This window comes from Morus notabilis, unplaced genomic scaffold (genome assembly GCF_000414095.1).
Source record: "Morus notabilis unplaced genomic scaffold, ASM41409v2 Scaffold250, whole genome shotgun sequence".
Taxonomy (NCBI): domain Eukaryota; kingdom Viridiplantae; phylum Streptophyta; class Magnoliopsida; order Rosales; family Moraceae; genus Morus; species Morus notabilis.
The window spans coordinates 313825-384629 of record NW_010358072.1 but is presented as its reverse complement, the minus strand read 5'-3'; the positions used below and the strand labels follow the sequence as shown (position 1 = coordinate 384629).

The following is a 70805-nucleotide window of genomic DNA, read 5'->3' as shown; positions in this document are numbered from 1 at the left end:
TTTGGTACTGGAATGGTAAATAGCTATGCTTATGTGGGATGGGTTGATAATATTGGCAAAGGGCGGGTGGACACTTACTGGATTGATGGAACTGATGCCTCCAGTGTGCATCCAACGAATGAGAATCTGGCGTATGTCCGTTGCAAGTCCGAAAATGGCATGATTACTTTGGAGTTCACGCGGCCATTGAAGCCATCATGTGGTCGGAGTAATGATCCAGTTTGTAAAAACATCATTGATCCTACTACTCCTCTAAAAGTTATTTGGGCTATGGGAACTGGGTGGACAAATGGAACTTTAGCCGAGAGAAATATGCATTCTGTTATGAGCAGTAGAGTTACAAGAGTTCTGCTTATGCGTGGTTCTGCAGAGGCAGAGCAAGATATACGTCCTGTATTAGCTGTGCATGGATTTATGATGTTTCTCGCTTGGGGTATATTGCTTCCTGGTGGAATACTGGCGGCTAGATACTTAAAACATGTGAAGGGTGATGGGTGGTACCAGATTCATGTTTACTTGCAGTACTCAGGTTTGGCAATCGTCCTTCTCGCTGTTCTTTTTGCCGTGGCTGAGCTTCGAGGTTTCCATTTTGGCTCACTACATGTGAAGTTTGGAACGCTCGCAACACTTTTGGCTTGCGCGCAACCAGTGAATGCTTTCTTAAGGCCTAAAAAACCAGCTAATGGAGAAGAGGTATCGTCAAGAAGGCGCCTTTGGGAGTATTTGCACGTGATTGTGGGAAGAGGTGCTATTGTTGCAGGTATTGCTGCACTTTTCACAGGAATGAAGCATTTAGGTGATAGATATGGAGAAAATGTTCACGGACTTAATTTGGCCTTAATATTTTGGTTCTTGCTTGGAGCACTGACGGTCATTTATCTGGAGTATGGTGAAAGGCAAAAGAGGAGGGTGAAAGCTTCTGGAAGAAGCAATTGGGTGCTTGGCAACCTAGATGAAGATGATTCTCTTGATTTGTTGAGCCCGACTGGGACACTTTCGGATAAAGAATCACAGACATCGAGAAGAATGGAAGTTCAGCTAGAACCTCTGAACAAATAGATATGGTTGAGGATACAACCCAGTCTTCTCCAATTTTGTAAGATTTTCCCACAAGGGGAAAACAGTCCCACTTACTCGCTTGAAAGGCTATTCTTTTTGGCAGTATAAAGAGGGGTTTTGGCAATGATCATAACATTTGACTCGGGCTGCTCATTTTGTAGAGCATTCACCCGTCATACAGATAGTTTGTATACTTGACAAATTATATCGTTTTCTCTATTACATTTTATTGAAAGCAAACAGAGAAATCCTGCCATACCAGTTAGTTTAGGTATTTTTGATTTTGTTATAGAACTTTCCATGCCGATGAAAATGAGCTTCTTTAGGCAGTATGAAACTATTTTTTTTCTTGTAAATTATATTGCTACTCAATACTCACTGTTGTGTTGAATGATACCAAACATTTAGCACTCTCTGTAATTCTAATAAAAATGTAAATCTTTAACCCATTATGACCCCTGGCCGCCCCACTACACGGGTCGGGAGTTTTTATACAACGTTTTTCTTTCTTGTTTTTCCTCATTTTTGAGGCCTTTTTCTTTTGCAGGCATAGTCAGAAAAATGTAAGGATCGTGTCTGTAAAATTTCATAAATTTTTAACGTTGTTTTTATTTTATTTTATTTTTCAAAGATGAAAAATAAAGAAAATCATAAAAAAATAGAATATTCATCAAAAATGGGTGCCGCTTATTGTATTAATTCTTAAAAATTGTATATTAATTTTAGAATGCGAAACATAAATAAAAATGTAAATTTTTTACTCATCCGGGCCCCTGGGCGTCCCACTACGCGGGTCGAGGGCTTTTTGAGAGTGTTTTACTCTTTTTTGTCATTTTTTGAGGCAACTTTTTGTAGACATGCCGAGGAAAATGTAAAGATCGTGTCTCCAAAATTTCATCATATTTTGATGTCGTCTTTATTTTATTTTATTTTTTAAAGATGGAAAATAAAGAAAATCATAAAAAATAGAATATTCATCAAAAAATGGTGCCGCTTGTTGCATTAATTCCTAAAAATCGTATATTAATTTTAGAATGCAAAATATAAATAAAAAATATAAATTTTAGAATGCAAAATATAAATAAAAAATATAAATTTTTGACCCATCTCGGTCCGTGGGCACCTTATTACGCTGTTTAAGGGACTTTTTCACCTCGTTTTACTTTTTTTGTCATTTTTGAGGCTTTTTTTTGTAGACATGCCCAGAAAAATGTAAGGATAGTGTATGCAAAATTTCATAATTTTTAAACGTCTTTTTTATTTTATTTTTCAAACATGAAAAATAAAGAAAATCATAAAAAATACAATATTCATCAAAAAATGGTGTCGCTTGTTGTATTAATTCTTAAAAATTGTATATTAATTTTAGAATGCAAAATATAAATAAAAAATTTAAATTTTTGACCCATCTCGGTCTGTGGGCAGCTTACTACGCGGTTCAAGGGGCTTTTTCACATCGTTTTACTTTTTTTGTTATTTTTGAGGCTATTTTTTTACAGACATGCCCCAAAAAAATGTAAGGATAGTGTCTGCAAAATTTCATAATTTTTTTACGTTTATTTTATTTTATTTTATTTTTCAAACATAAAAAATAAAGAAAATCATAAAAAATAGAATATTCATCAAAAAATGGTGCCGCTTAATGTATTAATTCCTAAAAATTATATATTAATTTTAGAATGGGAAACATAAATAAAAATGTAAATTTTTGACCCATCCGGGCCCCTGGGCGCTCCACTACGCGGGTCGGGGCTTTTTGAGTGTTTTACTTTTTTTTGTCCTTTTTAGGCTATTTTTTGTAGACATGCCGAGAAAAATGTAAAGATCGTGTCTCTAAAATTTCATAATTGTTTTACGTCGTTTTTATTTTATTTTATTTTTTAAAGATGAAAAATAAAAAAAAATCATAAAAAATAGAATATTCATCAAAAAATGGTGCTGCTTGTTGCATTAATTTCTAAAAATCGTATATTAATTTTAGAACGCAAAATATAAATAAAAATATAAATTTTTAACCCATCCCGGCCCCTAGGTGCCCCACTACGCGAGCTGGGCACTTTTTTACATCGTTTTACTTTTTTGTTGTCATTTTTAAGGCCATTTTTTGCAGACATGTCCAGAAAATGTAAGGCTCGTGTCCGCCAAATTTTAGAATTTTTTGAAGTCATTTTTATTTTATTTTATTTTTCAAAGACAAAAAATTGAGAAAATTATAAAAAATAGAATATTCATCAAATAATGGTGTCGCTTGTTGCATTGACTCCTAAAAATTGTGTATTAATTTTAGAATGTAAAACATAAATAAAAATGTAAATTTTTGACTCATTCCAGCCCCTGGGCTCCCCACTACGCGAGCAGGGGGCTTTTATACAACTTTTTTTTTTTTTTTTTTTTTTCATTTTTGAGGCCTTTTTTATTGCAGGCATGCCCAGAAAAATTTAAGGATCATGTCTGCAAAATTTCATAATTTTTTGACGTTGTTTTTATTTTATTTTACTTTTCAAGGATGAAAAATAAAGAAACTCATAAAAAATAGAATATTCATCAAAGAATGGTGCCGCAAAAAGAAAAATTTTCTAACACAATCCATAAAATAAAAATGACGTTAAAAATTATGAACTTTTACAGACACAAACCTTAAAATTTTCTGGGCATGCCTGCAAAAAAAAAAAAAGGGCACAAAAATGAAAAAAAAAAAAGAAAGACGCCGTATAAAATCCCCCGGCCCGCGTAGTGGGGGCGCCCAGGAGCCGGGATGGATAAAAAATTTACATTTTTATTTATGTTTTGCATTCTAAAATAAATATACGATTTTTAGGAATTAATGCAACAAGCGGCACAATTTTTTGATGAATATTCTATTTTTTATGATTTTCTTCATTTTTCATTGTTGAAAAATAAAATAAAATAAAACTGATGTCAAAAAATTATGAAATTTTCCAGACACGATCTTTACTTTTTTCTAGGCATGTCTGTAAAAAATGGCCTAAAAAATTATAAAAAAAGTAAAACACTATCAAAAAGTCGTCAACCCGCGTAGTGGGGCGTCAAGGGGCCCGAATGGGTCAAAAATAAATATTTATTTTTATGTTTCGCATTCTAAAATTAATATACAATTTTTAAGAATTAATACAACAAACGACACCATTTTTGGTGATTATTCTATTTTTTATGATTTTCATTATTTTTCATCTTTAAAAAATAAAATTAAAAAAAAATTATGTAAAAAAATTATGAAATTTTACAGAAATGTCCTCTCATTTTTCTGCGCACGCCTATAAAATATGGCCTAAAAAGGACAAAAAAAGTAAAACGCTGCCAAAAAGCCCCTGCCCGCGTAGTGGGGTGCCCAAGGGCCGGAATGGGTCAAAAATTTACATTTTTATTTATGTTTTGCATTCTAAAATTAATATACAATTTTTAGGAATTAATACATTAAGCGGCACCATTTTTGATGAATATTCTATTTTTTATGATTTTCTTTATTTTTCATGTTTAAAAAATAAAATAAAATAAAAACGACGTAAAAAATTATGAAATTTTGTAGACACAATTCTTTCATTTTTCTGGACATGCCTATAAAAAATGGCTTCAAAAAATGAAAAATAGAACTAAAACGCTGTCAAAAAGCCACCGTCTCGCGTAGTGGGGCGCCCAAGAGCCCAGATGGGTCACAACTTTACATATTTATTTATGTTTTCCACTCTAAAATTAATATACAATTTTTAGGAATTATTGCAACAAGCGGCACTATTTTTTGATGAATATTATATTTTTTTATGATTTTCTTTATTTTTTGCCTTTGAAAAATAAAATAAATGAGAAACGATGTGAAATTTTTTTGAAATTTTGCAGTTGTGATCCTTACATTTTTCTGGGCACGCCTGCAAAAAATAACAAAAAAAAATAAAACACTGTCAAAAAGCTATCAGCCTGCATATTGGGGCACCAAGTGGCCGGGATGGGTTAAAAATTTACATTTTTATTTATATTTTACATTCTAAAATTAATATACGATTTTTAGAAATTAATGCAACAAGCGGCACCATTTTTTTGATGAATATTCTATTTTTTATGATTTTCTTTATTTTTCATCTTTGAAAAATAAAATAAACTAAACACGATGTGAAAATTTTATGAAATGTTGTAGACACGATCTTTACATTTTTCTGGGCACGCCTATGAAAAATAGCCTAAAAATGACAAAAAAGGAAAACACTGTCAAAAAGCTCCCGCCCTGCGTAGTGGGGCACCCAGGGGGTCGGATGGGTGAAAATTTTACATTTTTATTTATGTTTCACATTCTAAAATTAATATACAGTTTTTAGGCATTAATGCAATAAGCGGTACCATTTTCTCAAGAGTATTCTAGTTTTTTTGATTTTCTTTATTTTTTATTTTTGAAAAATAAAATAAAATAAAAACAACCTAAAAAAATTATCAAATTTTGTTGACATGAACCTTACATTTTTCTAGGCATGCCTAAAAAAATGGTATCAAAAACTGACAAAACAAAGTAAAACGCAGTCAAAAAGCTCCTTGCCCGCGTAGTAGGGCATCCAAGGGCCGGAATGGGTCAAAAATATAAATTTTTTATCTATCTTTTGCATTCTAAAATTAATATACGATTTTCAGGAATTAATGTAATAAGTGGCACCATTGTTTGATCAATATTCTATTTTTTATGATTTTTCTTATTTTTCATATTTAAAAAATAAAATATAACAATCACAACGTCACAAAATTATGAAATTTTGCAGACACGATCCTTACATTTTTTCTGGGTATGCCTACAAAAAAATGGCCTTAAAAAATGACAAAAGCAATTAAAACGCTGTCAAAAAGCCTCCGGCCTGCATAGTGGGGCACCCAGCAGCCCGGATGGGTCAAAAATTTACAGTTTTAGTTATGTTTCAAATTCTAAAATTAATGTACAATTTTCAGGAATTAATACAATAAACGGCACTATTTTTTGATAAATATTCTATTTTTTATGATTTTCTTTATTTTTTATCTTTAAAAAATAAAATAAAATAAAAACGACCTCAAGAAATTATCAAATTTTGTTGACACGAACCTTACATTTTTCTAGGCATGCCTAAAAAAATGGTCTCAAAAACTGACAAAACAAAGTAAAACGCAATCAAAAAGCTCCTTGCCCGCGTAGTAGGGCATCCAAGGGCCGGAATGGGTCAAAAATATAAATTTTTTATCTATCTTTTGCATTCTAAAATTAATATACGATTTTCATGAATTAATGTAATAAGTGGCACCATTGTTTGATCAATATTCTATTTTTTATGATTTTTCTTATTTTTCATCTTTAAAAAATAAAATATAACAATCACAACGTCACAAAATTATGAAATTTTACAGACACGATCCTTACATTTTTTCTGGGTATGCCTACAAAAAAATGACAAAAGCAATTAAAATGCTGTCAAAAAGCCTCCGGCCCGCATAGTGGGGCACCCAGCGGCCCGGATGGGTCAAAAATTTACATTTTTAGTTATGTTTCAAATTCTAAAATTAATGTACAATTTTCAGGAATTAATACAATAAACGGCACTATTTTTTGATGAATATTCTATTTTTTATGATTTTTTTTTATTTTTTATCTTTAAAAAATAAAATAAAATAATAACGACCTCAAGAAATTATCAAATTTTGCAGACACGATCCTTACATTTTTCTGGGCATGCCTGCCACAAACGATCTCAAAAAATAAAAAAATAAAGTAAAATGTTGTTAAAAATCCCCATGCCCACGTAGTGGGGCGTCCAGGAGCCGGAATGGGTCAAAACTTTAAATTTTTTATGTATCTTTTGCATTCTAAAATTAATATACGATTTTCATGAATTAATACAATAAGAGGCACCATTGTTTGATTAATATTCTATTTTTTATGATTTTCTTTATTTTTTATTTTTAATACGCTCTCAAAAAGTCCCCTGCCCGCGTAGTAGGGACCATGGGCCGGAATGGGCCAAAAAATTAAATTTTTTATTTATGTTTTGCATTTTAAAGTTGATATATATGATTTTTAGAAATTAATGCAACAAGCGGCAGCATTGTTTGATGAATATTCTATTTTTTATGATTTTTTTTATTTTTCATCTTTGAAAAATAAAATAAAACAATCATCACGTCACAAAATTATGAAATTTTGCCGACACGACCCTTACATTTTTTCTGGGCGTGCCTGCAAAAAATGGACACAAAAAATGAAAAAAAGTAAAACGCTGTCAAAAAGCCCAATACCCGTGGAATGGGGAGCCCAAGGGCCGGAATGGTCAAAAATTTAAATTTTTTATTTATGTTTTCCATTCTAAAATTAATAAACGATTTTTCAGAATTAATGTAATAAGCGGCACTATTTTTTTGATGAATATTATACTCTTTATGATTTTCTTTATTTTTTATCTTTGCAAAATAAAATAAATAAAAATGACGTGAAAAAAATATGAAATTTTACAGACACGATCTTTACATTTTTCTAGGCATGCATACAAGAAATGGCCTCAAACAATGAGAAAAAAATGTAAACGCTGTCAAAAAGCCCCCGTCCCACATAGTGGGGCACCAAGGTGCCGGAATGGGTTAAAAATTTAAGTTTTTTATTTATATTTTACATTCAAAAATTTATATACGATTTTTAGGAATTAATGCAATAAGAAGCACCATTTTTTTATATGTATATTGTATTTTTTATGATTTTCTTTATTTTTCATCTTTAAAAAATAAAATAAAATCAAAACAGTGTCAGAAATTTATGAAATTTTCCAGACACAATCCCCACATTTTTCTGGGCATGCCTGCAAAAAATGGCCTCAAAAAATGACAAAATAAAATAAAACGCTGTCAAAAAGCCCTATGCCCGCGTAATGGTGCTCCCAGGGGTCGTAATGAGTCAAAAATTTAAATTTTTTATTTATGTTTTGAAATCTAAAATTAATATATGTTTTTTGGAAATAATGCAACAAGCGATACAATTTTTTGATGTATATTATATTTCTTATGATTTTATTTATTTTTCATCTTTGAAAAATAACATTAAATAAAAATGACCTTAAAAAATTATAAAATTTTACAGACACGATCCTTATTTTTTTCTGGGCATGCCTGCAAAAATGGCTTCAAAAAATGACAAAAAAGTAAAACGCTGTCAAAAAGTCATTGGCCCCGTAATGGGGCGCCCAGGGGCCGGGATGGGTCAAAAATTGATATTTTTATTTATGTTTTGTATTCTAAAATTAATATATGATTTTTAGGAATTAATGCAATAAGCGGTACCATTTTTTTTATGAATATCCTATTTTTTATGATTTTCTTTATTTTTCATCTTTAAAAAATAAAATAAAATAAAAATGTTGTCAAAAAATTATGAAATTTTGTAGACATAATCCTTACATTTTCTGGGTATGCCTGCAAAAAATGGTTTCAAATAATGACAAAACTTGGTAAAACATTGTCAAAAACCCACAGCTAGCGTAGTGGGCGCCAAGTGGCCGAGATGGGTCAAAAATTTATATTTTTATTTACGTTTTGCACTTTTAAATTAGTATATGATTTTTAGGAATTAAGGCAATAAGCAGTACCATTTTTTTAATATTATATTTTTTATGATTTTCCTTATTTTTCATCTTTCAAAAATAAAATAAAATATAAATGACATTAAAAAATTATGAAATTTTAAATACACAATCCTTACATTTTTCTGGGCACTCCTGTTAAAAATTTAAATTTTTTATTTTTGTTTTGCATCCTAAAATTAATATACGATTTTTAGGAATTAATGCAACAAGCGGTACTATTTTTTGATGAATATTCTATTTTTTATAAATTTTTTTATTTTTCATCTTTGAAAAATAAAAAAAAATAATAATGACGTCACAAAATTATGAAATTTTTTAGACACGATCCTGACATTTTTCAGGCCACGCCTGCAAAAAATGGCTTAAAAAATGATAAAAAAGTAAAACGTTGTCAAAAAGCCCTCGACCAGCGTAGTAGGGCGCCCAGGTGCCCGGATAGATCAAAAATTAACATTTTATTTTATATTTTGTATTCTAAAATTAATATACTATTTTTTTGAAATTAATGCAACAAGCGGCACCAATTTTTGGTGAATATTCTATTTTTTATGATTTTCTTTTATCTTGCATTTTGAAAAATATAGTAAAATAAAAATGATGTAAAAAAGTTATGAAATTTTACAAAGACGATCCTTACATTTGTCTGGGCGTGCCTGCAAAAAATTGCCCCAAAAAATGACAAAACAAAGTAAAACACTGTCGAAAGCCAATTATCCTCGTACTAGGGCGCTCAGGGGCCGAAATGGGTAAAAAATTTACAATTTTATTTATATTTTGCATTCTAAAATTGATATATGATTTTTAGAAATTAATGCATCAAGCGGCTCCATTTTTTGATAAATATTTTATTTTTTTATGACTTTCCTTATTTTTCGTGTTTAAAAAATAAAATCAAATAAAAACGACGTGAAAAAATTATGAAATTTTACAGACACGATCTTTACATATTCTTAAGCATGCCTACAAAAAATGGCCTCCAAAAAAGATAAAACAAAGTAAAACTCCGTGAAAAAGCCCCTTGCTCGCATAGTGGTGCGCCCAGTGGCCAAAATGTATCAAAAATTTACCTTTTTATTTATATTTTGCATTCTAAAAGTAATATACGATTTTTAGGTATTAATGCAACAAGCGGCACCATTTTTTCATGAATATTCTATTTTTTATTATTTTTTTCGTCTTTGAAAACTAAAATAAAATAAAAAAGACGTTAAAAATTATGAAATTTTGCAGACATGATCCGTAAATTTTTCTGAGCATGCTTGCAAAAACTAGCCTAAAAATGAAAAAATAAAGTAAAACGTTGTCAAAAAGCCCCTTGCACACGTAGTGGGGCGCCCAGGGGTTGGGATGGGTAAAAAATTTATATTTTTATGTATATTTTGCATTCTAAAATTAACAGACGATTTTTATAAATTAATGCAACAAGCGGCACCATTTTTTGATGAATATTCTATATTTTTATGATTTTCATTATTTTTCACTTTTGAAAAATAAAATAAAATAAAAACAATGTCAAAAATTATGAAATTTTACAGACATGATCCTTACATTTTTCTGGTCATGTTTGTGAAAAAAGGCCTAAAAAAATGACAAAAAAATATAACATTGTCAAGAAGTCCCATGGCCCCGCGTAGTAGGATGCCTAGGGGCTGAGATGGGTCAGAAATTAAAATTTTTTTTTATGTTTTGTATTCTAAAATTAATATACGATTTTTAGGAATTAATGCAACAACCGGCACCATTTTTTGATGACTATTCTATTTTTTATTATTTTCTTTATTTTTCATCTTTGAAAAATAAAATAAAATAAAAACGACGTAAAAAAATTATGAAATTTTACAAACACGATCCTTACATTTTTTTGGGTATGCCTGCAAAAAAAGGCCTCAAAAATGAAAAAAGGAGAAAGAAAAGCTGTATAAAAAACCCCGACATGCATAGTGGGACGCTTAAGAGCCGAGATGAGTGAAAAATTTACTTTTTTATGTTTTACATTCTAAAATTGGCTTACCATATATAAGATTGCTTCTGTCGTAGCAAAGTTCTGCTATCACCAAGGAAATGTCTTTAGGTTTGTATATATTTTATTTGTTGAACTGAGGGGAGTTCCACATATTTTTGATACGCAACTGAAAAAGAAAATAGCTATGAAGTCTTCTCGGAGTCATTTTTACTTTTTCTTTTTAATACCTTTTGATATTTGGAATTTGCTTATTTTTTGGACATGGTGTACTTGTTCTAGCGTTTCTTTCTTTTCTTTTCAGGGACATCTTCTCCTTTACAGTCTGTAAGGTTTTGAATTTTATGGAAGTTTTTTGACTTTTACGGAAGTTTGATGACTTTAATTGAAGCGCTCTCTCTCTCTCTCTATTTGCAACATGTTTGTTCTCATTTTTCTTCCTATTAACTGCCAAGAATATGTGGCGGGTCTAGAACTTGACCCTTTTGCTGATCCAATCGGCGGTGCCGGTGATCTGTTTAGACTAGCGATTTAGAACGTTGTATACTTATCTTATCCAGCAGTCTTTTACTGTTGGCGTTGGCAGTTTCTCACTTTTAAATTAGGCTAATAATTGGGTCTTATAATCTTCACCATCGTCAAGAGTTAACTAGCGACTGGTTAAACTGATTTTAAGCAATATATTTACATTTGAAGAGGTCGCTAATAAACCATTCAAATAATGTTTTTTTTTTTTTTTTATAAAAAAAACCACCATTCATCTCATTTATTCGAACGACATTTTGAGGAGAGAGCACAGTTCACTGCCGTGAGTGATGCTTTGAGTAGTCGATTGTTCATCTCGCTCCTTGAATCCTCACTATACACTGCTAACCGGGGACCTTTACAATGAAGATTGTTTTTCATTAAACTAAAACAAACATCATAGTTGTCAAACTTTAAAGGAATACCAAGATTAATATAACAAACAATTCATTATTAAACAAAACAGTTAAATCATCGATTCGATCAAAGAACAAAGAGTGTTCTTTTCGATTGCGAGCATATAACTTCACAAGAGAGATAAAATTGAGCTACATAAGAAATAAATTGAAATGCTATTTCAAAATACTCTTTGCTTTCAGTATATGTTACTATAATTGATACCGTAATGAATCGATTATTGATGTCGATGTTGGTCCACCCAAAAACATTTAAGATATGAGCTTTAGAAGCTGCAAACTTGACTGAATAGAAAACCAATACTAGATTGATATTTGTTTGGACCAAACCTTACCACTATAGATTAAGGGGAAATGGATCAAGTGATTTTTAATTAAATAACTATATTAATTAAAATGATATTAATTAAGAGTGACGGGTAAAATTTTAGAATTATGCATTTTAAGGATAAATTCAATAACTTTCGAGAACTAAATAAAAACGCATTTTTATTATAAAAATAAACTTTTTGTGTGAGAGAGTTCTTATGAAAAGAATTCTTTCTCCACGGCTTTAAACAAAATGTGCGACTTGCCCGTTTTGTTCGATATTGGTTTTTCCATATACGCCCCACTAAATTTTGTACTCTTTTCCATAATATTTTATCATTGAAATAAAGTGTCGGTTTCGCCTCTACCTCTTTTAACAGAAAAGATTACCGTTTGAGATAAATATGTAGGAGAAAATAAAAGGAGAGAGACTTTAGGGTAGGCTTTAATTGGATCTAACCTTAAAAGAACAAAAATGAAAGACTTTACAGTAGAGTATGAAAAAAGAAAAAAATAATACTTACTACTAAGTTTATGTTTTAAATGATTAATTACTATATCAAGTTTTAATAGTTTTATACACTTCTTTTTTTCGTGATTTTAATAAGATCTAAGATTCATAAACACACGTTATTATTCGTAAAATAACGGTGTTGTAGAGTTTTGTTTTTTTGTTTTTTATTTTTTTAATGATACAATTTAGCCATCTAAACCAACCTCCGCACTATTTTTTATTTCCGGTAAAAGCTGGCATACAGGGGAAAAAAAAGGTTACGGTATAGATATATAAATTAATTAATTATATGTTCAGCAAAAAAAAAAAAAAAAATCAATTATATACTTCAGTAGAAAAAAAATTTATATACTATCACGTTTTCATAATTTCTTACCGAAAGAGGTGAACAATAGAGCCGTGCCTTAAACGACGCCGTAGCAGCTTCGCGTGCTCTCTCCTTCTCTACAGCAAAATTCCTTTTTTGTGCCCCCAACCGGTAATCCTCGACAAAATTCCTTTTTTTGTTTTTTTTTGCTTTCCGCAGTGTGATTTTAGCTTGACGAGGCGGGACTTTTGGTTTGCCTTTACTTGAATCTAGTGCCAATTGAATTTGTAGGTACTGAATATTTCGTTGCTTTTATGAGAACCTTTTTTTTTTTTGTTTTTTTGGCTCTCTGGTTCCCCTTGTCGGTGGTCTTCGAACTGCAGGATAGGGATCCCGCGATTCTGAGATTGCTGGATTTTGGTTTGCCCTAATTTTCCTCTTTTTTTTTTTTTTTTTTTTTTTTTTTTTTTTCTTTTTTCTTTTTTTTTTTTTTTTTTTTTTTTTTTCCTTCCCGTTTTCCATCGTGATTTTTTCTTGTTAATTTCCATGTAGAGCAGATATTTGCTCAAGAATCGGGATCTTGTGCGAACTTGGTCATTTCTAATGGGAAAACGAGATTCTGGAACAAACTTTAGTCAACGAACAGGTTGGTAAGTTTATTGATCAAGTTATTTTCTTTCTTGGGAGTTGCAAAAATAGTAAAAGCTCTTTACTTGCTGAAAAAGTCACTAACTTGCCGAAAGACCAAACAGCTTTCTTGACATTTGTTTCAGTAAATACGTCGTAAATAAACAGGGGAGTTCAAAATTTCACCACCATAAGCAATTGTAACGTTTCATTCCAGAAAAAAAAAAGATGGGAGATTATTTACTGAAATGGGATATTTCGATTGTCGTTTATGCGTCGTGGATTGAAGAACACAAAAGATGCATTACAAATCCTCCCCATTTAGTATTATATGACTCACCATTTTTTTTTTTTTTTTGACAAACCATCGTTTATATGCAAGTATTTTGGAGTTTATTCCATTTTCCTTGAGTCCAAAAACGATGAGCAAAATGGAATTAAATATGGGTCAGCTCACAAGATTCTTATTGGCGTTGAGACGTGAATTTGTTTTAGACTTGGACACTACTAGTAATTGGGGAGTTTAAGTAAGTGGCCGAAAATATATGCCCAAGCTCTTCATCCGTACTTTAAAAAAAAAAAAAACTAGGAAATGCATTGACCCGGTTCTTTGTTTTTAATTTCCCATGTATTTGTGTCTTCTGGAATTAGGAACCGTCCTTGCAACCCTTCTTGTTCAATAGTGCCTATGTTGGAATGTCGGAAATATGACTTATCATTTAATGATTTTGCATACTAGTTGAATCTTTGTTGTTTGATGTTTCTGTTGACTTCATTTTGTCAGGTGAATCAAATCAGATGGCTCCTCCATCCAAGAAAAGGGTCCACTCATCTGTTAAGAAGGAATCTTCCAAGAAAAAGAAATCAATTAAGGACATAGTGCCGACTGAAAATCAGGGGCAGGAATCGACAGACCAAGTATCTAAGAAGCAGGCATCAACATCTGCAGATGCCCCAACTCGAAAACTGTTTGATCATCGCTTTGTCAAACAAGATTCCTTTTTCTCCAGAGCAAGTAAACTTAAGCTTGAAACTGTTAGTAGTATAGCCCACACTTTTGTAGAGCCAGATACACTCGACGAAGCATTTGCTATCCCTCCAGAAGATACATCTAAGTTTCGAATTATGAGAATGGATTACACTGTTACACCTTTACTATTTCGTTGTCCAGCTCGGTCTTCATCTGAGTGGAGAAGTTGGGTTCAAAGCGAATTGGAAAATCAGGGGGTAAGAGACCAATTAGATCGTGCAGGAATCTTTTCAGCATTGGTGTCTTCTACACAAATTGGAATATTCAGAGATATCCGCGGCTTAAGACACATAGTTCGCAGGTGGAATAAGACTACTCATACATTTGTATGTGCATGGGGTGAGTTTACTCCCACACTAGATGACGTCTATATGCTTTTAAGGCTGCCAATTATGGGGGATGAATCGCCATTTTCAATAGAACTTTCGGAGGAAGAGGCAAAGGTTGAGTCTCTCCTTGTAGAAGGTATGTCGCTTTGTAGGCAGGTAAACAAACGACAATCATCTCGTCCTAGCTTTGCCTGCTGGATTCGATATTTTTGGGGAACAAGGGAAAAAGAAAAATTCTACCCTGGTGGTGGATATGACAAAGGTTGTCGCTTGGAGGCCTTAATATGTTTGTGGTTAAGCAAATTTGTATTCCCTGAGCTATCAGGAGATGTCATCCAACGCCGTTTGTTTCGTTTGGCAATAAAAATAGCTCAGGCTGTGCGCTTCCCGCTGGCTCCCATCTTTCTAGGCACTTTTTACAAACATCTTGATATGATCGTGGAAGATGAAGTTCTTGCAGCAGGTAGATATGTGATAGATTCTGAGCTAGCCATCAACTTTCTACAAGTGTTTTTGTGGGAACGGATAAGGAAATACGCAGGGCAACCAGCTTCCAGCAAATCCGTCGCATTTGAATTGGGTATGAATTCGGAATTGCCTTTATGGAGCAGGTGGTTTCACATGAAACAAACGCAACCTTCCATTTGTTTTTTCCTAGATGACATTGATAATTTCATATTTCGGCCCTATGTTGGGCTGGCCACTGCTTTTGCTTCAAGCCTTTTCCATAATGTAAGTTCTTCAGCTTCAGATATAGTTGAAGTCCCGATATTTGATTCTGATAATGGAACTTGGTCGGACTTGGAATATGTTGTCAGCATTCGGCCTGGTCTTTTACCAGCATGGGTTGGTAATGATGTGTTTGGTGTCAACTACTGGCCCCACAGAGTACTAAGGCAATTTGGAATAGATCAGGGGGTCCCCAGGTCATATTCATTCACGGAGGGTGATCTTCATGATTCCCCATCATTTGGTCTGCCTCGATTCATTTGTTCTTCGTTGAAGAGCCTTCCTTCATTAAAGTCTTTGAAGATTCAAATGGCTGGCAGTGAGCGTGAAGGACTGTACACTCCGAAATTTGTGGCATATTGGAAGAAAATGATTAATGATTTCACCCAATTCATTAAGAGTCCACCCTTGATTTGCAGGGCCCTTCCCCCAAACTCGGTGCCTAAAAGATTGAAGTTGGATACTAGAGAGGTACTTTCATTCTGCTCCAAAATCGGCATGCCTTTTACAATAATTGACGGGACACAACGAGAGATCATTGCAACTTCAAAGCATGGGAAGGAGGCAGTCGACCAGGAAGAGAATCCTTCTTCTGTTGAGCCATTGTTTGAAAACTCTCCAATAGAAGAAGACAATGACCCTTTTCCGGATCAACAAACTCTTAGCAATATCCCAGTTAAGAAAAGAACCCTTCTCAAGCCAACCACCAAAACTCCTAAGCGTAGGAGTACTAGAATTAAAGATAAGAGACTACCGACTAAAATTGCAGTGACTGACGAAGAAGTTGTCATAAATGATGAGAACATTCCTGAGGGATCCAAAACTGAAGTGAGGGACAATGCTTTAGGCGAGTCAGAAGATGATGTTTCAGACAAGCCGCAGTCTGAGGAGGAAGACGATAAGCTAAGATTTGAAGATGATGACAATGAGTTAGAATCTGAACAGAGAACAAGTGGGTCCAGAGATCAAAAGGGCAGCCCTCGTACTTCCCAAGATGATGGGAGAAGTGGTCTTGAAAATGAAAGTAAATCTACAAAGGACAACCAACAGGTATGGATTACATCTCATCATTTGGTACTCAATTCACAAGAATCCATAAAACAACTCATCATTATGAGCCAAATGTCCCGTTATAAATGCATCGCAACAAACTGTAATGTAGTAAACATGTATCACTCATATCCTATGAAGAAATCGTGAATATTCTTCATTCAATTGAAACAATACTTTACATCCTAATATATATACCTAGGACTGGCATACCAGACCACCAAAATAGGAAACTGAATTCCTACAAATCAGGAATTCTAAAAATAAAATAATAACTGACCTAGATTACAATCTCCTAACTTTGGTAATACCATAATTAAATAAAATCTAATCTTTTCTAAATAAAGAAACTAAATAACTAAATCTCCTAACATGTTTCCTTATTTCCACATCTACACTATGTATTAGATGTTTAGTTTTTACACATATCTGGTTGTTCAGGACACAAATAACAAGCTTCCAATTAGTAATGTCGCTCCTGAGCTAGTGATGGTCCCTCGAGTCGATGAAAGTCAAGTTTTGCCATTCAAAACTCCCTCGCCTATAGCTAAAAGACCGAGGGAACTTCTTTCTGGTGATGATGAAGATATCAAGAACGCCAAACGTCTTGATAGTGAGGTTGCGCTTGCACTTTTAGGTGACAGCAATGAAGTTGCTTCAGAAACTGCCAAGGCAACTACTCTGGAGTCCGCCCCAGCGGAGATTTGCTGGCACAGTAAGCTGAACCAATTTTTGGGAGCCTTTTATGGAAATGCGGTGGCACCTCATTCGGTAGAAGAGTTCGTCAAACTCAGCGGGCAGACAAAGATCCTCAATGGCATTGCCATTCCGGAGGAATCATTCCAATGCATGAATGAAGCTATACAGAAGCACGGAGACTTTGCCACGGATTGCTGGGCCTCAAAACCCGTTAGGGACATCATGTTCTCTCGTCTAAGCTTGGTGTTCTTCAGCCTCATGCGAGTTCCTCTTAGCGAGTTGTCAGAGGACATGCTGTTGGCCATGAGGGATGTGGTAAGGGAGGCGATAGCAGTCGGTTTTGGGGTCGAGTTTTTACTCGACCACTTGAGGAAACTCGCCTCCGCATTGTTTGGGAGACAGATTTACTTTGACAAGCTTACTGCCATTGATTCTCAGATAGAGAATGCAGAGAAAGAGTTGGACGAAGCAAAAGCCAAGCTAGAGGAGTTGAGGCAGTCACGTTCAAAGGTTGTGTCGCGGGCTAGTGTTTCCACTGGCACTGAGGCAGATTGTATTCACCAAGCTTTAGTTTTCTGTTCTAGTCTTGTATATGATCTTTGATAGGTCTTTTGTATGTGGTTCTCTCCTCTAGTTTATACTTTTTTGAAAAAAAAAAGTTCATTAGAAATTAGTTTTGTTTATTCTTTTTTCTTTACATTTATATTTCTAAATACCTATATTGGTGTACCTTTTTTTTTCTTTTTCTTTTAAACTTAAGGGTGAGGATTCGAACTCTTCACCTTATGGTGGAGTAAGGTGTGGAGTTATCGATAGGATATACTTGAAATACTCTCTCCCTGATTTATTTCTGTTAAATTGTTTTCATTCTCGAAGTTCTTCATACTTAATATATTTTTTCCTATACTCATTGTGTAATAAACTATTCGATTTTTTTTTTTCAAATCACCACACTAGAATGATTTTTCGGCACTTCTCTAATTTGCACATGTTAAAGTAATGTGCATAAACATTTTTTCCCGGCTCGTTTGGGCTAATTTTTTAAAAGTTTTTTCTTTAAATTTTACATTTTTAAATACCATTGTTGAAGTGTTTTTCCCTTATTTGTCCCTCTTAAACTATTTTCATCTTCAAATCTCTCCCTACTTTTTGCTGAATAATGAATATGTTTTCTTAATGATGCTTTTTTTCTTTCTAATGCTCTACTAAAATAATTTATCTCAATCATGTCTTTACTTTTTCAGGGAATCCTCTTAACTAATATTTTCTAATAAATATTTTTCTCTAATTTTCTCAAAGTAATTTTTCTTAAACGTATCCCTAATAAATTGTTTTCTATTTAATTTATCTGCTCACATCTTCCCCCACCCCCCACCCCCCTAAATATTAAATATGCTTTAATACTATATACCTATATAATAATTTTCAACTATAGCACGGTTTTGATCAATAAAAATGCATTGCATTTAAGCCCGCCGTACCACAACAAGTGGCAGTAAGACTTCTTCTTCTTTTTGGAGAAAATTGTGGTATATTCATACATGGAAAAGAAATTTTGAACTCAACCTCAGAAAGGAGTTAAAGAAAAAAGGAAAAAAAAAAATCTGAAAAGTTTGGAAAGAAGATAAAAACTCAGAAATCCAGATTTGTCTTAAATGATTTAGAATTGAAAATTTGAGAATTGGATTCTGAGTATTTGTTACTAAAATGTATGGAGTCAAATTACATATTTCTCAAAAAGGCTTTCGCGTAACGGCCAATTCCATAATCTTTAATGCAGGTTCCTTGTTGGCAATATCTTTTTTCTGAGGGATCCTTGTTGGCAATTTGATCTCTTTAAGACAGACTTTTCGTAAATGTCACAAGAGAAATAAAAATACGTGAAGCCAAGACACAACTTTAGGGTATTTCTAATAAGGCACTTTAAGTTTATCGTAGAAGCTCATCTTTTATTGAGAAAAAAGGCCACACTTCGTTTGAAAATTATTTATTTCCTTTCTGCCAAATAAAAAATACCTGGGCTAAATAATGACCAAAATGGAAAGGTTTTTATTCTTTTTGTTGGGTAAGAAAATGGAAAGAAATGTTTTAGTTCTAGAAAAAAAAATCTAAAACAATTAAAGGTACTCAATGTGATCAAGTGTAAGAGATGTCTATTAATGATCAAATTGTTATAAAAAATAGTGGCAAGAAAAAAAGATAATAATGATACAATCTTAATAATATATTCAGAATACTTCACTAAGTAGAATATTTGCTCAAAAATACTTATTTAAAGAAAATTAGTATATGAGAGGTTCATTTTCGGTCCTCTCATACTAGGAAAAATTCCTCTCAAACATCTATCTTTGGAACATATTACAACTCTAGGTGGTGCAGAGCCAACATTGGATTGCCAAATATTTCGATTAAGTTTTCAAACCCAGTCTTTGGAACGTATACTTGTACCTCTCATATACCAATGCTTGTAAAATAATATTATTTTACCCTTGATAAAAAATTATATTATGCTATCATTTAAAGTCACACAGGCTATGCACTTAATCAAAACTTTAATAAGGGTAACATACTCGTTGTAGTTTTACTATGGTTATTTTACGAGTGTTATAATATCATAAATATTATTGTTACATGCGATGCGCTTAATAAGAACTTTAATAAAGGCAACATACTTATCGTAACTGTACTAAGTTACTTCTTACAGCACGCGTAATTAGTGATTCCTTGACACGATATATTGCAAGATGACTGCACCATATAATTTCTTCTTAAGTGGAAGTACGTATTATTTAATAAAGTAAAACAAGATAAATCATTACTGTTGTGTACAAAATTAAGTATTGATGACGTAAAATGATCCATTTTAAGAGGGTTATGAACTTTTCATACGTCATGTGTATAAAAATTATATGTATGAAGAATAAAATTACTTATTTTTCTACAATCATATCATACCATTTTATATTGAAGACAGCGACATAACTCTTAATTAAGATTATCAATAATATATGTTTGATCAAATCAATAGCTTATGTTGTTGGATTTATGCATTCCTTTCATAAATAAACTTTTAAATAATCATTGCATCCGTACACATCCTTGTATTTTGCAGTCCATTTAGCTCAAAACATTACCTAGAACCTTTGAAGGGGACAACGTGAGGTGTGTGTTCATGTGAATACATGAACGGACATATATGAGGGAACTAAATTTTATATCGTCAAAAAAAAAAAGAATCACAAACTTTTTTTAGTAAACTTGAATCACAATTAGAGCATGCATTATATTTTCATTTTGTTGGGCAAGGAGAGCATGGTTTATTTTCAACTTGTTCCTTCCTAAAGAAAATAAACCATGTTCTCCTTCCTAAAGAATCACCAACTTTTTTAGTAAACTTGAATCACAATTAGAGCATGCATTATATTTTCATTTTGTTGGGCAAGGAGAACATGGTTTATTTTCTTTAGGAAGGAGAACGAGTTGACAATATATACAATGTTTTTTGAAATATCTTAATATATTATATAGTCAGCCAAATTAGACCTAAAAAAAATAGTTGGATCAAGTTTTAGGTGTGTGAAAAAAGTTTTTTTTTAATTTTTTTTAATTTTTTTTTTCACATCCCTCATTCTACAACTGATTGTTACAACTGATTACCCACATATTTTTCTACATTTATACATCACAATAAACCCTACTTTTGTACCAATTTTTTTTTTCCTTAATTCAGAATAGGTAATTATTGATTTTTCCACGCCCTTTCAAAAGAAATCGGTATCCATTAAATAGTTTACTGTGCCGGTGAGATTAACACTCTGGGGCGCTATTTACACCGACTTTTGCCCCCTTCTCTTAACGGTTGCAATCTCCGGCTTTTTGTCTCCTCTCAGGGTTTTCACTTTTGGGCACAAAACTTTCAGTTCGATTTTGCCGTGTTCTTCAGATCCGGCATCTCAGGTAAATTCTCTTTCTTCCCTCAGAATTCACCCTTCAACTGTACGTTTAACTAACATAACTTCTCCTGATAGTACCTCGGAAATGGTGTATTTTGATTCTCTCTTGTTGAATCGTCCCTGAATTCTCTCTCGTATTGAGTTCTTCTCGTCGTTTTAAAAAGTGGGTATTTTATTTTTGCATGAAATATTGCTTCTTTGCTGAGAATTCTCACATGGGTGTCTTTGTAAGTTCTGGTTTGAGTATCATTTGGTGTTTTGTCGTTCGTCCGTACGTTATTGTGTCGTCTTTTTTCCTTGAGCTTTGGTTGTAATTTTGTTGTGTCACAATGTGTGATTTTCCTTTGGGGTGGTGATTTTAGGATTTTGTATGATTTCGTTGGAGTTTGAATTCAGGAGTTCTGAATTTTCTGCCGTTTCTGAAATGTGAAATCTACTTGTGTTTCCTGGCCAATGCAGGCCAAACTTGGATGTTTTCATATTTCGAAGAGAAATTAATATAGTATTATTTAGGCCAGTGCAAGCCAAACTTGGAAGTTCTAATTTGTGCGTCTTCCTTTTCATTGCTTGTTTTTTCATTTTTTTTTTCTTTTCCCCCTTTTCTCTGTTGCGGAGATATTGTTTTCTGTTCTCTTGTAATTTTTTTTTAATCTACAGTTAAAGGTTGTTGCTTTATTATGGTCTATGATGAATGCCTTCATTGTTCCATATTTTCTATCTGATGATAACTTGATCTCGTTGTTTTTCTGGTCTCATAGAACATGAGTAGTTTGGTTGAGAGGCTTCGTGCGAGATCAGATCGAAGACCCATTTATAATCTTGATGACTCAGATGAAGATGAGCTTTTGCCCGGGAAGAGTGGCCAAGCTCAGGAGAAGTTCGAAAAGATAGTTAGGAGTGATGCGGTTTGTTTCTACTTTTATCTCGTTGTAGATTCATTATTTGACCTGGAAAATATCCAATGATCTGACGTGCCTTGTTTTCTTATTGCATATAGCCTGTGCATGAGTTGTGGAAGGTTAATTGTTATTGATCTGAAATCGCATCCCGCACATAGGCTTGTGTTTATGAAGTCAAAAAATTTACACCCAAAGCGATTTTTTTAGAAAATTTATGTTACTCTTTTGCAAGGATATTTTTCCAGGAGAAAAAGTTTGGCTCAGCACATATTTTCTTGTGTGTTTTGAAATTGATTTGTTAATACTGCATGTGCAAATACATGTATGCTTATGTGTCTGCCCATCAAATAGAAAGAGGATTCTTGTCAAGCCTGTGGAGAAGGTGAGAATCTTTTATGCTGCGAAACATGTAATTACACGTACCATTCTAAGTGCTTGATACCACCACTAAAAGCTCCTGCTCCTGGCAATTGGAGATGCCCTGAATGTGTATGTTTCCTTTTATGAGTCCCTTTCATTTCGTTTTAATTAGCTACAAATGATATACATTGGATGCATGAGAATTTAAATGAATATGCTTGCAGGTGAGCCCTCTTAATGATATTGATAAGATACTGGATTGTGAAATGCGTCCTACTGTGGCTGATGATGATGATGCTTCAAAACTGGGGTCAAAACAAATTTTTGTAAAGCAGTATCTTGTGAAGTGGAAGGGAATGTCTTATTTGCACTGCATATGGTAATTTTATAGTTAATTTGCACTATCATCTTATTACAGCTGTATTGTAGACAAATTTTTTTTTTAATTTTTTTTTTATTTGGTGTCTGATCTGTTTTAGTATAATGGCTCACAATCAAATTGTTTAGCTTTTTTGCATTACAAGCTGTGTATATTTGTCCACAGGGTTCCAGAGAAGGAGTTTCTTAAAGCTTTCAAGACAAATCCACGTCTAAGAACTAAAGTAAACAATTTCCATCGTCAAGCGGCATCAAATAATAGCTCAGAGGAAGACTTTGTAGCCATTAGACCGGAATGGACAACTGTTGATCGGATTATTGCTTGCAGGTTAATGTTTTTCTCAAAGTCTTTTTGCCCTTTTCTTTTCAAATTTTTTATTTGTAATAAAGCATGGTTATGCTATCCGTACGGAGTTAGCATGTAGTTTGAACTAACAGGGTTACCTTATGATAGCCTTGGAAATTTAAGTACCTGTGATGAATATTGACGTTTTCAAATAAAGTTGTGGGCAGTTCTGTTTGATATTGCTACTTGCTGTGCTTTGAGAAAGTTGAATGCTGTTATCAGATTTTTTTGTTAACTATGATATAAATGTTGCAGGGGAGATGATGATGAGAAGAAATATCTTGTAAAGTGGAAAGAACTTTCCTATGATGAATGCAGTTGGGAATCTGAATCGGACATATCTGCTTTTCAGCCCGAGATTGAGAGATTCAAAAAAATTCAATCGAGGGGTAAGAAACAGTCTTCTAGTAAGCAGAAGAACAGCGCTAAAGATGCAGTTGAATCAAAGAAGAAACAAAAAGAGTTTCAACAGTATGAACACAGTCCTGAGTTTCTTTCTGGAGGTACATTATTTTGTACAGCATGTATTTTTCCCCCTTTGTTTCTGGTTCTTACTTTTTTGGTTCTGCACAAAAATATTTGGCCCTTCATCATGAATTTGTAAGTGATTTTTGGTGTAATTGAAGGTAAACTACATCCTTATCAGCTTGAAGGGTTAAACTTCTTACGTTTCTCTTGGTCCAAACAAACTCATGTTATACTTGCTGACGAGATGGGACTTGGTGAGTCTTTTTCTTATGTTTGCATTTATTTCATTTTCTTTATTTTTCTTCTTCTTTTGGATTGGGGGTAGATACAGCAAGGGGTTTTTGCTTCTTTATGACTGGAATGCATCAACATTTTGGGTCCTTGTTGGTTCCAGGAAAAACCATACAAAGTATTGCATGTTTAGCATCTCTTTTTGAAGATAATATATATCCACATTTGGTGGTTGCGCCATTATCAACACTGCGAAATTGGGAGCGTGAATTTGCAACATGGGCACCTCAAATGAATGTGGTATGTACATGTGATTCTTCTCTTCATCACATAATTGGTCAGTAAGTTTGGTCCTGAGTAAATTTTTGTTTTTGGGCTGCAGGTTATGTATGTTGGTTCTGCCCAAGCTCGTGCTTTAATACGAGAATATGAATTTTACCTTCCTAAAAATCAAAAGAAGTTGAAGAAAAAGAAATCTGCTCCAGTTAGTGAAAGCAAGCAAGACCGCATAAAATTTGATGTCCTCCTAACATCGTATGAGATGATTAACTTTGATACAGTATCACTGAAACAAATAAAGTGGGAAAGCATGGTAACATCCTGTGGCTTATTATGTAATTGCTAGCCTAAAGTTTGGCTTCCTGCTCAACGTTTCTGTTATCTGTATGTAGATTGTTGATGAAGGTCATCGTCTCAAGAATAAGGATTCAAAATTATTTTCATTATTGAAGCAGTACTCAAGTAATCATCGCATCCTCTTGACCGGAACTCCTCTTCAGGTTTGTTCTTGAGTTCTGCTATTTAGGTTAACTTTTCTCCTTATCTACTGCAATATGAATACTTGATGTTCTGTTGTTGCTAGTTACAATTGTTAATTAGCTAAGATTTCAATAGAAACTTTGTATTTTTTTCTTTTTGGGTCACAAATATATTGTTTAGGTTTGGATAATTTGATTGCATAGTTCAATTATAATTTGTTCTAACATACTTGTGGTGTTCTGATCTACTATGCTTGCAGAACAATCTTGATGAACTATTTATGCTCATGCACTTCCTTGATGCTGGGAAGGTGGGTATCAGAACACGTGAGGAGTGTTTTGTTTTGGTTAATCTGAAATCGGTCATGATAATTCTTTTCATGAATTCTACTGTTCTGTATTTGATGTTTGATCACCTGCAGTTTGCAAGTTTGGAAGAGTTCCAGGAAGAATTCAAGGATATCAATCAAGAGGAACAGATTTCAAGGCTCCATAAAATGTTGGCACCTCATCTTCTTAGAAGTAACCATCTTAAACTTGGTCATAAAAACTTCCTGCAGTCAATTGTTGAGATTTATAGCGTCAGTTACATATTGTTTGAGTATTATGTGTCTTGATTTGTGGTAAACATGAAATGACTTACACCACTAAAGAAATGAAATCATTTAATGAGCTACATTATTAATTCTGTGATTGGTCTTGCGGGCAGCCCCTTATAAGAGAGAGGAAAGGTGTGATATTTTGCAATACCCTTTGTAAACCAATTTATGTATCTGAAAGTTCTTAAGTCTTGTTGCTGGTGATACAGGAGTGAAGAAAGATGTCCTGAAAGATATGCCTCCTAAAAAGGAACTTATTCTGCGTGTCGAATTGAGTAGCAAGCAGAAAGAGTATTACAAAGCAATTCTTACTCGTAACTATCAAAAACTGACTCGTCGTGGTGGTGGACAGGTAAGGGTTTGTGTTTTTGAAATAAAGACTTCTATTGCGTTCTGACCTAACATAGCATTGTGGTTGAATACCAGATATCACTTATCAATGTGGTTATGGAATTACGCAAGCTCTGTTGTCATCCCTACATGTTAGAGGGAGTTGAACCAGAAATAGAAGATCCAAATGAAGCTTACAAGTAACTTTTGTAGACTATCTTCTATGTTCTTAGCTTCATTCTCTGTAAATAAAAGAATAACTCTACGTGTCTTTGTTTGACATTTCAAGCAGTGTTTTTTGCCCAAGTGTTGAAAATAACTGTTATTTTTTGGTTCAGTAAAAACAAAATATTTCTTCCTTTATTAACTTATTTAGATATGTTGGATAGGGGGTTTTGTACTGCAAATTTAAAAAAAAAAATGTTCACTCGGTATACTTTTCTTACCACATTACAGACAGCTAATAGAGTCTTCTGGAAAATTGCAATTGTTGGACAAAATGATGGTGAAACTTAAAGAACAAGGGCATAGAGTACTCATATATACACAATTTCAGCACATGTTGGACTTGCTCGAGGACTACTGTACCTACAAGGTATGAACATTATTTTCTTTACGTGCTCTGATACTAGCTTTCAATATGCAGGAGTTTTTTCCCCTAATGATTATGGAGGCGGTCAATGGTTCATATTTATGCATTGTACCGATATTTAATTTGTTTTTTCACTTTTTATTTCAGAAATGGCAGTATGAACGTATAGATGGTAAGGTTGGTGGAGCGGAAAGACAGATAAGAATTGATCGATTTAATGCCAAGAACTCTACCAGGTTTTGTTTTCTGCTTTCTACCAGAGCTGGAGGACTGGGAATAAACCTTGCAACTGCTGACACAGTCATTATATATGATAGGTGTAATTTTGGCTCTTAAATCCCCCCTCTCCGCGATTTTCTTTTCTTTCTTTCTTTCTTTCTTTGTTTTGTTTTTTTTTTGTTTTTTTGTTTTTGTTTGATTTGTGGATAATTTAGTAATGTGCAATTATAGGACTATGTGTTGTGATTGAAAATGTTTTGCGAATTACGCCTCTTTGGTAATTTTTGCATAACACTTGGGGAATTGTCACTAATGTGCTTAAAGGGCTTATTTATTTATTTTTCTCTGTTATAAGGGAAAGTTTTAGTACCTGTTACGTTGTCCATGAGATTCAGCAATGAGATATGCACTTTTTGTATGGTGTGAAGAATGTTGACTGCTCTGACGTCTTTTGTTACGTCGGTTTATTTAATTCTTATACTCAACAAAAGTAAACCATTTGAATTTTGGCGTGTTGTTGATTGATTAAAGGTGTTACAATGCTTCTCTTTTTTGTTTTTGTTTTGCTGAACGTGTGTTTTTCCTCCCTTTTCTAGTGATTGGAACCCACATGCAGATTTACAAGCTATGGCTAGAGCCCACCGGCTTGGGCAAACTAACAAGGTTGTAATTACTTATTCAGAAGCAATATATTATGATTGTTGTTAGTTTCTTATGATGGACAGTGATTGTGGTGTTATAGGTAATGATTTTTAGGCTGATAACACGAGGAAGCATTGAAGAAAGGATGATGCAAATGACCAAGAAGAAAATGGTTTTGGAGCATTTAGTTGTTGGCAGATTAAAGACTCAAAATATTAATCAGGTAAACAGTTAAATCTGGAGATGAGGATTTTACTAGTCTGATTGTCGCAATTGTGTTATATGAAACGAGGCATTACCCAACAAGTAGTAACTTTAAGAAAAATTCAAATACTAAATTATTTCTGTTTTATTTAGGAAGAGTTAGATGATATAATAAGGTATGGCTCGAAGGAGTTATTTGCTGAAGAAAATGATGAAGCTGGAAAATCCCGACAAATTCATTATGATGATGCTGCAATAGATAGGTAACAGTAGAACAGCTTCAATTTTCTTGACTTACAGCACTTTAATTATCTGAAACTGTTGTTGATTTATCTCTAATTTTCAATAGATTACTTGACCGAGAACAAGTTGGAGATGAGGAGTCTACCTTGGACGATGAAGAGGAAGATGGATTTTTAAAGGCTTTTAAGGTTTCTTCTCTACTTGCTTTATTCTGTGCTTATGTTATGCTGCGGTATCTTTCCTTTCAATAAAGTCCTTCGTTTCTTACAAAAAAAAAAAATGCTGCTCTTAGCTAGTTAAGAAGGTGTGATTCTTTCATTATTCTAATGATGCTTGCCATTCAATGGTGATATTACCTTAGGTCCATTTTATATGTAATTTTGACCTTACACAATAACGTGAATCTTTCAATTGGTTTTGCATGCCTTATAAAGACTTTCAATGACAATTTGTTTCGACTAACGGTGATATTGTGGACCACGTCAGGTTAAAGTGAAGACCAAATATTAAAAGAAAAGATTCATTAATAAAATACTTCTTTACTGTCTTGTTGATGTACACCTCAGGAATTTGCCTTCTTCCTTATTATTGGTAAAGCTACTTGTTATTACTTGCCTTTGTTGGGTAGATTTTGCATATGTAAGTTACTAAAATACAAATCTATTGCGTTTCGAAGAATTTATGACCTGCAGGATTTTTTGTAAAATATGTGATGGTCGCTAGAAGCAAATAATATACGACTTTGACCACTTTTTACTTTTTCTTCTCTTTTTCTTTTATAAATAACACCTATTTAAGTAAAGGGTACAAGTGTCCATGGTGCGCAGTTTGCAGAAAAAATGAGACTAAAACTCCTCTTAGGTGTAGCCAGTGGGTACAGAAATAATATTGCATTTTGCAATAACAACTCTTCTGTGTCGTGCTGTTGCGATTCTTTTCTTTCTTTAGTTTGTCAATTGATTTCATCAGTGCAATTTATAGGTAGCAAATTTTGAGTACATTGAAGAAGCAGAGGCTGTGGCAGAAGAGGAAGCACAAAAGGCTGCTGCGGACAATAAACCCACTGTGAGCAATTCAGAGAGGTCAACTTACTGGGAAGAATTGCTAAAAGACAGATACGAAGTTCACAAAGTTGAAGAATTTAATTCTTTAGGCAAAGGAAAAAGAAGCCGTAAGCAGGTCCGTCTGTTACTACAACTTAGTCCTATTTTGCTATGAATTTTACAAATGATACCTGTGTTTCATGCTCTCCAGAAGATAAAACGTATTTGAGTGCATAAAATTGATGGACTTTTTGTTCTTTTGATATTTATTCTTTCAACTCCAAACTCTTTTATGGATAAGTTATGAAGGATTGAACACGTTAGCATCCAAACCTGTTGCTTTAAGTAAATAAGTTATTTTCTACCCCAAAACAAATTTTTCTATCTATACAGAAATATAACTACTTTTTGCCGTTGGAATTTGTTTAGATGGTGTCAGTTGAAGAGGATGACCTTGCTGGGTTGGAGGATGTGAGCTCTGAGGGTGAGGATGACAACTATGAAGCAGAAATGACTGATGGTGAAGCTGCATCATCAGGAAATGCTCCAATAAGAAAGGCTGGAAGAAAGAAGTCCCGTGGTATAGTTCCTCTTGTCATTTTTTATTCCGATAATAAGCTCGGGTATCTTCCTTTTGAAAAAAACCAATAATGGTAGTAATAGTTATAATAATCTAATGGCTAGAGTATGTTCAAACATATTGTCCATGGTCAATCTAACTTCAAATGGCTGTATATATTTTTTTAATTATTTTACAGTGGATAGCACGGAGCCTCTTCCGTTGATGGAAGGTGAAGGGAGATCATTCAGAGTACTGGGTTTCAATCAAAATCAAAGGGCTGCGTTTGTCCAGATTTTGATGAGGTACTATCTTAATTTTCGTCCTCAAATTTCTGTTTGTGTTTAGGAGTAATGTTTCTTGTATTTACCTATTTGTGTGTTCGGTCATGCGACGTAGACATGTAATTATTTTTATTTTATATTGAGAAGTATATGAAGTCATTTTTGCAATTGCATGATATTCTCTCTCTCTCTCTCTCTCTCTCTCTCTCTCTCTGTGGCATATAAAGCATTTGTGTTGTTTCTGGTGTTCTTACTCGTGGAGACATGTTGCAGGTTTGGTGTTGGGGAATTTGATTGGCAGGAGTTTACATCTCGGATGAAGCAGAAGACATATGATGAAATAAAAGAGTACGTCCTTTTTTTTATTTATTACTTTCTGAGCCGTCTGTATGATATTTTGTCGAATGTTCAGAATCTAGTACTGGACATCTTTTGTCTTCTTTTGAGGAAATACTTGAGACATTCTATTATTTCTTGGTAGGATGATATGATATTTCTGCAAATGTTCTTGAGGGACCCAACTGAAATTATAATACTGTGACCTGCCTTTTTTTTTTTCTTTTCTTTTTCTGTTAGATGATTGATGTATATTGTTAATGTCATGTGACGCATAAATACTAATAAACTTGAATTGCTATTTACTTTCCATAAATTGCATGAGCAGATGACATGAGTTTCATTTGTTTCTATAACATTTAGGAGGTTCTCTCAGGTAAGTAGACACCACTTAATGGTTTAAAACAAGTCAACTGCTCGAGCAAAATGGTGACATTCTTGTGCATTAATGATTGGTTTTAACATTTTGTATATCTGTTCTAGCAAACAAAAAGGGTGTTGTACGCTTTAGATATGACAGGTGTTTGTTCTTTTCTACTCAGTTATGGAATGCTTTTCTTGTCTCACATCGCTGAAGATATTACCGACTCGCCGACCTTTTCAGGTGAGAATCCTCTGTGCTGAGTATTTGTTGCTCACATTTGAATTATATTTCTGTTTCATTCCAATATATATATATATATATATATATTATATATATATATATAATTTCTGTTTCTTCTTTCCCTCTGGTGATAAATCTATAGCATCTTGGCTCTGTAGATGGTGTTCCAAAGGAAGGACTCAGAATACAAGATGTGCTTGTTCGCATTGCAGTTCTGATGTTAATAAGGGAAAAAGTAAGTTTGAAATGGAAAATCTTGATTTTTGTTACTTACCTGTCCCCGAGCTGGGAGGCATTTGATTAATCTTCTTTCCGTTTTGGGCATGGATATTTTTTTTTTTTGGAAAATCTTGATTTTTGTTACTTACCTGTCCCCGAGACTGGGAGGCATTTGATTAATCTTTTTTCTGTTTTGGGCGTGGATTTTTTTATTTTTATTTTTATTTATTTATTTATTTTTTGGAAAATCTTGATTTTTGTTACTTACCTGTCCCCGATACTGGGAGGCATTTGATCAATCTTCTTTCTGTTTTGGGCAGGGATTTTTCTCTTTTTTTTTTGTTTTTTTGTTTTTTTTGTTAAGTGTGGGTATAAATCCTATGTCTCCGCCATTAAAGCTCTCTTTTAAAATTTTGCGGTCTTAGCTTTTGAGACATGTACTTTTCCTATCTTAATCTTTTGCTACTCTCGGTGGAATATTATAGGTGAAGTTTGCATCAGACTATCCAGGAGTTCAACTTTTTGCAGATGACATTCTGTTGCGCTACCCAGTATTGAGGGGTGGAAAGTTTTGGAAGGAGGAGCATGATCTATTATTATTGCGTGCTGTACTAAAGTATGACATCACTCTTAAGTAATATGACGGTTAAATTTCTTTGCTAATTTGTTTTTGGGCTCTACAATAGAGCAACACAAAACGTTGCATCTCCATGAAACACCCATTTGAGCATGTAATAAATAACGTGTTCTTCCAAATCTTGATGCAGTTTTAAGTGCTTTAAACTTGGTAATTTTTAGAGTGCATTTAATCAGTTGCATAGGAGTTCTGTACTGAATTTTATGATTTCCACTATAGTATTTACGGTATATAATGGCTTGCTGTTATTTTATGGTTCGGTAACTTAGCCGTCATCTGCGAAGTTAAAAAGATAATTCTGTTCCGTCACTTACCATTTAAGGCACGGATATGGAAGATGGCAAGCTATTGTTGATGACAAAGGCTTGAGGATTCAAGAACTTATCTGTCACGAGTTGAATCTTCCCATCATCAATTTACCTGTCCCCGGTTCTCAATCACAGAGCGGAGCAAATGGAGCTACAACAGAGGCACCTGGGGGTAATCCTCCAAAGGAAAACGGTAATGAGAATGATGGGACAGCTGATGCTTCCCAGGGAACAACGGATCCCGGAAACCAATCACAAATGTTCCAAGACGGATCTATATATTACCATTACAGAGATATGCAGAGAAGGCAGGTTGAGTATATCAAGAAAAGAGTGCTTCTCTTGGAAAAAGGACTCAATGCAGAGTACCAGAAGGAATACTTTGTGAGTCGCCGCACTATTTTTCCTTTGATTTCATTCCCTTGATCTGTTATAATCTCTGGGTTGTAGCTGTGTGGCAAATGAAATGCAGGGTGCTTTATTCTTAGAATGGTCTGAGTTGCTCATGTAATTTTGGTTGTGTTCCTCAGGGTGATACGGCAAGGTCAAACGAGGTTCTAAATGAAGAGCCTGAAAACGAGCCCAAGGCATCAAATGTTCCAAATATTCCGGGGCCGCGGTCGGGTGAGAACGATGCATGCATGGTTGATCAGTTACCTCGAGTAGAAACCATCAGTAAGTAGGGTGATTCCAGTTGTGTCACTCTTTCTTGTCAGCTTTCCTTAAAAATTTTAAGCCCTCGGTGGGCGCGTCTCAGCTTTATGCCTGGGATCAAGTTTCTGAAGGAACATGCAGACTGTTGATACCCACGCCTGAAAAATATGATAAAAGAAAATGTATAAATTTTAAAAAACCACTCAAAGATGAGGCCTCCATTTTACATTATCATCTTGTTAATTTAATGCTGGTACTTTGTTCCAAAGTTTCTTCATCAGTTTGGAGATGACTAGTGTTCTGCCTCTGCAGCTCCTGAAGAAATTGCTGCTTCTGCTTGTGATGATAATCCGGATCGGTTGGAATTGCCTCGGCTCTATAATGAGGTAAAATTCCTCTGTTATTGTACACCAATGGTTAACTAGAGATTGGATTTGGGGGAAAAGAAAAAACTGTATTGTCTTCTTAGAGATCTTGTTAGTTACTTTGCCGCTGAATAAAAAATGTTTTGAACCGTTCCTTTTTATCGGCAGATGTGCAAGATAGTTGAGGAAACCACTAGTCGGAACTCAGCGAATAACCTCATCTCATTTAAAGCCGTTTGTACCGACATGAGTCGGATTCTCTCTCCTGCACCAGCAAATGCAACCTCAGCTCAGCCTATGGAAATTCCGGATGAACAACCAAAGGATGTTTTGAAGGACAATGAGGTAGCCCCCAAATCACCGTCTTCTGTTCAAGATGACAAGAACCCAGCTGCGGCCGCCGCAGAAGCAGAAGAAGTGATACTGGAGCCAGTAAAAGAATCTGAATCTCAGAAAGAAACAAGCAAGACGGTAGCATCAGAGTCGGAGCCCGTGAAAGAAAAGAGTGGATCGCCGCCTCCAGATCAGCCGGGATTGTCTGGTTTGCTGGATGTGGTGATGGAAGAGAGGAAGAATGATGGTGCGGGTAATGGAAGCACGTATAACCCTGAGCAGCAGGGAGAGGGAGTCATAGTGTTGGATGATTAAACGTTAATTTGCCTACAATTAGACATTACCTGCTCCATTTTACGGCTTTTGTTATTAAAAAATCCTTTTGACAGTATTTTCCATTGGCGAAATAATTGAACTTAAAGTTGAATTGCGTCATTTCAATTATTATATAGCATTAGTTATGATCTAATATTCTAATTTACTTGAGTGAACTAACATATCTGAAGTATTTGCTTTTGAACTCTTGACTTTAACGTTTACGTTCGTAAGGTGACGGTGTCGTTTCACGAACTTTTGTTTTGTTTTTGTTTTTGTTTATGGCGCTTACGCCATCATTTAAACTTTTAAAGCGTGTCAACTTTGTTCCATTTTTATCTTAAATTTTTCTTCAAGAGAAGAACTTCTGTTACTATTCTAGGGGGATTGTTCCAAGATTAAAAAAAATAAACTACTGGTAAATTTTTATTTTTAGTCTTTAGATTTATTCATAAATTATTTATTTTGTATCTTTTTTATTTGATGTGATTTTAATCAGATTAAATGGTTAGAAACTGACATTATTTATAGGGAAGTAATGTAGGAAGAATTTCTTTGTTAAATTACAATAAATTTAGGGGTTAATTGTGCTAAAAACTCTATATATATATATTTTTCCTGTTTCAATTTTCGGAGTTTCGCATTTGTTGGATTCCGCGTGGGCGTGGCTGGTTGTAGTTGTTTACTTGTTTTGCCGTGGGGTTGTACTTGCTTGGTCGAGTCGATGGCAAAATTATGGCCATTTTGACTCTGAAACTGCTGCTTTGTAACGTGGCAGCAAATATTGGTATTCCTTCTATAAGCTGTTTTTTTTTTTTTTTTGTTTTTGTTTTTTTTTTTGTTTTTTTTTTTATGTTTCAATGTCGAAGTCTAGATTTCGATCCCCATCCTATTGACGATAAGCCTTCTAAATTCTTCTTGTTATTTGTTTTCTTGAATGTGCTTTCTAAATGCTTATAGCAAATAACAAATCATCATCTAGAAATTAAAAGAGATAAGTACATGAAACGCAAAATACGAACGTGAGCAAACATAAGTTTGGCTTATAGAAGAAAGTAACAATTAAGGGAGAAAAAATGGAGATCAATTTCGATCGAGTTGTTTTCTGGTAATATTGTCCATCGTGAGTACGTGATTATATGCTAAAATTTGTTAGGAATGGTATGTAACGATCCTTATGCTTAATATCCTTGTGGTAATAAATAAACGCTGTAGTAATACGCATGTTTGTTCGTCCACTGCCTTGAAAAAAACAAAACGAAAAAAGAAAGAAAGAATTTAGGTAGCAAAGAAAAAGAAATAAACTGTAACTCCATTAAATTAATGAATACTAAGCTTTATTACTAGTCTTATTATTCCATCCATATTTGAGAAAAAGTAGAAGCATCCAACTTTAATTTGCCAATTAAAAATGGATAGATAACGCTTTCACAAGACAAAGAATAATACTCACAAGGCCGTCATGGTTAGCCCTACTTTGCTTCATTCACCCAAGCATGATGGCCAAGAATGCATCCCTTCAAAGTCTCACTTAGCGGCAAAAAGACAAAAAAAAGTTAAAGAATTAGCCCTCTATCCACCACCACTCATTGTGTGCTACGTACAAACATTATATAGTGCCCTAATTCTTTTTATTCATTTGAGTAGCTTCAAGGGTTCACAACTAATAACATATGTATATATTCATATATATACATACATATATATATATATATATAATAGAACATGTATGTATCATCATGTATATATACACTTGACCTTACATGGGATCGAGGGTCTAGATATCATAGATATTTTTTCTAAATTTTCTTAATTGTTTTATAATCATTTGTTTATTTTGCGCTTGCTTGTTCTCTCCCTGCACCACTGAATTTAATTTAGGTTTCAAAGACGACAAAAAGATTCTGAGAATATAGAAAGATCGCTAATGGTCTATATATCATCATATCTTGTATTCCCATGCGTAAACAAAGCCTATTTAATGGCATACGTGGGATTCGCAAACTGTACCATAAATATAGAGTATTATATGTTAAGAGATTGGGGATATACATGTACATAATAAAGAAGCAATACCTTGACTTGAAATATATATATATATATATGTATATATATATGTATATATATATATATATATGTGTGTGTGTGTCTGATCAAAAGATTCTGCAATATTAATTATAATTGAACACATATTCCTTTTAGGGTTTCAAATCTACATGGAATATATGTTTGAAAGTTAGAAGCAAACTGAATTCTCAATATGAAAACTACTAATTTGAAATACTTTTCCTTCTGTCTCTTAGAAAAACTACAACCCATACACCATATGTTATGGATTACCGACAACTAAATTGTACCAGATTGTATCTAGTATTACTGAAACTCTGCTTGGACACAATTATGGGTTGTTACAGACTAATTACAGCGACAGTGTTATTATCACTACAAGAAATTGACCCTTTAACAATGACAATTGCAGTTGCTATAAATCGACATGTTGACGCTATAAAAGCTTTAACGACGATATGTCGTCACTATAAATCTATCGCTAAAAGTTTTCTAGTGACGACAGCTTGTCATCGCTATAATTGGATACCAGAAACAAAACTTTGATGACGTCATTAAATCCTTTAACAATGACTATTTTGAATTTGTCGTCGCTAAAAAATTTTAAAATTTTACAAAATTGATTCGACTTAATTTTTAAAATTTTATAAAATTGAATTGACTTATTTACCATTAGCGACAACAATAAAAATTGGTCGGGTTGAACCGTTAGTGACGACAATGTGGTCGTTATTTGTATTTTGTTTTGTTTTTTCTTCTTCCTGGTTTTTATTTATTTTATTTAATTTTGAATATGTTTTAGATTATGTTTATTGCAGTTAACATTTTGTAAGCTTATTTATTGGATATATTTAATAAACATATTAAATATTAAATAAAAATAACATTAATGTATAGTAGTTAATAATAATACTAATTAATTTTTTTAATAACATAAAACAGTATAACGAAAACTACATAAAGTCGAATAATAAATAAAAGAAAACAGAAGCATACAAGTGTATTAAACAACATGCCAAAACATAATCATAAATATAAAGTCTCATTTTCTTCTTCATCTTCATTAACGGGAGGCATGGAGTTGGGGGGGTGGGGGCGCTTGAATCTGGGATTCATCAATAAGCTCCATGTTGGTGTTGTACATCTCTGAACACCACTGCTGCAAATTAGGAGACATCTGCGCGTGCTGGAACCTGAATTGTGATCCCGAGGAGGAAGAAAATGAATAATTAGGAAAAAGGAGTTAGTAATTAACAAACAAAAAATAGTTATATAATTATGTCATAATAAAAAAAAAAAAATTGCACTTAGATATGTGGCCTCTATAGCCTCGTTGGCCCAGTCCTTACCCTGGCGAAAATGTTACTTACGCCAGTTGTCAATAAGCGACTGGGGCTGACGTGTCTCTGTATTCATCTGCAACATTCAATTAGTATTATAGTTTAACCATTGATTTTTTAATTTATTTTCAAACACTTCTAATTATAATAAAATGTAAACACTTCTAATTTATTTTCCTTGGATTCCATAATTGCCAGTAGTATTGGCCACTGTTCAAAGCTTTTAGTCGTCGCTAAAAATGTATTACTGTTCACAAATTTTTGGTGACGACTTATCATCGCTAAAAACGGGTCTCACTTTGATCGATAGAGAAACCTTGTCAATGTAACCACGACATGTATTAGCGACGACAAATCATCATAATTTTCCGTCTTTTAGCGAGAACTATTGTCGTCGCTACAATATTGTTTTGTTATAGTGTATATATGTTAGTTTCGAAAATGATTTTCTATGCAGAAGCGTGTATCTAACGGATTGTGTATAATAAAATTTTTAATAAACCTTTAAGATACTCTATAAATTACATTAATTTATACATGAATAAATTAATCAAATTAATTTATTTACCTAGCGAACGATTAGATCGATAATTTGAGTTTTTTGACCACGAACGTTCCTCACTCTAAGCTTGTTTAGAATACCCGAATCTTCATTGTCAATTCTTTGAATTTACGAAGGCGTGTGTGTGGGCACACCTGAAACAAAAATGGATTAGCAAATAAACACTCAAATTTTCCACGAATTCCAACAATGCACATGGAATTTGGAATAAAATTTTTTCTTTCCTCACCCTATAAATTTGCCCAGCTATGCTAGGGAGAGCAAAAATTGCGTTCTTCAATTTTTTGCAACCTCTTATTTATAGAGTAGTAGTCAGACTCTTAGAAGAAGTCTACACTTTATCTCCAAGATAAAGCTTGATAATTATCTCTCACTTCTAATTGATTTTAGAAACAAAATCAACTCTCTCCCTTATCCCATATGGCCGCCACCACATGGAGATTCCTCCCTATAGTAGGCGCAAATAGCAGGTAGGGAAGAAGGCAAAATTCTCCTTTTATCATACAGTCCAATTTTGACTCAAATTTAAATTCCAATTTAAGTCAAACTTAATTTAATTTTAATTTTAATTGGACAACTTATCAAATAAGTCAATTGGATAACTTAGAGAGCAAGTAACTGAATCCTAGAGGGATTCGCACTGCATAGGGCGTGTACACCATGTGAATACCTCCACATGTGTGTTCCAAAATTCAAATTTTAAATAATCACATTATTTAATTTATAATTAATTCTCAATTAATTATTCTTGAGCATTTTATTTAGAATTCCATAATTCTAAAATTTTCATTTTACCCTTAACATCTTTAATTAATTAATTGATTCTCTAATGGATCAACTTCAATAAAATTAATAATTAATTAAAACTCTTTAATTAATAAATTGATTCTATTAATTCTAAAAGTTACTCCATTATACATTTAGAATTGCACTCTCATAATTATATATATAAATTACTTCTAAATTGTGAAGTGTCCATTTGATATAGTCATTACATATAAATCAACTCTCTATAAATAATTCATAATTAGAGCTAGGTGAAATCCGTTAACCTCTCTAATTACATCTTTACCCTTCAGTACCATTGATTCTCTAATGGACAGTGATTCATAAAAATAAATTCATGAATCAGAGCTCCTACTAGTCTAAGTACCGAATCATCCCTCAAGAGAATTATTTATCTATATCTTTCTTAAGAATGAATGGATTCCATCTTGTATAATAACATTTCCGGCTACTCACTTCATCATGTCTCCAAAATATAAGTAATAGAATTCAACATATATCTTTCTTAAAAATTCTGAACCTTAATTAAATTCATTACGAACATCGTTTTGATTATTATCTTTGATATTATCCTCTCACATATAACAGTTATGTACAATATTTAATGTCACATAAATAATCACAAAATTTTCAATAATATCCATAAAATATTATATAATATATGCACATAAAATAATAAATAAACTCTTTTATTAAATAAATAATAAATATCATATTATATCTCATAGATACTATTCCCAACAATATATACCACCAAAAACTTGAATGCAAATAATTGGTTTGCTTTCGTACATATAGGCGGATAATGCATAGAGCACTAGATTAAGCTTTTTTCCTTTTGAGACTCAACAGGAGAGGTATATGGCAGAAAATATATACGTTAATATATATCTAGCACTAGATTAAGCTTCAAGTGCTGCCAATAGGGTTATATATATGTGAAAATTCTTTTGATAATGTGAGCAATAGATATTGATGAAAAGAAAGAGATGGAAAAAAAAGAGAGAGGAGATAATAAAAAAGGACCCTGGAATAAGGGCATGATGCAGGGAAAGTAGGAGACAAGAAGAGACAAAGTCTGGGCTTTGAATGCACGCATGCTTTGCTACAAACAGCAACTTGCCAACCCTTCTCTCTCTCTCTCTCTCTCGCTCTCTCTCATTCTCTCTCTCTCTCTAAAACATGACAACCTGTTTTTCAACTACTAGCTTCAGCCCCACACCTCAGTCATGTCGCAATAATTAACAAATTCTACTAATATTCTACTTTCACTAAAAGAAACTTAAATACAAAAGATTGCTTTATCTTTTTGCCTTTTGGGTTGTGGTCGACTGGTCATTTTCCGGCCTCTCAGCTCCAAGCTCATAATTTTTCTTTCTCAACGGTAAATGCATACAACTTCAGTCCTTTTACCATCCAATTATTACAAAGCCAAATGTGTGGCATATACCTCTGATTTCAGCTCTTATCCTATACACGTAAACCAGCTTTTACCACTTATAGCAGTACATAAACACTTTATTAATTGAACGTCCATTATACCACTGGCGAAATTGTTAAGAATCTCCACTTTGTTGTGCCTGTGGTCTGACTTTGAAGTGTAGAGTTTAAATTCTCACCCCTTTTTTTTTTGGAAAAAAAGTTGTTTAAAATTCTTTTACTTATTAAGTTGTGGATCTTATTTATTGCCATATTGATTATTGCCTTACATAGAAACTACATGCAGATCAATCAAAATTTCATTAAGAAGTGCACATGTAATTCTGGTTGACCTAATTTCTCTTATGTAAAGAGGGTGCCAATTTCAGTGTGAATTAAAGAGATTAAAGAAAATATTTAGAGATTGAAAGGTTTACAACTTTCTCTCGTAATCTTCTTCATTATCATAGTGAATTACTTACAATGGTTGAAAATTAAATGTAGCTCTCACACAGAGGTTGAGCCACTATAAATTTTGTGAGTTGTTTGATTTTTTCTGTGATTTTATTGCTCTCGGTAATATAGAATTGAGACGTATCTAATTCTTAACACTAGTTTCGTAGCTGATTTGGAAATTAGACTTGTGGTAGCTTATAAATTAATCTTAAAATTTTTCAAAAATTAGATTAGTTTGGGAGTTGATTCGGAAATTAAACTTTGTCGTAGCTTATAAAAATCTTTAATATTTTCCAACACATATAACTCTGTGTGTGTGTGTGTGTGTGTGTGTGTTTTTCAAAATCTTTGATGCAAATTCTAAAGCTTAAAGACGTGTAGTACTACTTATGGTATCTTGTACTTCATGAGGTTTAGTGAAGGAGAAAATATACATATAAATTAGTTGACAATTTGTAAGCAAATTTCTTTTGTCATCGTACGTGTGCAAACGAAATGCAAAATGCTGCTGTAATACTGACGATATCGACGCTCTCCTGACAACAACATGCGTGGCACTATGCTTGGACGAAAAGGAAACTAAACGGGACAAACTGAACCATTTGTCCATTAACGTAGGGACGATATCGACAATGCCTGTGACGAGAAAGAGAAAAGGACTAAACATCAAAGCTATATATTTGTATCCGTCCCAAAATTTAAAAGATCTATAATATATGTATATATATTCTCTGGACATCATGGAGTACATGTGTTTCACGAATCTTACGGAAAATGTTCAAGATAATATTATATCACCTGAGAGCAATGTGTGTTTGTGTATATGTAGGGAGACAAGGTACATTTTTTTCGTCTATTAGATGTGACAATTTCACATGTCGATCATTATGCCTTGATTTGACATGCTTCTAAGTAAATGTACATGATTATTTAATATCAATATAAAAACGTTGAATATCGTCTACAATATCATGATTAAGCTTAGCAAAACATATACCATAAATAATATGTAAAGGTTATTACAAGGTATATAATCATACATATAGCCTAATATAGGGCGTATGGGAAAAAATCTCATTGATCAAACTTTATAATGGGACGATTAGAAAAATATCCTACTAGAAAAATTTTGCTTAATTATTAGAAGTCACGTGTTTATGAGATCAAACAGCACTACGGACTTGTATAAACCTAGGAAATTTTCTCTCTAAATTAAGCCCTTTTCCTAGTATTGTAAATTCACATATATATGGTTTAAATGTTACATGATAACATTCGTAAACACGCGCTCCCGTCTATTAAACAAAATAAGGATATAAGAAGTTTGAACTGATTTGAAGGGTTCGTAAAAACCGGGTCCTGAAAAATGGGAATACGTACCCGGGACATGTTCCACACCAATAGAAATTATTGGGTCCACCAGATTGAATGTTATGGACCATATTCACAGGTACCAATTGTGGGTCATCGTTACAATTCTTTCCAGTGCGAGCCAGATAACACTACAAGCTACATTAGAGGGTAAGACAACCCAGATCATGTGTTTCCTTTTTCCATATGCACAAACAGTACCATGCAAAACCCCTTTAGCCTTTTACCTTAACTAATTATATATAGAGGACACCAGACACCTTGGTGGTTCCTAGGATTATTAATCTAGCTACCTAGGTTTATATACATAAATATATATATATATATATATATGTATATATAGGTACCATCTTTCTCTCTCTTTATATTCACACAACAAGAATACATTGAAGCAAGAGGCTAATCATGGCATCGAAATATGAGAATTGCCCTAGATCAGTTTCAGTAACAAAAACTGTATCCGTGTACCCAAAAATCTTGCATCCACAGAAAGTTCTGAACCTCTCCAACTTGGACAGGCAATGTCCAAATCTTATGTACTTGGTTTACTTTTACGGCCCGTGTAATGCTTACAAGGGTTTGTCACTTTCTTCGGTTTTCAACAGCTTCAAGTGTGGCCTGGAAGAGACGTTGGCGATCTGGTACCCCGCCGCGGGGCGGCTGAGCTTGAACCCGAATGATGGGAAGCTTAATCTTTGGTGTAACAACAGAGGTGCAATTCTCGCCGAAGCAACGGCCGAGCTGGTAAAGATCTCTGACCTTGGAGATCTCACTCAGTACTGTGATTTCTTTGAAAGGTTGGTTTACAAACCCGATTTTGGTGGGAATTTCTCTCAGATGCCACTAGTTGTTGCTCAGGTGAGGATACTAGTTATATGTATGTATATATAGACATTTTCTTGCTTCTTGCTAGGCAATTATATAAAATAAGTTTTGTTGGAATTAATTTCAACTTCGGGATAAAAGTCTCGGGACTTGGATATAAAAGCTAGAAAATTCTCTTCAAAGTTTCAAGGGATTTGAAAAAACTTATAATTAAATTGAAAATTTTCCATGTTAAAGTGATCCTTATTCACCAGGGTTTTGACAGCTCCCTCAATAATTTAGATTTTCTTGTCTCCGGCATTCGTCTATAGCGCGCTTACCAAAAATTGTGAGGATTGTTCTACCACGATTTAAGGGGAAGAAAGAGAGAGAGAGAGAGAGAGAGAGAGAGAGAGAGAGAGAGAGAGAGAGAGAGAGAGAGATCTTGTATTTGCAAAAAGAAACAGTGATGAAGAGAAACGGTACTCATCATGACCATTGTCGTCAATAGACAATAAAATCTGTTTGTGATGACTGATGAGTGTTACATGTAGTGTACTGCTTTTGAATCATGCCTCCCATAAACCCAAAACCAAGGCCGTAGGGATAACTAATTCTTGGTAAATTCTTCAAACAAATTAATTATATCCTGAAAAGACTTGCCACAAACAAGTGAAATATCTATATAATTACTTGCTCCGAATATTGGTTAATTAACGTTAGAAAGACTAATATATAACACAAAATAGGAGTTATCTATATATGGTGTGTGTTTTATGAATAGATCATAAATTTAAGTCAATTATCAAACTTCTAAGTTATATTAATGTCTCATTCAGAAAATTCTTCATAATAATATGTAGGTGACCAAGTTTGGTTGCGGAGGCTACTCCATAGGAATCGGCAGCAGCCACTCGCTATTCGACGGACCCGCTGCTTATAATTTTCTGAGTGCTTGGGCTTCTAGTTCTTCTGCTACCATGATGAAACAAAACAAAGATAGTAATCTGGAGATGTTCAAGCCAGTGCATGAGAGACCTACGTTGTTGTTGGGCAGTAGTAGTTCTAATTCTCAAGCCCCAAAAGAAGTAATTACTAATCATCCAAATTATGATCATCAAAAGACAGGTGCTGCGGCCATAGATCATCTTCTTCAGTTGATAATGCAAGCAGCCGCTGAAGGAAACCTCCAGAAGAGTGCTAGTTCTGTTGCTGCAGGTTCTTCGGATATTCGAAAGGGTTTTGTTTTCAAGACATTTCATCTGACCGGCGCTTTTGTAGAGAGTTTGAAGAGAAGAATTCTCCAAGAGGATGGTGGCTTTTCTTGTTCGTCCTTTGAGGTTCTTGCAGCTCTTTTGTGGAAGGTAATTATATCCATCCTCTATTTTTTTTTTTTAATCCTTTTTTGATGTTTTACACTTTTTCTAATAAAACTCGAATGACATGAAATTAAAGTTACTAATTGTCTGTTTGATTCATAAGTTTGAATAGAAAATTTAAATTTTATAAGAGAAAATACTATTGGCCTAAAAAAAAAAATTGAATTGTGTTCAAACATGCAAAACAAACTGCACATAAACTTATCTTGGTCACTGCAATTTTGTGGTTGTTTTTTTTTTTTTTTTTTTTTTTTTTTTTTTTTCTTTTTGCAAATGCAGTTTTGTGGTTGCTTATATATTCTGTTATGAATTTTTTCTTGCATTAGAAACTAGAGATGTGACATCTTTTCCGAGTGTTTATACATATACCTATAGTTTCCGCAAGAGAATGAAAGACCTTTGAATATATCTTGGCTAAATATATGTGGATTCATACGCCAAGAAATTGGAATATGTGAAACTTTGTGGTTGAATTTCTTCCAAGTGAAGTTCCTTTTTTCGTGGCAAACAACTGATTATTTTTCATAGTACAAACAAAATTGCTAAAGTCAAATTTTGAAGGTTGTCGTTTCGTGGACTACATGAAGGGTTGTGTTCTTGTTTCACATCTGAACTTTACCATAAAATGAGTGTAAAACGTCTTGTTTGTATGTTGAGTTGTCAGCTCTGTTCACTTTTGGTCGCGTTTTTTGTTGTTCCAAATCTGTTGAATAGATTCTATTTTTATTTATTATATTTTGTTTAATTTGAAAGATTAATATATAGATTTTGCTATTAATTAAAAAGATTATATTCTTAAATATATACATATTATGTATGTTAAGTTGCTGCGCATTTTCCACTTGAAAGAGATATCTCATGATAATATTATTTGTTCCGTCTGAATTCATTGAAAGATAATTGTTGAACGTCTCTATTATGCTATGGAAGTGAATTTAATACAAATACAGGTTTCTTATTATCTAGTCAAAAATCATGTGAAAATATAGATGTCTCACAGCTTGTCATGACTGGGGCTAAGAATTAATATCTGATATTAAACAACGCATAAACTACTAACCCATATATAGTCAAATAAAAATAAAATCTGATTGAAGTAGTTGATCAAATTCACCATAACAATTTGCGTCAAATTTCATCTCCCCTCCCTAAAAACAAAGGTTTATATACTTAGCCTTGCTTAACTGATCCCATAAGATATAACACGGAGCTAATTAAGACACAACGGGCTTAAGTCTCTACTCAATTTTTGCTTTTTTTTTTAAATATATATACATATACACACACACACACACACACATAGATATGTATATCTATATATTGAATTATATCGATATCTACATAATCCCCTAAAAATTTAAAAATTAAAAATTTAATCTTGTAGCACCATTAAATTTTTGTCTCAATTGTTAGTACCACCGATAGAAATTCCTGGCTCCGTCACTTTATGAATCATTGGTTTATTTTCCTTTCCCAGGCAAGGACCAAGGCTATGGGGCTAAGAAAGGAAAAAATGGCGTGCCTACAATTTGCAGTGGACACCAGGAACAAACTAGTACCTCCACTTCCCAATGGTTTCAGCGGCAACGCCTTCGTACTCGCCTCCGTCGCGTTATCAGCCGGAGAAGTCGAAAAACTTGGCTACAAAGCCATAGTTGAGAAGATAAGAGAAGCCAAGGACTCTTGCAACAATGAGTACGTGAAGGCATACATGGAGGGACTACAAGGCCCACAGGCTCCTCTCCCTCCTCTCAATGAACTTACTCTCGTCTCTGATTGGACTAGAATGCCGTTTCACAAGCTTGATTTCTTCAATGGATCTGCAGGATCTGCCTTTGTTTCTCCACTGGTCCCTCCAATCCCTCAGGTAACTTATTTCATGCAGAATCCCAATGATCATCTCGCCATCGATGTCAGGATCGGACTGCTTCCGCAATTTCTCAACGCTTTCTCGTCCTACTTTCTCGCCGCCACGCAATAAAAACCGACAAGAAAAGATACACTTTACTACTGGTAATGCTAGAGTGCATACTAATTTGATCCACCAAATTTTGGATATCAAGTGATATAATTGAAAAATCGGTTTTAAGTATCCAAAATTTGGCAGACTAGTTGGTATGTGTAGTGTTATTACGAGAGAATTAGTATAATTAGTTGGTCTGCGGAAACAGATCACTAGGAGATCATTATATGTATTGTGCTAATGATTTCTTGATCATACCGAGTTGTCTAATAATGTACTTATGTGAGAAATAAAATATATGGACTTGTCGTTTGGTAAGACAGTTGAGAACCAATAAAACTCGGAATATTATTATTGTAATTGTACATGCTCTTCTCTTGGTCAACCAGTGCCAAAAAAATGCCTCTCAAAGTGTTGGTGGGGTCCTCCAATTATCTAAATATAATTCTTAACTCGTACACGACTTCCACAAAATGGGTCTATGATTTCAACAAAATATGCAAACTTGGAGCACGTGTAATCAACTACTGATAATTCACCGCATTATGAATTGTCTTTTTGGCCCCATCGCCAACAATGTCCTTTTATTATTTTATAAACTATATATATCTTGAAAAGAAAATACCTTTATTAATAATATATCCCTCAAACAATTGTGCAAGCTGACTAATCCTGCGCTTAAACTAGAGAAAAGGAAGCTGAGTGACTCTTGCTAACTTGCTAGCTAGTAATAAATAATAAAAAAGGGGACAAAAGTGGATCATACAGAGTCAAAATGCTGTAAAATTTACACGGCGTAGTTCCATTGCGAATCCATCTAGCTTGTAAAGAAAATCTTCATTTAATTTGTCTCCTTACACCCGAAGAGGATAAGCATCGAATTCTCCTTCGGCCTTATCTTGTTCCTGCATCACCAAAGCCAAAATTATGAAACTCAACATACGATAGACGAAGAATTCTGTGGTATGGCATGAAAAAAAAAAAAAAATCATCATAGATCTCACCGTTCAAAACTGCAACATCTACCAGAAAACTAAAAAAATATACAAACACTTGTCAACTTGGGAAAACAGTTTTTGCTGAACTGGTCTGAAAGACTGAAACTGAAGGCACTCACTCATTCAAGAAGGGTAGAATTAAAAAGCATTCAAGTATTTTAAATGGCACGAAAAGGACTTTCTCAACTTGGTAGAAGACACTTGCCGAAAACCCAGGTCAGATCGTTGAAAGTTGAATAATTATTTCAAGTGGACCGATCCATATTCCCAACATAAACCTCAATTCACGATTTTTGTCAGGAGGGACAAAGATGTGACGAGTTCTTTATAAGTGCAAATCAAACATATACAAAGATAGCACCAACATTGCTATTAATGTTAAAGAGAAAATACCATGATAGTAAACTAAACAGTATAAGAAAAAAGTACACGCAAGATTACCTGTTTCATCATAGCACTCACAACATCTCCCAAAGGGTCAAAGTTATTGGACATGTAACTGCCCTGTGGCCTCTGTTGGTCCATGAGATACGCTTGCTTTAGTTTCAACGTCTCCATGGTTGACTTTTCAACCTCTTCATACTTCACCATCAAGGGATCAACATAATTTGGTTGTCCCATTGAATCGAAATCCATGTTTCTGTGGTACATGGGGTTCTTTAAGTCCAAACCCTGTTCCAAAGGACCCAAACCACCATTAACAGGAACCAAAGAGTTCATTGAGCTGGACATGAGATTTGGACGGCACGAAGAATCTTGCTTATGGAGGTTACCCCACCCCTGAATCATGGAAGATTGGGAATCTGATAGCGAATTGTCAGGCCGAAAAGAGGCCGAAGCTATGGAAGAAGCATCAAATTGGTTGACACCAATTTGTGAGGCCATCACAGACATGTTATCCCTTGAGCTGCTACGATGAAGAGCAGCGTGCTTCTGTCGGTCGTTTAATGGAAAAGAATTCGATTGGAACCCAGATGGCTGAACAGAATTCGCCCAATTTTCATTGCATCTACCAGGATCTTGCAAAGGGGAACAAAATTCAGGTTTTAAGGGGGCCACTGAGACAGAGGAGTGATTTCCAAATTCTCTTCCAGCTTGGGCGTCTTGGCAGTGTCCTAGCATCAACATGTTGTTTGTGACACTAATAACATTATTTGAGCCATTACCGGTTGCTATTTTCACATCAGGAAGACTGTTGGAAAGAGGGAAAACTGCAGTATCATCGATAGTGGTGGAAAGGTCTCCAATGTGAAGACCCTTATTGCGTTGTTGATCAAGTTCATATGGCATTGGGATTCCTGGAAGTATGCTCCCATTATTGTTTCCTTGGAGTGTGACGGGTTGGAATTTCACTTGATTGTTCGAATTGCCCGAAGTTTGAGCGTGGCCCAATTGAATCATTCCTGAAGAAGGAAGACCACGCAGGCCCAGACCAGAAGGCGTGTTCAATCTTCCAATCATCCCGCCAGGTGGGAAGGATCTGAAAGCAGGGTTTTGGAACTGCATTGATCCAGTTAGTGGATTGAAATTTCCAAGTCCATTCATAGAATTCATGTGCAAATAAGAAGAATCCGAACTGCTCAAGGCTACCACCATATTAGCTTGTTGGTTTGCCACACAGCTGATTCTTTTAAGATAAAGCCTATATTTCTGTAAGCAAAAGATAAAACTATTAAATTTCTCGGAAATGTAAAGCATATGCCATATTCAGTTAAGGAAAGAAAGAGTAGCATCTAATACCTGGAGATGGCTTGCCACATTTTCTCTCGTAAGCTTCTCAACATTCATCAAATCTAGAATCTTTTTAGGTACAGCTTCTGCATCAGGAATAACATCAAGATTGAAACTAGTAATCACAATATTTCTCCTACGTGAAAGAAGCTCCTCAAAGAGGCAAAAGTATGAGGTGCTCAGATTAAAGAATTTAACAATTTACCATAGGAATAGCTTGTGAGTCAAAGACCTTAAAAAACAAACTTCAACAACTAATTTGAATAAGAATGCCACATATTGTCAATTAACTTCAGTTGATAGTTAAGAACATACTGTCAATGCCCAATTGATTAACAGCTGCCACAAACTTGCGATGCAGCTCGACAGACCAAACAACTCGAGGCTTCTTTTGAGTCGATGGGTCGTCATTATCATGTCCATTCTCGTCAGGGTCCTCATCATCATCTTCATTCTGGTCCTTACGTTTCTTGTTGACCTTCCCACTGTGATCTGAATTTCCTGTCCCTGCTGACACCAATTCTCCCTCACCACCCCCATCATTAGACCTGTCCTGATTCCCGGATGTTTTTTGGTTCGTAGAATCAAACTTCTTCCTCCTAATCACATGTTGCCAGATGTTCTTCAGCTCCTCGATTCGAATGGGTTTAAGCAAATAATCACAAGCTCCATGAGTGATTCCCTTCATCACAAGCCTGGTATCCCCATTTGCGGACAACACTAGGGAAAATATAATTTGAAATTAAATCCAAAATCCAAACTTTAAAACAAAATGCTTAACAAGCTCCAACAAAGAAATCTTAAATTCCTAAGATCATCCTCTATTTCTTTCTTCGGAATTCAGATTAACTCCTCGCTTAAATTCTTTCAAATAAGTGATAATATCGTGTGTTGAAATTCGACAACCTTGGCGTTAAATCTATAAAGGGTGATTCATATAAAAGAGAAATAAGTCATAAAATTTGATACCAAAAAACAGAAAACAAAAAAAAAAAGAAAACGTATCTACAATATTTCTGGCTTACTTATAACAGGAAGGTCCATCTCAAGCCCCACAAGCTCAAGCAGCTTAAATCCATCCATGTCTGGCATATGCACATCACTGATAACCAGGTCAAACCTGTTTTTATCTTCTCTCAACATATTCAATGCCGTGATTGCCTGGCTAGTCGTTGTAACTGCAAAAAGAACCCATAATAGAAAGGCATAAATCTAAGATTCTATGCATCCTTCTGAGAAAAAAAAATATGAATTTTTTACAAAATTTAAGGTTCTAAGAAGCGGATTCGAAATCTAATAATTCCCACAAGACCCCCGCGAAATCCAGTTAATAAAATTCTAACCAACAGACAGAACAAACAAAATCTATCAAACGGGAAGCAAAAAGATCTTAATTCTGAGAAATTAATACAAAAGACAAACAACCCATTTTTAGAAAGCTCTAGAACAAACCAAGCAAACTCAAAAAGAAAGCGAAACGAACCGTGATATTGGCATCGACGGAGAAGAGTTTCGAGAAGCAATAGACAAGTGGGGTCGTCGTCGACGGCGAGAACACGCATTCCAATGGGAAACTGATCTCTGGGGTCATCATTTCTCTGCTCAACGGTCATTTTTCCCGAGCAAAAACGGAAAAAAAAAAAAAGTCTTGAACTGGCACGGTTTGAATGGAAAAGAAGGTCTCTGTTTCTATGGCTTTAAACGAAACCAAGAGTCCATAAAAAGCGAAAGAGATACGGGGGAGTTAATTTGAAGAAGGATTTTGGAGGAGAATTAATGGGGAGCTATTATGGAAAGAGGGAGTTGATCAAGGAATGCGATTTGGGAAACATGGAATACAATTAAATTAAAATTTAGTTCTTCCTTTTTCTGTCTGTCTGTCTCTCTCTCTCTCTCTCTCTCTAAGACAGTGGAGAGAGAAAGAAGGAAAAGAGATGGAATCTAATCTACGTATGTTGGACTGTAAAAGCTGGGTAAATGAGAAACTTGTAGACTTTGATGAAATTGACCACTTTTTTTTTAATATATTTTTCTAGTTTTGGTAATTAGTGGAATGTGATGCCAAAATGGAATTGGCTTGGATGAGATTAGCCAGCGCGTGTACCACACGCGCGGTTTATGAGGTTTGAATCTCAGCATTAATAATTGGTAAACCTTTCTAATTTTTTTTTCTCCCTACTTACTCGAGCTTTGTCTCGGTGATTAAAAAAAGTCAAAGCAAGGTTATTACCATTAAGTTAGGTGAGAATCGAAATTTCACAATTATTACAATATATATTCCCTATCTTTTTCCTTTTTTTTTTTTTTTAAAGTCAATGTTATTCTTATCACTTATTTATCGGCGACCGAAAGGTACAAAATACAAACCAATTTGCGAGCATTTACACGATTTTATTTTTATATACGTAAATGTATATAATTTAATTTTATTCCTTTGACGAGCAAAGAAAGTCTTCTTTATTCCTTTCGAAAGCTTCTAGCAAGTTCATCTTTTGAGTTATAATGGTCCATCATATCCTCTTTTCTTTATTGTTTTGCAATTTTTGAGCACATTAAATTCATAGTTACGTTTTGATGGCGAGATATCTTATGTAGTTAGGGATATATACAAAACATATTTATTGACGTTACATTTAAAAAGTACATTAATTATTTTCAATATGTTCTGAAATTTTTTTTTGGGGGGGGGGGGGGGGGGGGCGGGGAAATCTTGCAAAAATTTTGGGTCTTCTTTTCTCCATTTGCTAAATAACCACTCATGAAGCATTTGACTAATTTTAAACCATTTTATATCAATTTGACAGCCAAACTTACCTTTATTAAACATTTGTCTTCTACTAACTTTAAATGTTAACATGTTTTTGTTTTAGCAAAAATAAAATGTACATGTTTTCATAGGATAAAATCCATTCCTCATTGATCTAGTCTTAAAGCAATCTATTAACTACTAAGATTGGTGGGGGAAAAAATTGCATGTATTACGTTGTTTTGTATAGTAAGCCTAAAGTGAAATGATAACAACAGAAAAGGAGAAGAAACAATGAAACATGTACATATCAAAACGTTTATTTATGCATCTTCATTTTGGCTTCTCAAGTCAAAGGGTTGTAAAGATGGCGGGGAACACAATTGGTCAAAAAAGAAGTTAGAATATTTGGAAATTGACAAGTAGTACTTGTGTCATGATAATTCTGATTTCTGAGTTTCAGTACTTAATTGATAATTATTTGGCATTGATTTTCAAAATTGTAAAATTCTAGAATTATTAAAAATTTAAAATTCATAGGCTTTGGATTTGGAACGCAAACGTCGTAAATGGCAGGTGGCAGGTGGCAGGCAGGCACAAAGGCCCGCGTGAGCGTGCTTCACGGCTAATGCAGCTTTCCCACACCCAAATTTCAATATTTATTGGTTTTTATCAGACTTTTTTTTTTTCTCTTTATTATTATTTATGTATCAGGCCGGTTTACCTTTATTAGGCTCCTCTTTTCAGAGTTAAAGCGTATTACAATGCCTATTAAACTATATAAAGCTTATACAAAGACATCTGTATTTGCAGTTCTTGGAAAAAAAAAAAAAAAAAAAAAAAAAAAAAAACCAACAACAAGAAGAAGAGGAACGAAACATTTTACTTTAGTCGTAGTATAATCCAAATCAATTGAAAATATATATTAGGAACACTCTGACAAACCAGAAGTATAATTTTTGGTACTTGTTTACAAGTTCAGTTGAATGCTATGAGTCCATTCTTGATGTAATTGCGTTTGTATCTTCTTATGTATGTTAACACAAACGAAGAATATTGCAAACCCACAATTGCCCCTTTGAGCATAAAGCCCATTTTTAAAAATAAATAAAGAAGGTTAGTGACACCAATTTTAATCTTAATTTTTATATATTAAATGTGGTATGTAAGTTATCATGTTTATATTAATAAGTGTTTAAAATATTATCACGTTAATTAATAATAAGAGTTTACATTTATTAATAAAAAGATACAAACTCATATAACACGTCAGTTAATATATAAAAATTAAGATTAAAATTATTGTCTCTAGCATTACTCATAAATAAAGACATTGTTCATTTTATTGATTAAAGTTTTAATTTTAAATTTTTATAATTAAAAGTACTTAAAAAATATCACATTTAATTTTTTTTATTAAAATTAAAAACTCTCAAAAAATATTATATCTTAATTCAAATTAAAAACTTAATAAATAGACTACAAAATAATCTGCTACGTAAGTACCCCATTGCTTTTATATTGACTTGACAACATTCGCTTGATAATGAAAGTACTCATGACTTAGTAACCAAATCATTGCACATATGTCCCTTCAAGAAACAAAATATGTGTCATAGAATCGCCGCCACATTATATGTGCATATAGTTTTAGAAGTTAAGCGTGTGTTCACTTCGTTGATTTGAGTTTTTAATTTGAATTGAGATGTGATTTTATGTGAGAACTTTTTACTGTAGTAAAAAAGTTAGATGTGATTATTTCTGAGAGCTTTTTACTATAACAAAACTCGAATTCTAAACTCGAATCGGCGAAATGAACGGGGCCTAAGTGTAAACCGCCTCATTCGTTCATTTCGCTGATTCGAGTTTAGAATTTGAGTTTTGCTACAGTAAAAAGTTCTCACAAACAGTCACATCTAACTTTTTTATTACAGTAAAAAGCTCTTACATAAAATCACATTTCAACTCAAATTTTAAATTCGAATCAGCGAAACGAACGAGACCACAACTTCCAACTAATTGTTAGCTGTTCTATTGAAAATTGGATAAAATAAAAAAAAATGTTTGATTGACTAATGATCTCTAAAAAAAAAAAAAAAAAAAAAAAGATTATGAAAAAGGACTAGAGTTTTTATTTTTATTTTTATTTTTATTTTTTGGAGGTAGTATCCCAATTCAAGTGTTGCCTCCCACGGTTTTCACTCGTACTCCATTACCCAAAAATAAAATACACATTTCTTTTTCATTGTCTTTCCACATACAAAGCACGGACCATAATTGTGTGGTAATACAAATACAGACAAAACAGGGAATTATTTTGAGGCTTAGTGGAGTCACAAAGTGAGACACTGAGAACCAATTTATACCCAAAAAAAAAAAAAAAAAGAAGAAGAAAAGAACGTGAAGAAAATAAAAAAGAAAAAAAAAAGTGGCAAATCATCTCAAAGTTGAATACCCACTATTCTGCAGTGTATCATTTTAGTGGAGAAAACCTATAACGTGTGGTTTTGGATAGATATGGTGTGGAAAGTTAATTTTATCATTAGATGACGTGACTGAACTTTTCTATGTTAAGAGGTTTCTATCACTTAACCCCTTTTAAGTTTATCTTTCAAGCTTTTTTTTAAGGTAATTTTGAAAAATATTTTTTAAAAGTGCATGAGTCATGATTTTTATTTTATATTTTTGATTCATAATTTTTTTAATTAAATAATTATACTAATAAAAAAATATTTATTAAGAATAAAAATTCAGACTCATACACTCTTAAAAATAAATTCTCTATTTTTCTTTTTTTTAATTTACTTTCTTGTCTGTGCATAAACCCTAATTATTATTTTATACAACTATATATATATCTCCTCCTTTCTTTCGAACAAATGGAAAGTTGTAAACAACTAAAGATAAAGACCAAGTCCTTTTTTGCACAATGTTTTTTCTTTGAAAGAGTGATTAGCAATAATAATATCCGGTCCTAATACATGAATTACTTGAATTTACAAAATTGGACTAAGGATTTGGCAGCAACATGACAAGAAAATGCGACAGAAGTAGCACATGTTTGTTAGGTATGTACCGGCTACTTTTGCTGCAATAGGGCTTTATTTTTTAAGTTTCAAATTTTGATATATCGTATCGGTAGAATTTTATTTTGAAATGTTAGATGTGTATTAGATGGAGAATTTCATCAGAAAAAATAAATTATAAGTAATTTTTTATATTAAAAATTTTATACACTCTTCATTTTAACGTGTTTTTAATCAAATTTAACGTTAAAATACAGTAGGTATATGACACCTTGCGTTCCATATTTTTTTTCTTCACTAAAAACCAAGTTAAGATATACTTTGAAAGGAAAAAAAAAAAAAAAAAACTAGTTAAGATAAAATGCACTTGCTTTGGAGTTGCTGCCTACCACATCTTGGAGGATCACGCATCTACTATCTGGAAGATATCCTAACAAGAAACCCAATGAACTTGTTTATATATGATTATCCAAGCACCATAATTTGACTACCCATTAATAATCAAGTGGGCATGATTAACAAAATCCTCTTTCTCTCTCCACCCACATACATATTATATGTGGCATATATTACTTTTTTTTTTTTTTTTTTTTTTTTGCGCTAAAATTTTTTATTCGCAATACACATAGGAAGATTCATGTTTGGTGCAATATCTTGAGATTCCCTTTTCTGCCTTTTGGAGTCACATGACTTTCAGCTTGGCATGATTTAAGAAAAGGGCACGAGAGAAGAGCGTACTCTGGCCAGGAATAAGTCCTTGTATGTTTATGCCTAGTTTTTCTCTCTCTCTCTCTCTCTCTCTCTCTCTCTCTCTCTCTATTATTATTTTTTTGGAAAAGTATATTTATATGCTAAGTTATGTCTAGCTAATGTTGTCTCCTATAAGGGATATTAGGTTCAGATATTAATATAAAAATACATGTGTTGGGTGTCTTTGTTCGTCCCTCAGAATAATATGACGCAAAATCTCTCGGCAGTTTTCAAGCGCCGCTGGCTACATGTTGTTAATTATGAGGAAGATCTACTACTTTTGAGTATTAGTGGTTAATTATATCGGTAATTACAGAAGGGGATCAAAACAATAAAACAATCAATCCAACTAAGTCTTAAGGCCAAATCTACAACAACGTGCATGCACCAAAGTTCACAAATCAAAGTTTTGAAAGAGATGGTAAAGATATAATTAATTAATAGTTTACTGTTGCGTAACTAATTACTACGAGTTCATAGCATATAATCAATGTTGATTTTCGGTATATTTGTTAGACGTACCGGATTTATTTGGAACGATAGCTGTTGAAGTTTATCGTAAAGACAAGATTATTTCAAAGGGAAAAAATAAAACAAGCTTTGCATTGTAAATACTCTATTGATATTAGTGTATGTTTTATGAATGTTAAATTGAATCAAAATCACATTAAGATATTCCTTCTTAGAGTCAGAGTCTGGCACCGTTATTGGCTGATGGCTAGACTCTCGGCCCTTGAGATGGTAGTTGAGGCAGTACGGGTTTGATTGGTAATTAATGTGCTCGGATTGTTGACAATGGAGGCGTAGATCTTGAGCGTTGAATTTGGTGGTACCACTGCTCTGGGGCTTTGGCCCCCTCATCTGTGTGGTTCGAGGGAGGGGTCACAAGAGGTTTTTGGTGGATCTATGATGCAGTGGCTTCGTTCAGGTTATTTGTGTGTTCGAATTCATCGGCAGGTATCCCGCTTCTTCTACGATGGCTCTGCTCATATCTAATTTCTTTGGCCTTCGTACTGTGGCGGCCGGCTTGTCACCGGTGTTTAGGCCACTCATAGTTTTTGTAGCGTTCTGTTAATTTTAATAAAGGCAATGTTGTTTTCGCTATGTCGTAGTGCTATAATAACGAAGATGGTCTCCCACGTGTGTTCCACTTCTGAGTTGGTTATTGATGGTTTGTGTGTTAGTCTACGGCTAGATTTGTTTCTAGGCTATATCGCTCATGTCTCTAGTATTTGGGTTTTGTGTCGGCCGATTAGATTTATTCATTGACTGTAATGGTTCTTTGTAATGAGCATTGATCGCGCCCGATTTTGAGTGTCGAGCGGGTCTTTTCTCGTTAGGTCTCGGCATTTGTATTCACCCTTGTACTTTATCTGTCTTTATTGATGGATCTAATTTATGTTCGGGGTTGAACTCTCTTGTAATTGGCGGTCATTTGCGACTATTTGTAAGTATGTATTTTGTTAAATTTACAATGAAATTTTCCTTAAAAAAAATGACATAATCTAATACACATACGACGGTTCGTAACACAACCGTATCAGTATAGCATTTTTCATACATGCCATAAAATTCTAAAACAAAAAAAATAAAATTGAGACGAGGGCTCAAAAAGGAGAGTTAGCAAGATTAGTACCTATTATAGAGAGAGATCAGTCAGTGATTTTATTGAATTGTGAAATAAATCTTTTTCAATAATCCCTCAAAACTAAAGTCCAACTATTTTCCATGGCGTATACGAAGTAAAGAGGAATCTACATTGACAATCAGATTGAAGTCACAAACTTCTCTTTCTTTCTATACAGATGGAGATGAGCTAGACGTGAAACTCTTAACGAAGTATGAGTGAGTTTTCTCCGTCATCAATTCGACTTAATGTAAAAACTAAAATAAAAATCAATTTACCAAAAGAGAACAATCACCCCTTGGTCCAAGTTTTTGAAGCTGCCAAACAGGAAACAATTCACAAATTAGCTTCATTAAGAATTCATACCCGCAGATCTTAGAACTATGTTGCATAAAATAATATACATATACTCTTTATGAGTTCGTCTTTTTATTTGAGAAACACCATTTTAAGTGAATAAAAAGACGAAAATACTCTTTTTAATTCGCTTCTTAATTAATTATCTGCAAGCTAGTATAAATGAAAGGTGAAATTGTTTTTTCCGTCATCTAAAAAAGATAATTTTCAAACCACCCACAAAAAAGTGGTACGAGTGGATAACTCTAGATCTTGTGCATTCTTAACTTGAGTCTAATTAAATATTATTAAAGTACTATGGATGAATAAGTAAACATTATATATAGTACTATGCCTAATTTACACTACTATATGTGTAAATCAGAGCCTGTACCATTTGTAATGTTTAGCCATCCATACATACAACTTTTATATATGAAATTAGCTCATCAAATCTTTCCACAAAATGGTATACTGACTCTCCAAAATTAGATTCCTCTGAGTCACCCTTATATATATATATATATATATATAGAGAAAATGAGACAAATACTCTCTTAAGTCTTGATTCTTACTCTTTACTTTGTTTAATATCTTTTTAATCAAATATTATTACTATATTAGTTAAAAGGGTATCGCAATTCTAACCGTAAGTTTTCTAATTTTCTCTATGTATACTGACCTGCGCTCGAGATGGCCCATTCCTTGTCCTGGCCCAGGGCCCAAAAGAAATACCCACCGAGACCCAAACCTCTGGCGTACCGGACCCTCAGCCCAATAGAAGCCACATCTTCGTACCCGATCCAAGAGTCCCCAGAATAAGAGTAAAACGACGCCGCATGGCTATCAAAATTAACAACCGCACGATTCTTCTTGTTGAACTCAACAATCTTGTAATACACCAAAGTGCCCTCATCCCCAGGCCCAACCCCAACCGCCCGAGCTCCGACCCCATTCACTTTCGGATCCTCGAGTTTCCACGTCCTCCCATACAACGGCAAGCCCATCACAATCTTTTTGGGCGGTATACCCGACTTGATCCATGACCCTATTCCATATACAGTACTTATATTGCTGTTGGGATCGTACAGGGCCGAGTGTAGCCCGGTAAAGTTTTCCCACGACCCGTGATAGTCAAAGCACATTGGGCTGACCCAATCCAGATATTCTCTCATTTCATGGGCCGGGTACGATCTGGGCTCGTCGAAGAGAAATCTCGACGCGAAGTACACCGCCGAAGTCAAAAGAAGCCGGGGCTTCCGGCTGGCCAACGCCTCGGAAACCAGAGCCGTTTTCCATTCCTTGTACAGCACAGCCAAGTTGGCCATGTCCACGTCATCAGCCGGGAATTCCCAGTCGAGGTCAACGCCGTCAAACCCGTACTGCCGGGCCACTTTGATGGTTGACTTTATGAACGCTCCGCGGGCGGCGCGTGAGGCGGCCATCCTGGAGAAGACCTGAGAGTCGCTCCCGCCGCCGCCGATGGAGAGGAGGGGCCTGGTTTTTTTTTGCCCACCCGCGGAGAACGCGGCAGCGCCCCCCCCGCCGCCGCCGATGGAGAGGAGGGTCTTGGCGCGTGGCGTCTTGCCGCGGAGCGCGTGGATGAGCTCGGGGATTTTGAAGAGGTCGCGAGATGTTACGTTGAGCTCGTACGTGGTTGGGGATGGTAAGAGGAAGGCGTAGTAGATGTGTGTGAAGTACGAGGTTTCGATGGCTGATGCTGCGAATGAACTGTAGGCTGGCCAATAGGCTGCTCTTACTCCCGGTTTCGATTTCGGAGAGGAATTTGAGACTGTTAACGACGGTTGGAAGACGACGACGATGACGACAATCATAAACATAATTGAGCATACAAGGTTTAGGTTTTTAGCCATGTTTGGTTTGGGATTTTTGACCAAAGATGTTTGTGCAATGTCTTTCTTTCTTTCTTTGTGTTCTTTGGTCGGGAATTGTAAATGGTTAACTAATATTTGTGTTAATGTTTTTTTATGTTTGTTTGTTTATAGGGTATGCATGCTATTAGCTATATATATTGGTAACAAGTTAACATCGAAAGGACATGTTGCTGTTGTGTTTGTTTTGAAATTTAGACGATTGCGTTTTGAAGTTTACTGCGCGGATTTTTCGGAGAAGGGAATGTTGGAGGAGAAGGGAAGAGATAAACCAAATGCATGCGGCCAAATGTTTGAAAATTCAAACGAGAGTAAAGGTTTGTCTAGAATGCAAGCTGGACTTTGAAAAAGCTGAGATATTAATTAATTATATATATATATATATATGTGTGTATATAATATGTGATGGACTTTTTCTCAATGTTATTGTTTGGTATGGTGGAAAAGGGAGAGCAAAGAAATTGAAGGAATAATTTTAGAGAGAAAAATGAAATTTTAAGTTGTTTGGTAGAGAATAAATCGGGAAGAAAGGAAGTTGTAAATTTACAGGATTCATCACCTTTTATTCTTTCCAACTTTAGGAAGAAAATAAGAGAGAAGAAATTTAATAAGTAAAAAGAAAGTAAAATAACTATTGTAACCTTAAACCATTACCATATATTTATTTGTATAAGCGCATTGCTGTAAAATAATTTAAATTTAACATTTTTTTCCACTTTCTTGAGTATTTTATTCATTCTCCCTTTTTATTTTCATCCCCTCCTATCAAACATAGCATCAGTGTACTTTTCAAAGTGGTTTAAGCATTTATAAACTACGCCTACTTCCCTTTTTTCACATTAATGCTTTCATGAGTAATAGTGAGAGAGAGAGGGAGTGGGGGGAAAAAATATCTAAAACTTATTCTATTGCTCCTTTTTAGTGCACATGTACCTACTGAAATCTGAGGCAAAGACAACCACGTTTGTTTCCCGTTTATTTCGTTGATTCGAGTTTGTAATTCGAGTTGAAATGTGATTTTGTATGAGAATTTTTTACTGTAGCAAAAAAGTTAGATGTGACTATTTCTGAGAATTTTTTACTGTAACAAAACTCGAACCGGTAAAATAAACAGAGCTTTGTTCTCTCATTGGTGCCTGGGGCAAGTGCTTTTAATCTCTGAGAATCACATGCGAGAATTATTGACTTAATTACTAGCCGTATGTCTTGCTTCAATGCATTGACCATGCTATGCTCTCACTGCAAGTAGTTTTCGTTAAAAAAAAAAAAAAAAAATCACAAAATTCAAACCACCTCATTTGAATCCACTTTCTAAATGGGTCCTTTGCTTTTAACGCAACGTGGAAAATGGGTCCTTTGCTTTTAACGCAATAGGAGAAGTCCATATTAACACAGTATGGGAGGTTGTCTTCCTCATGTAGAGGCCATTAAAAATATAAATCATGTTATGAGGCACCATTCGATTTAGTATCGCATAAAGATCGGTCTCATAATTATACGGGATATATCTTTTTATTATTTGTGGTGCTTAATATTAATAGTGCTACAAGTATTTTTCTTTAAAACATATATGTAACTCCAAATATATGCATCATTTGCTTGGTATAAAGTATTGAATGCTTTGCATAAATGGTGAATTCCTTGTAAGACCACAAATGTGTGAAACCAGTCGTGTTCAAAGGGTATAGAATATTTTTATCTTATCCTCCAGCACCGAAAAAGTTGTGGTTACTATTGTAGGAAGCAATATTATTATTAAAAAAAAAAAAAAAAAAAAAGAGGGAAATATGTTAAGACTTGAGATGAATTAAAATTAATAGGCCAATAGTTTACATAAGTTAATAAATAGGCCAAATTACTATTTTTGTCCATAACTAATCTGGTTATGAACCATAACTTGACAAGTTATTGTCCATAATTGTCCATAACTTGTCTGGCTATGAACCATAACTTGACAAGTTTATCCATAACTTATCTGGTTATGAACCATAACTTGACAAATTATGACCTATTAATTTCTATAACTAAAAATTGACCTATATACTTTTTTAAGTTTTTCATATTAGCCTATTTTTTACTATTTCCCAAAAAAAAATTGCCATCATAATTTATTCCTATTCTGGCCCAATGTGTTTAATTGGTCCGGTGGTCACTTATGGTTTACGAGTACATCTGCATGATTAGAGCCACATTTGATGGGGTTCTAAATATATATCTTGCTTCAACTGGAAGTGGAAAATTACGTAATTATGGTATCTCCCTTTTTAATTTCCTCCTTTGGCATCAAGATGTTGCATGTTAATAAAGTTGACTTTTATATATAGCTATTATTAACAAGATAAATTTTATTGCATTTATTATAAATTTAGAAAATCTTTTAATATGAAAGTCTGAAATAATTTATCCGATTGTATCATTGTAATTTGAATTTATAGTGTTTGAAGTGATCGACTAGTGAATTCTTTTCTCTTCTCCTTGTCCTTAATAGTTTGTTTCGGTTGTTTGAATCGATGTATTCTACGTGTTTAAATTACCTGTTTAATTTTTGAAGTCTTAAATAGTATCTAATTGATCATACTATGTCACATAATTTAAAAATTAAAAATATTTTTTAACTCAATTTTACATGTTTTAAGTTTTTAGTCCATTAAATGACGTGGCATAACATAGCTGGTTAGATAATAAAAAAATAGGGGTCATTATCTTACAAAAGAGGTAACTTATTTATTTATTTTAATGAAATAGGTAAACTATTCTTTTTATCATATTCAAAAAAAAATACCTGGAAATTTCATGCTTACGGTACCTGCTACAAATCTTTCTCTCTTAGATAATAAAAAAATATGGGTCATTATCTTACAAAAGAACTAACTTATTTATTTATTTATTTTAATGAAAGAGGTAAACTATTCTTTTTATTATATTCAAAAAAACAAAAGAAGAACTACGGAAATTTCATGTTTACGGTACCTGCTACAAATCTCTCTCTCTCTCTCTCTCTCTCTCTCTTTCTCTCTCCCCCCCTTCCTCCCTCGCTCGCTCTCTCTCCCTCTGTAACGACCGGGAAAATTTTAGGTCTAATCCGGACAGTCCGATATTTGACTAAAATTTTCCCCGGAACAGAAAGTAGTAGAATTTTTCAGTTTGATCAAGAAAATGTTATGTAGAAACTTTATTTGTGGGGTAAAATTTCCCGATCAGTGTAAAGTTATAATATAAATATTCTTACAGAGAAAATTCGTAAATATCAGTTATGAATAGTGAAATATCAGTTAAGAGTTAGAAATTTTAACGAGTATATTTTAGTTATGAAAAACTGAAATATTTGGTATGTGACCAAATGACCAGTTAGAAAAAGAGTAGAAATATTAGAAGTAAGAAAAATAGCAAAAGTTCCTGAAACACGATTTTCCCGAGTCAGTTAAAGCGGAAAACTGCTTAAAAACCAGTACCGCGAGGGTAAGCGTTTTGGGCAATTCTGAATCAATTAAAATGAAGATTTCAGAAAAAGAAATTGACTAATGAGATACCCAAGAGAATTGGGTTGAATATGTGAAATTTGACCTAGGGTACTCGATAGTCCAGAAAAGCAGTATAGAACTTGTACCGGGTGGGAGATTATCGGTACCAGAAAGAGACTCGTTTTGAAAAATGAAAAATTAGGTCTCGACAAGAAAAATGTGAGGAACATAGAACCACTCAAATTAAGTGTTAAACTTAAGTAGAATTAGTAAAATTAAATTATGGAATTAAAGTAATTTCATTTAATTAGAAAGTAATAAGAAGATATTATTAGAAATATTAATTTAATATTCATTTGTTCTAAAAAGGGGCCTACGGATCACAATAGAAGCCAAATGCGTCTTCTTTTCCTAAGTGTGGCCAACCAAGAGAGAAAAAGGGGGAAACTAAGATAAATCAAAGGAATCAACCGTTTTTGTCAAAATTCCTTCCATTTAGTCCAGTAGAAACGTAACCCGAGACATTCTAGCGGAAAATCTTAACTTCTAGAGGTAAGATTTCGGATTTTTCATGAGAAATTTCATGTTTTTCGTTTTTGATGAATAGTAACTCATCTCGAAAAAAATCTGTAAAACTAAAAATCAAAACTGAGGTTTTGTAAGTAACTGTGATAGGAGTCTAACGTGTAAGTATTGAAACGATTGAATAAAATTTTTTGAATTAACACTAAAAATCCGAAAACCCTAGAAAATGAAGAACATATGTTTTTATTCAATTTTATGTTGGAATCTGTGTTGAGGAATATGAATCTTGACTCCAGGTACCGAAATTGGAAGTAGAACGAACTACTGAAAGTTCAAAAAATGAGTAAAACAAGGTGAAACTCTACCGAAATTTCCTAAAACTTAGTTAGTAAGCAATGAGTTAAGAATTCTATTCTTGAGAATGAATCACAGTTTTAACGCTCAGAAATGAATAGATTGAGGTTCAGAAACCGAGACACACGAATTTGTGGGATTTGTCTCTTGAGCTAGAAATTCAGCCTAAAGGGGTCAAATTAAGAAATGAGTTTGAAACTAAAATTAAGAAGCTAAGTATTAGGAATTTTGATTTGGAATAGGAAATTGATACCTATTTCCATGAAACAGGTTTTGGAACGAGAGCCGAAGCAACAAGAAAGAACTTCCAGCAAGCGGGAATCCTAGTGGATTATCTGTAAGTATAGACATATATGTTTATCTGGACTCGAGTAAGCTGTAGTTAGACTTAGAACTATGAATTTACTTGTATTCCTAAGTCGATGTGATATTAAGTGTTTGGAGGGCTTAGTGCCCTAGATTACAGAGGGGTGACCTATGGTTACCCTAATGCTCAGTATAAGGTATGCATGCATTTTCATGTTAGCATGTGCAGGTAGAGAAAACGTTGCATATCATTCAGAAAGTTTTTAACACTTTGAAATGAAAACCCAAAGTTCAGTAAAGTAAGAGACTGACGGGTTGTCAGCCTCCTAAGGGAGGAAATCTCAAAGAGTATGAGATGCCGGCTAGACCAGACAGTAAGTAGGGGCCCAAGCCCACAGTAACCAAAACCGTAAGCAGGGGCCCAGGCCCGCAGTAGTAAGAACAGAAAGACAGAAAGCAGTTTAAAGCATGTTACACATGAGCATATTTGCATCATAACTCTTAATGTAATTTTTACTAGTTTATGATGTGTGCATGTTTATACTTGCTGAGCGTTCGCTCATCAGTTTACTCATGTACAGGTAACAAGGTAAGCAACCAGCCATATAGTGGTTTTGCTTGATGGACTGGTAGAGGCAAGGTGGCTGAAATGTCCTGAGCACACAGGAGTGGTCTCTACTACACTCGCTTAGAAAACAAATTCCGCTACAAATTAATGTAACATAGAACATTAGTATGTATATTTAGTTTTAAGAAAAAGATATTACAACCATTGTCTTAGTAAAGAACAACGGACTGTAATAAGTTAAGACAAGTTTTTGGGGACTAGTTCTATATCCGAATCCTTAAAGTAATAGCAAGACATGTTATTAGTATAACTACATAACATGTTAAGAACCTGAGGGTTCAAGTAAAGAAAAAAAAAATTCACTTGCGTTTAGACGTAATATAAAGAGACGATAGTCTAGAAATGAATAATGGATTAGACTATAACTCAGCCTATTAGTAGTAGTGTAAGGTTGGCGACACCGCCGCTAGGGCAGGAGGTGTCACACCCTCTCTTTTCCTCCCTCCCTCTCTCACTTTCTCTCCCTCCCTCTCCCCCCTCACTCCTCCGTGGCTAGGGTTTCTCTCCTCAAGAGGCCATCAGCAAGTATGTGTTTTGTGGGGGCCGGAGTTAGCTGAGCTGCCTCCTAAAACTCTCTAGCCTAACGGCCCTGTGAGGTTTTTGCTTTTCTTTTAGTTTTTCTACCTTGTTTTGCAGGTGGGTGCTACTCCTCCATGGATAAGGTGGATCTTAGCAGATTTGAGTTTAGTTTTGCTTAGTGGTTTGCCTTTTTTATATTGTATGCTACCGCCGGGAAGGCCACATAGGTCACTGTGATTGAGTTCGTGTCATTGGAGGTGTGGGAAGTTTTTTGTTTGAAGCCGTGTAAGGAAAAGACGCCTCTATTTTTTTACCTTAGATCTAGGACGCATCCGCCACAGGATCCCGCTGAAACCACAAGAACTAGGTTAAATAAAAGAGAGGCGATTGAGCCTTTTTCGGGAGCCGTTCTTACTGGACATTGCATATTTCCGGCGTTGAGGGGCTTGATCTTGTTGGGGCGTTGGTTTTTTGGGATCTTTATAAATGTTTTAATCTTTATATGGTTTTTGTTTATATTTGTGTTGTAATAGTAGTGATGGTTTTTTCATCTACCAGCGTTTTATCTCAGCTAGAGGGTGGTCTCCCCACCACTCTATGTCTCTGGTGTGTCTCTCAGATAGAAAGTGGTTTTTCTACTTTTCTAAGATTGAGTTGTGTGACTTGAGTCTATTGTTGCACTAGAATGTGGCTCATCTTGAGCCATTTCTGCGTGACCGAACCTTATTCTAGTGCTATTTTGTGGAGGAGTCTTTTCCGTTTTTGTTATAAAGGTCCGTTTGTATTATCTAATTATGTGAGTGGCATCCGTTTCTTTCACTTAAGAGTTGTCTTGTATCTTAACCCTTTAATGGTTCTTCAATGAATATATTTCGGCCTCATTCAGTTCGCCGATTTGAGTTTTCAATTCAAGTTGAGATGTAACTTTATGTGAAAACTTTTAGCTGTAGCAAAAAAGTTAGATGTGACTTTTATGAGAGCTTTTAACTATAGCAAAACTAAAATTGAAAACTCGAATTGATAAAATGAAAGAGGCCTTGATTGTCGTTTTAAAAAAAAAAAAACTTTTCTTTTTAGCATATTTAGGCCTCGTTCATTTCGCTGATTCGAGTTTAGAATTCGAGTTTTGCTACAGTAAAAAGCTCTCAGAAACAGTCACATCTAACTTTTTTGCTACAGTAAAAAGCTCTCACACAAAATCACATCTCAACTCGAATTACAAACTCAAATCAGCGAAGTGAACGGGCGCTTAGTTAACGATATTTGGCAAGCAAAAAAGATAAGAGACTACCAACTCGTGAAAACGTATGAAGTATTATATTAAAAACACCACAAATCGCTGGCGATGCTATGAAGTATTATATTAAAAACAAAAAAGTAAAAACGTATCCCGGAACCTTTAAAATAAACCAACAACTATATCTATCGTCTAATTTAAAAAAAAAAAATTTATCAGACTAAGACCACTTAATTTTTAAAACAAAATTAACTATGTTGACTAATTTCAGAGAGAGAAGAGAATGTAAAGACCTCTCATGAATTTGTTTCAAGAATAAACTTGAACAACATTGCAGCATTAGGCCTAGTACATTTCGCTCGTTTAAGTTAAGAACTTGAGTTAAAAAGTGAATTCATGTGAGAGAAAATATTGTATAGTAGAAAAAAGTTGAATTTAAATTTTTATGAGAGAAAACACTGTAACAAAAACTTGAGTTATAATTCGAATTAACGAAACGAATAATGCATTAATTACTAATTGGCTTAAAAAAGTAACATTTCTTTTTACTAATTAAGAACTATGATATATATATATATATATATACCCACGCACATTAATAGTGTCCAGACATTCTAAAGAGAAGGGAATGGAGTTGGACCACTAACCACTAATTTTAGAAGTAAAGAAGATAATTTTTTTTGGACTTTGTTACTTGTGTCAACATGCATTCTAAATTTTAAAATGTGCATGTTGTGCCCCCTGAACTCTATCACTTGTATCAACATTCCCCTAAAGTTAATTTGTTAAGTTTTTTAACGAATTGCTTATAAACACCCTCTGAACTTTGTCACTTGTGTCAATACGCTAATTTATCATAAAGTATTGTTCTTAGCATTCATCTTCGCTACACAATTCTCTTCTTTGCTTCTAACTAGAAAAAAAAAAAAGACAAATTTTGTAAATTCCCCCTAAATTTTATCACTAACGTCAATATGCCCCCTGAACTTTAAAATGTGCATGTTGTGCCTCCCTAAACTTTGTCACTTATGTCAACATGCATCCTGAGGTTAAGTCCATTAAGTTTTTTAATAAAAATACTTATAAATGCCCCCTGAACTTTAAAATATACCAGTTTTGCCCCCTGAACTATGATATGTCTCCAACTTCTCTCTCTCCATATTGATTCTATTAGTTTTTTGAACGAAAATATTGATATGATTATTAAATTGCTAATTATCTATGATATTTGAGGTTTTTTGAATACCTTCTCCTCTAAAAAATGTTAGTTGAGTATCAATTCTTAAAACATTAATTGATTAGAAGCAATAAAAAGGGAAAAAATGAAGAGCAAATCTGTATAATGTAATGAATTTTCCGTTAAAGTTCAGGGGGCATTTATAAGCTTTTCCGTTAAAAAAACTTAACGGGGTTAACCTCAGGGAGCATATTGACACAAGTGACAAAATTCAGAAAGCACAACATGTACATTTTAAAGTTTATTAGGCATTATTGATACAAGTGATAAAGTTTAGGGTGACTTTATAAATATTTATTTTTTATTTTTTTTATTTTTTGCTAGTTAGAAGCAAAGAAGAGAATTGTGTAGCGAAGATGAATGCTAAGAACAGTACTTTACGATAAATTGGCATATATATGGCTTACTTTTAGTTCCTTGAAACAATCAAATAATATAAGGCTGAAAAATGCTTTGGTAGTATACTTTATCATGAAAATGTCACTCATTTTAAATACTGGACAACTAGTACTGTGGTATTTTATGACACCAATAGGTCCATCGTCTCGCAACTCAGCAAAGAAAACATATACACATAGCTCATAAAATTGCATGTTTCATACTAATGCTTAATCTTAGAATACTTTTCATATTCACGGGCGGGGTTTGAGTAGATTTACAGAAATAACAAATAAAGATTAATCCTTTAAATTTATAAATATTAAGTTTGATGATAGCTAAAAGTTCCAAACTGTCCTAAAAAAGAGAAGGGCAGTTTGAAAGTTTCAAAGGGCAGTTTGAAAGTTTTAAAATTTTTTTTTTTTTTTTTTTTTTTTTTTATGAAACAAAAGAATGAAGTTTTTAAGGTATCAAAAGTTTAAACATGTAGATGACTTTTTAGTATTATTGAAAACATAAAGTACTTTCGAGATATTTTATCAAAGGTGCAAAATGTTTTTTTTTTTTTTTTGAGCAAGTGCAAAAATGATTTTATTCTTATAAAAAATTATGGAAATAAATAAAGGAAAGAAACGACTGGAACTAAAGCGAAATGTTGCTTGTAATTGTACTGGACGTAGTTTGCACGTCATAGAAGACGACACATCGTTTTCTCCTCAAAATAAAACCAGACACGTCGATTGTTAGTGTCGTTTCTAATTTCTCGCATAAAAGACAGCAAATTTTTTTTCCTAGTAAATGTTATTTTTCACGGAAACAAAAAGTACATGTCGTTTTAATCCTGAACTTGAAAGTTGAAACTGCATGTTTGTTTACTAGACGTCGTTTTACATGGTAGAGGTGAGGAATGTCTTTTTTTTTTCTTTTTCTATAAAACAAAAGATCGTGTTTATGCGACTACCAGAGTATCAGGAAAATAAACATATCCATTGTTATTAAACCGAAAAAAAAAAAAAATATTTTTCAGAAAATCGTTTTGCCTTTGAAAAACAAACATACCGTTTTTGTTCTTTTAAAAAAAAAAAAAAAAGGAGATGCCGTTTTTGCTCTTGAAACACAAGACACGTCGATGTTTTTATTATACACGGACGACATGTAGTTTAAGTATGATGTCGTTTGATCCTAATTACAATAGACGACATGTGCCGCTCCCCAAAAAAAAGGTAGAAATTCGTCGTTTACTCGTGGACTCATGGGCTCCCCTTCTCATTGTCTTTTTCGGTTTTGTGAGCTCAAAGTGTTAGGGCTTGCAGATTCGATCTAAACATGCTTATATCAACTTAGTAGCATTTAGATCAATGCGGAATGAAAGGACCGAAAAGCATACCTCCGGCCATTGATGTCGTCAGCAATCCGGAAATGGAGTCTGTGTTTTGGTGGGTTAAGGTGCTTCTAAAACCTTTTCAATCTCAGTAATCGATGGTGTAAAAATTGAAGGTGAGAATAAATGGCTTAGGGATCAAACCAAGGAAAGTTCTGTATTTTGGCATGCTCTGTCCACAAAAGGTTACCACCGGCTGGAAGAAGTCTAATATTATTACCAACCACCGACTGGAAAAAGTCTCAACGCCACCGGTTGAAAAAACAATATTACCACCAGCCAATTGGAAGAAAACTTCTAACACAAAGTACATGCATTAGCCCTTTTTTTTTCTTTTTTTTTTCTTTTTTCTGGTCGAAGTTATACATGTTTAACACGAGCGCATCTTTTGGATTCAAAGTTTTCCAATAACTTTAAATTATAAATTTATCAGGTCCACTTTTTGTGGTAATCTTCTCTTACTGCTACATGCTTTTTTGACCGAAATATTCTAGGGATATTTACATTTTTTATATTCTATGTTTTGGGTTTATTCAAAAATTATATTTTTATTTTGTAATCTCATCAAATGTATATCTTTAAATTAGATTTCATACTCAAATTTATTTATTTTTAAGTCAACTTGCAATTTTAAACATAAAATACCTAAAGTATCTTTAAATAAAAATGGAAAAAAAACTAAAAAAACCTTTAAACTTACGATTTTAACCTTGAAAAATCTAAAATACGATTGACATGAGTTTTTTTTTTTGTGTTTTTAATTATTATTTTTTGTAGTGTTGAAAAGTTTTGAGCGCTTTTGGTTTCAATCTCAAAAAGTTTTTCATGCTTTTCAACGAACAAAAACTGAAACTAATTTCAAAAATGCGTTTGGGTTGTGTTTTTAAAAAAATTGAAACTGAAAACGTTTTGGACCCTTTTCATATTTTGTATACATTTCTGAAAACGGTTTATACTCGTTTTTCATTTTCTTCTACTCTATTTTCCTTCTCTCATTGATGTTCCTCGTTCTCTACCGCACCATGGTCTACGCCCGCCAAAAGGAAGATCCGTGGAACTCGATCATTGCCGGCGCCGCCACTGGCGGCTTCCTCCAAATGCGCCCGGGGTTTGCCGCCTCAGGTGGGGATGGGCTTAACATGGCGAAGATGGCGAGGATTGGTGGCTCAACTGAGGAAGGCTTGCCGGCGGCTGGGAGGGATCTTCACTGCTCACCATGGTGCTCTGACACTAACAAATTCAGGTTGGGGGCGCAGCTGGTAGAAGGTGGCTATGAGGGAAGATTAATCGTCCTCAAGGTTTTCAACGTCGTCTTCGATTCCAACTCCGACGAAAGTGTAGTCGTCATCGGTGAGGAAATCGATGAGGGATTTTGGGATTTTGCCCGCATAGAGGAGCTGGAAGATGAGACAAGATCTGCTGACGTAGAGATGGAGTGTGGCGACGGCGTTGGAGGAGCTGGGGTGGGTGTTGGGACACCACTCGATGTCAAGGTTGATGACGAGCATGTGGAGTCTGCGGCGGTGGACGAATTCAGTGTTTCTGATCCAATCGGTGACCATGGAGGCTCTATCAGTGACTAGCGTTTCGATCTCCTCGTCGAAGAAGGTCACGTCGTAGAGCTCGCGGAGTTCCGGTGAGTTGAGGTTGTATTTTACGATGGTGATAGTCATGGCTTGATGATTAGGCAAAAGTCTTTCGTAGAGAGTTTTTCTAGGTTGTAAGTTTTCTCTGAAAGTTGGCTAGAAAGAGAAACCAAGAAGGACAAAACTGGGAAGGGAAATGAATGCTTCTGCAACATAATGTTTATTCATTTATTTTATTATGTCTATTAATAATATTTGCCATGACATTAAAATTATTAGCGACGACATTGTTATTTTATTTAACGAAAACTATCTGCGACGACATGTCATCGTAAATAGTGTATTATTTGCGACGACAAATGTCGTCACAAAAAATGTCGTCGCAAATGGCCTTAATTGTTGTAGTGGAAAATAATCTGAAAACAAAAAAAAATGTATAACCAAACGGAGTTTCAGTTTTTTCTTATACTAAAAACAATCTCTCAATAAAATAACTAAACGCATTTTTAAAAACGATTTCTGCTTGAGATTGAAAACGTTTTCATTTCCAGTTTCATACAAAAAATAAAATCATTTTGAAATCAATTCCAAACGCACCTTTTAGTTTTACTTTTTTTTTCCTTAAGGATAATTTGATCATTTTAAAGGTCAAAATCAATTATTGACCGAGATAAGGGATAAATCTGTTTGTTAAGTCAAATTTGAATGTATACATTTGATAAGATCAAAAACTAAAAGTATAGATTTTGAATAAACTAAAAACATAGGGTATAGAAATGTAAATATCCCAATATTTTACTTCTATGTTTATAATTTTGTGTATTATAAAAGTATGTTTCAAGATGTTTCATCCATACTCGTATACCTGCAAGGTATAAATAGACGGGCAAAACTGATTATAAGAGCTAGAAA

At 34.0% G+C, this 70805-nt stretch overlaps 7 protein-coding genes across 8 annotated transcripts in view; 4 read left to right on the top strand and 3 right to left on the bottom strand.

The window, feature by feature from the left end:
* The window catches only part of LOC21397605 (cytochrome b561, DM13 and DOMON domain-containing protein At5g54830), a 3271-nt gene extending 1972 nt beyond the window's left edge, over window positions 1-1299 (top strand). The window contains exon 1 of the mRNA XM_010091653.2: window positions 1-1299. This exon is cut by the window's left edge and continues 1972 nt beyond it. Coding sequence (XP_010089955.1) covers window positions 1-1059 — 1059 coding nt within the window. The 3' untranslated portion in view covers window positions 1060-1299.
* An 11578-nt stretch (window positions 1300-12877) lies between these two features.
* Window positions 12878-17752, top strand: LOC112090317. Its single transcript, XM_024161324.1, has 4 exons — window positions 12878-13105; window positions 13238-13331; window positions 14097-16450; window positions 16892-17752. Exons 2-4 carry the CDS (start codon window positions 13289-13291, stop codon window positions 17750-17752), a joined length of 3258 nt encoding a protein of 1085 aa, XP_024017092.1. The 5' UTR covers window positions 12878-13105; window positions 13238-13288.
* Window positions 17753-20965: 3213 nt separating this feature from the next.
* Window positions 20966-33148, top strand: LOC21397604 (CHD3-type chromatin-remodeling factor PICKLE). The gene is made up of 31 exons (XM_024161314.1): window positions 20966-21106; window positions 21861-22007; window positions 22353-22490; window positions 22586-22740; window positions 22906-23067; window positions 23341-23588; window positions 23712-23807; window positions 23948-24084; window positions 24167-24376; window positions 24456-24563; window positions 24803-24853; window positions 24965-25064; window positions 25351-25493; window positions 25568-25671; window positions 25928-26066; window positions 26211-26380; window positions 26879-26945; window positions 27025-27147; window positions 27282-27391; window positions 27478-27559; window positions 28353-28550; window positions 28844-28994; window positions 29173-29278; window positions 29531-29605; window positions 30136-30197; window positions 30356-30432; window positions 30902-31032; window positions 31376-31745; window positions 31892-32036; window positions 32328-32401; window positions 32549-33148. Exons 2-31 carry the CDS (start codon window positions 21864-21866, stop codon window positions 33026-33028), a joined length of 4356 nt encoding a protein of 1451 aa, XP_024017082.1. The 5' UTR covers window positions 20966-21106; window positions 21861-21863; the 3' UTR covers window positions 33029-33148.
* An 8286-nt stretch (window positions 33149-41434) lies between these two features.
* Window positions 41435-45695, top strand: LOC21397603 (brassinosteroid-related acyltransferase 1). Its single transcript, XM_010091651.2, has 3 exons — window positions 41435-41887; window positions 42697-43197; window positions 44690-45695. Exons 1-3 carry the CDS (start codon window positions 41435-41437, stop codon window positions 45191-45193), a joined length of 1458 nt encoding a protein of 485 aa, XP_010089953.1. The 3' UTR covers window positions 45194-45695.
* Window positions 45696-45781: 86 nt separating this feature from the next.
* LOC21397602 (two-component response regulator ARR12) lies at window positions 45782-49871 on the bottom strand. 2 transcript variants are annotated; one of them, XM_010091650.2, is made up of 6 exons: window positions 49388-49871; window positions 48930-49082; window positions 48220-48624; window positions 47914-47990; window positions 46615-47823; window positions 45782-46080 (listed from the first exon to the last, which is right to left on the bottom strand). In XM_010091650.2, exons 1-6 carry the CDS (start codon window positions 49515-49517, stop codon window positions 46030-46032), a joined length of 2025 nt encoding a protein of 674 aa, XP_010089952.1. In that variant the 5' UTR covers window positions 49518-49871; the 3' UTR covers window positions 45782-46029. The 2 variants fall into 2 exon arrangements, with proteins under 2 accessions (XP_010089952.1, XP_024017081.1); XM_024161313.1 differs by having other exon boundaries at window positions 46615-47673.
* Window positions 49872-56025: 6154 nt separating this feature from the next.
* On the bottom strand, window positions 56026-58617 carry LOC21411446 (acidic mammalian chitinase). The gene is made up of 3 exons (XM_024161320.1): window positions 57919-58617; window positions 57072-57846; window positions 56026-56370 (listed from the first exon to the last, which is right to left on the bottom strand). The coding sequence occupies exons 1-3, from the start codon at window positions 58261-58263 to the stop codon at window positions 56345-56347; spliced, it is 1146 nt and encodes a 381-aa protein (XP_024017088.1). The 5' UTR covers window positions 58264-58617; the 3' UTR covers window positions 56026-56344.
* A 10957-nt stretch (window positions 58618-69574) lies between these two features.
* On the bottom strand, window positions 69575-70147 carry LOC112090319. Its single transcript, XM_024161325.1, has one exon. It carries the CDS (start codon window positions 69978-69980, stop codon window positions 69591-69593), a length of 390 nt encoding a protein of 129 aa, XP_024017093.1. The 5' UTR covers window positions 69981-70147; the 3' UTR covers window positions 69575-69590.
* Window positions 70148-70805: the final 658 nt, after the last annotated feature.

Excerpts from the sequence above, each read along its gene's own strand:
- LOC112090319 (XM_024161325.1), bottom strand. The coding sequence starts at position 69,980 with ATGACTATCACCATCGTAAAATACAACCTCAACTCACCGGAACTCCGC.
- LOC21397602 (XM_010091650.2), bottom strand. The coding sequence starts at position 49,517 with ATGACCGTTGAGCAGAGAAATGATGACCCCAGAGATCAGTTTCCCATT. Across the intron at positions 48,625-48,929 it reads GATGGACCTTCCTGTTATAA|TGTTGTCCGCAAATGGGGAT; the intron begins GTAAGCCAGAAA and ends TATTTTCCCTAG. Across the intron at positions 46,081-46,614 it reads TGAGTGCTATGATGAAACAG|GAACAAGATAAGGCCGAAGG; the intron begins GTAATCTTGCGT and ends TTGGTGATGCAG.
- LOC21397603 (XM_010091651.2), top strand. The coding sequence starts at position 41,435 with ATGGCATCGAAATATGAGAATTGCCCTAGATCAGTTTCAGTAACAAAA. Across the intron at positions 41,888-42,696 it reads TGCCACTAGTTGTTGCTCAG|GTGACCAAGTTTGGTTGCGG; the intron begins GTGAGGATACTA and ends AATAATATGTAG. Across the intron at positions 43,198-44,689 it reads TTGCAGCTCTTTTGTGGAAG|GCAAGGACCAAGGCTATGGG; the intron begins GTAATTATATCC and ends TTCCTTTCCCAG.
- LOC112090317 (XM_024161324.1), top strand. The coding sequence starts at position 13,289 with ATGGGAAAACGAGATTCTGGAACAAACTTTAGTCAACGAACAG. Across the intron at positions 13,332-14,096 it reads AAACTTTAGTCAACGAACAG|GTGAATCAAATCAGATGGCT; the intron begins GTTGGTAAGTTT and ends TCATTTTGTCAG. Across the intron at positions 16,451-16,891 it reads CTACAAAGGACAACCAACAG|GACACAAATAACAAGCTTCC; the intron begins GTATGGATTACA and ends CTGGTTGTTCAG.
- LOC21411446 (XM_024161320.1), bottom strand. The coding sequence starts at position 58,263 with ATGGCTAAAAACCTAAACCTTGTATGCTCAATTATGTTTATGATTGTC. Across the intron at positions 57,847-57,918 it reads GCGGCGGGGGGGGCGCTGCC|GTCTTCTCCAGGATGGCCGC; the intron begins GCGTTCTCCGCG and ends AGCGACTCTCAG. Across the intron at positions 56,371-57,071 it reads ATGGGCCATCTCGAGCGCAG|CTTCAAAAACTTGGACCAAG; the intron begins GTCAGTATACAT and ends CCTGTTTGGCAG.
- LOC21397604 (XM_024161314.1), top strand. The coding sequence starts at position 21,864 with ATGAGTAGTTTGGTTGAGAGGCTTCGTGCGAGATCAGATCGAAGACCC. Across the intron at positions 28,995-29,172 it reads TGGAAGAAAGAAGTCCCGTG|TGGATAGCACGGAGCCTCTT; the intron begins GTATAGTTCCTC and ends ATTATTTTACAG. Across the intron at positions 32,402-32,548 it reads TGCCTCGGCTCTATAATGAG|ATGTGCAAGATAGTTGAGGA; the intron begins GTAAAATTCCTC and ends TTTTATCGGCAG.